The sequence below is a fragment of the Humulus lupulus genome, chromosome 2 (assembly GCF_963169125.1).
Source record: "Humulus lupulus chromosome 2, drHumLupu1.1, whole genome shotgun sequence".
Classification (NCBI taxonomy): Eukaryota; Viridiplantae; Streptophyta; class Magnoliopsida; order Rosales; family Cannabaceae; genus Humulus; species Humulus lupulus.
This window is the reverse complement of record NC_084794.1, coordinates 221,761,785-221,833,873: the sequence shown is the minus strand read 5'-3', so window position 1 is coordinate 221,833,873 and position 72,089 is coordinate 221,761,785. Positions and strand designations below refer to the sequence as shown.

At 36.9% G+C, this 72,089-nt stretch overlaps 1 protein-coding gene across 1 annotated transcript; it reads right to left on the bottom strand.

Annotated features, from left to right (window-relative positions):
* Nucleotides 1–19,175: 19,175 nt before the first annotated feature.
* Nucleotides 19,176–46,061, bottom strand: LOC133818990 (phosphoglucan, water dikinase, chloroplastic). Its single transcript, XM_062252135.1, has 19 exons — nucleotides 45,708–46,061; nucleotides 44,759–45,356; nucleotides 44,349–44,435; nucleotides 44,142–44,273; nucleotides 43,651–43,776; nucleotides 43,393–43,571; nucleotides 30,968–31,052; nucleotides 24,823–24,984; nucleotides 24,666–24,718; nucleotides 23,313–23,521; nucleotides 23,100–23,218; nucleotides 22,686–22,756; nucleotides 22,361–22,478; nucleotides 21,896–21,982; nucleotides 21,732–21,818; nucleotides 21,581–21,657; nucleotides 21,284–21,440; nucleotides 21,045–21,153; nucleotides 19,176–20,460 (listed from the first exon to the last, which is right to left on the bottom strand). The coding sequence occupies exons 1-19, from the start codon at nucleotides 45,896–45,898 to the stop codon at nucleotides 19,556–19,558; spliced, it is 3,552 nt and encodes a 1,183-aa protein (XP_062108119.1). The 5' UTR covers nucleotides 45,899–46,061; the 3' UTR covers nucleotides 19,176–19,555.
* Nucleotides 46,062–72,089: the final 26,028 nt, after the last annotated feature.

Genomic DNA, 72,089 nt, shown 5'->3' with positions numbered 1-72,089 from the left:
GGCAAGAAAGTTACATTAGTGAATGTACTTTATGTTCCTGAAATGAGTAGAAACTTGGTAAGTGGTGATTTTCTTGGCAAGTCCGGCATTAAAGTCATTTTTTAGTGCGGTAAACTTATTCTTACCAAATCAAATGTATTTTTGGGAAAGGGGTACTCTTGTGAGGGTATGATTAAGTTGTGCACCAATGATGTAACTTTCAATGTTATCAATAAAAATGCTAATTCCGCCTATATAGTTGAGTATGATTCTTTATTTTTGTGGCATCTTAGACTATCTCATATAGGTTTTTCAACCATGAAAAGAGTAGTACAATGTTTTATGATTGCATGCAATATTAAAGATTGTGGTAAATGTGAAACATGTGTTAAGGCAAAAATGATTAAGAAACAATTTCCTAGTGTAGAAAGATCATCTAATTTACTAGATTTAATCCATAGTGATCTTTGTGAATTAAATGGTGTTTTAACTAGAGGTGGTAAAAGGTATTTTCTTACTTTTATAGATGATTTTAGTAGATATACATATGTGTTTCTTTTAAAGCATAAAGATGAAACTTTTGATGCTTTTAAATTATATAAATTAGAAGTTGAAAATCAACTAAATAAAAAGATTAAGGTGCTAAGAAGTGATAGAGGAGGAGAGTACTTCTCTAATGAATTCAATACATTTTGTGAAGAAAATGGTATAATTCATGAGTGCACTGCACCTTATACACCACAACACAATGGTGTTGCTGAAAGGAAAAATAGGACTTATCTAGAGATGATAAATTTTATGTTTGGTGTTTTCTAAGTTGAATTTCAACTTATGGGGTGAAGCGTTATTAACCACTTGTCACATTCTTAATCGAATACCGATGAAGAAAAATGAGATATCTCCATATGAGTTATGGAAAGGAAGAAAACCCAACATAGGGTGCTTCAAAGTGTGGGGATGTCTTGCATATTGCCAAAAAAATGAACCTAATAGAACAAAGTTAGGTTCAAGAGCCATAAAGTGTGATTTTGTTGGTTATGCCAATAATAGTAAAGCTTATAGGCTATTAGACTTAGAGTCTAATATTGTGATTGAATCTAGAGAAGTTGAATTTTTCGAGAACATGTTATGTGACAACAATTTTCAAGCTTCAACATCTGTAAAGGAGAATTTTTTATATGAGAACAATTCATAAGCTTCTACATCTAAAGTTGATTCTCAAGAAGAGAATTCTCAAAAGAATGTAAAGCAACCTTTTGAACTTAGAAGAAGTCAAAGGCTTAAAAATGAGAAAAGTCTAGTAGTGGATGAGATAGATTCTCAACGAATTTCATTCTACATGGTAGAAGGAAATAGAGAGGAAGTCATTAGGAAAATTCCAATTGTACTTCTCATTGAAGATGATCCTAAGACTTATAGAGAAGCTATGCAAGCAAGAGATAGTGCATTTTGGAAAGAAGCCATCAATGATGAGATGGATTCCATTCTTTCCAACAACACTTGGGAATTGGTAGATCTCCCACCGGGGTCTAAGCCAATTGGGTGTAAGTGGGTATTTAGGAGAAAATACCACACTGACGGCACTATCCAAACCTTTAAAGCTAGAATAGTAGCTAAAGGGTTTAGGAAAAAAGAGGGTCTCAATTATTTCGATACCTATGCGCCTGTTGCAAGAACAACTTCTATAAGAATTTTGTTCGCTTGAGCTTCTATACATAACTTGTATGTTCATCAAATGGATGTCAAAACGACATTCCTTAATGGTGACCTCAATGAGGAGCTCTATATGGAACAACCCAAAGGGTTTGTCCTACCAAAATATGAACATAAAGTTTGTAGACTTGTAAAATCCTTATATGGATTGAAACAAGCTCCTACGCAATGGCATGAGAAATTTGATCAAGCCATCATGTCTAATGGGTTTAGGCATAACAATGGAGACAAGTGTTTTTATTCCAAAGCTGGTAAGGGATATGTGATCATTGTTTGCTTATATGTGGATGACATGCTTATTCTAAGTGATAGCATGAAAGGGATAGAAGAAACGAAGAGGTTTCTATCATCAACCTTCAAGATGAAAGATCCTAGAGAAGTTGACACCATACTTGGTATCAAAGTAAAGAAACATAGTGGGGGTTTTGCGTTAGGGCAAGCCCACTACATTGAGAAAGTATTGAACAAATTTAACCATCTCAAGGTTAAAGATGTCAATACTCCATTTGATCATAGTGTAAAACTAGAGAAGAATTAAGGAAGAGCGGTGGCTCAATTGGAGTACGCTAGTGTTATAGGGAGTCTAATGTACGCTGCCCAATGTACTAGACCTGATATAGCATTTGTGGTGAGTAAACTTAGTAGGCTTACAAGTAATCCAAGTGTGGATCACTAGAAAGCGATTGGAAGAGTCCTAGATTATCTCAAGAAAACCAAAGGACTAAGTCTTCACTACTCCAAATTTCCTTTAATCTTAGAAGGATATATAGATGCAAGCTGGATATCCAATCTTGGGGACAACTTGTCCACAACTGATTGGGTATTTACACTTGGTGGGGGTGAAATTTCTTGGGGTTCCAAGAAACAAACCTGTATATCTCATTCCACTATGGCAGCAGAGTTTATAGCTCTAGCTGCTACCGGCAAAGAGACTAAATGGTTAAGGGATCTGTTGATAGAAATACCCCTAATCAAAGAGAATGTATCCACTATATCGATGCATTGTGATAGCCAAGCGATATTGGCTAGAGCATATAGCAGAGTGCATAATAGGAAGTCTAGACACATTAGTCTAACACATGGATATGTAAGAGAATTGATTCAAAGAGGAGTCATCTCAATATCCTATGTGAGAACAAGTGAAAATCTGGCAGATCATTTCACTAAGTCACTAACGAGGGATTTAGTGGCTACATCATCTCGATGGATGGGACTTAAACTCCCTAAAGATATTCACAATTGATGGTAACCTATCTTAACACTAGTTATTCAACTAGTGTTAGGTTCAATAGGTAACAATAAGTCACTCAAGTGAATATTAGTTGTACTCAAAACAAGTCTCATCTGAGATGTTGAGTACTTGTGAGTTACCAAGTTGAGGGTTAAAACCGAAAGGATTTTTAATAGAATTTAGCCTTATGAAGACAAGTATTTTTGGTAACAAAATACTGTAAGAATTATACCTATATGGACCTAGGGGTGGTGCCGCCTCTCATGAGAATTGGGAGTATTCTCAAGAACGTCCATGAATGGAAAGTGCACATGGCCATTAACAGTGCAAAGCGAGACATAAAGGTCTCAAGTGAACATCGCAAAGGTCTGTGTGTTATCACTGATTTGTTATCATGAAAAGATGGTTCAATACCTAGTGCAACCAAATTTTCAACAAATTTTGTGATAATTACACTATAGTAAAGTGCAAGTTGAAAAACACTTTATTTTATGCACCAATGCAATGAATCCTATAAGAGAGAGTTCTTATTTAATCAAGTGGGGGATATGTTATATTTCAAATATAATGATTGATTAAATAAGTGTTACAATAGATAACTATTTAATCTAGTGGGGGAATGTTATATTATTTTATAATATAAAGTAATATTATATTATTTTATAATATAATTTTTTAGATTAAATAAATGTGACAAAGAGTGTCACATATTGTAACATATAATAGAGAGTTACAATATTTAGATATATGAGAAATATCAAAATATGTAACATATTTGGTGTTACAAATTCGGCTATAAATTTGTAACTTCCAAATATTGCCTTTTATTGTGTAGAATTGTTGTTACACAATATTGAGATGAATTTCTTAAAGCCATATGTGAAATAGTTGTTAGAGATATGATTTTAACCCCAATAATGTGTTTTGGGGGTTACAAAATCAATTGGGAGGGTGTTGGAACCGTTTGGAAAAACAACACAAAATTTGTGCTGAAATTGGTTAGTGGCTGCGGCCACAGAATGTTGGTGGCCGCGGCCTGTGGGACAGAGAGCAGTGGCCACGGCCACTGATGTCCCTGGCCGTGGCCACAGGTGTTTTCTGACCAAATTTTTCAGTTTTTTCCAATTTTGTTGAACGACTCCAAAAACTCAAATAACTCCCAAATCTCATTTTTAATTCCATAAACATCCAATTAATCATTGGTAACAGCCATGGGGGTTGATGGAATTTGAAATTCAAAGGGTGTCTCTAAACTCTATAAATAGGAGCCTATTACTCACTTGAAAGATACAATTTTTCTATCCACTAGAGCACTTGGCTAGAAACACCTAGAGGCTTGATTATTCCAGAAAGCATTTCCAAAATCTGTGAGAGATCCCTTAGTGCTTGAGTTAGGGGAAAATAAGTTTTTGGACAAAGGTTTCAAACCTTGTTCAAGTTGGTGATCCCCAACACTCTTCACTTTGGTAGTATGAGTGAGAGTTGTTTGTCTTTTGTTTCTTGTTATTCTCTTTTATTATATTGATTTTCATCTTCATATTCTTCTTCTCTATTTACTTGTATTTCTTGTTTAGAGTTGTAATCTTTTCTTTTCCTTTGTTACAAACACTTTTTCTTTATTTATATCTGTTGCATAAAGTTGTATTTCACCATTCTCTTCCTCTAATCCTTCTCTTATTTATTTGTATTTTCAGTTATAGAGTTGTAACACTATTTAATCAATCTAAAGTTTATTTGTAATATTTTGTCTAGTGTTGTAATATTCTTACCAATTTCCATTGAGGCAAATATATTTTTCCTAACAGTAAGAAACTTGGCCAAGCCCTAATCGTATTTAAATTTAACAATTGAGCCAAGCCCTAACCACATATCCCACGCATCGGGTGCAGTTTTCTTACCTCAAACCTTGTGGGAATAATGAAACGACCCTGAGCCTGGCGAAAACCTTAGTCACAACACAAGTATATGTTCATCAGGAATTAACCCCAGAACTCGAGTTCCAAACTGAACTCTAACTCTTAAAACCATTGTTCCTAGATAATGGGGTGCTAAAAATGCCCCTCGAGCCCCCAAGCGAGCTCCCAAATTGGACCCTGAGCTCTCGGGCCTAGCCCTTAGAATTTAGGAAACTGGCATTTCGAGGCATCTGGCGCGGTCGCACCCCTATAAAGTTTGGGGTTTCCAGGGCATTGGTGCTGTCGCGCCCCTGAACTCGAGACTCAAATTGAAATACAATTTCCCCTTTTCTGGGACACTAGCGCGATCGTGCTAGGTCACCAAAAACTGAAAATCTGCCCAAAATATGGTGTTCTTCCCTAATTCACAAACCTTTTGATTTTCAGCAAAACAAACCCCAAATTCTGACCTAACACAAGTGTTTCTAGCAAGTTTTCAACCACAAAAACTTAACACTAGGCCTAGACAACAAAACCCACTACTCTCATCACAAAACAACCCTATAGTCTCAAACTATGAAACAAAATCATAAAACTTAAGAACACCATTAGAAACTCAAAACAGGGGGTCTCACCTCTGAACTCAAACTCCCTGGGGTAAATGATGGCCCTAGCAATCTCTAGTCCCAATCCTCAGCTGCTACTCCACAAGAATTGGCTCCAATCTTCACCAAGAATTGGCTTCTACACTTGATCTCTAGGTACACTCTTTTCAAGCTTCCAAAAAGCTCCCAACTCAATAGCAATGTCTTGAACGTGTGAGCCTAAGTGCCAATCTTCTGGCCTAGTTAGTTAACCCATGTGGTCAAATGACCACAATGCCCCTTGCCCCATTTAACCTCAAAGGTTACCCCTAAGGGCAAAATTGTCATTTGGCATAATTCCCGCTAATCTCAAATTATCACACACAATCCCAAATAATCTATCAATCCAATATTCATCAATTAATTCTCATCACTCCATAATTTTCAGTAATTTACCAAATGACCAAAATACCCCTAAGCTCGCCCCGAGCTAGGTATTTTACCCCATTGTGACTTTTCTGCTAGCTTGCTCCATAGGATCGCCTCCTGTGGGGTAACTCAAATATATCTACATAATAATGTGGTCACAATTATAAATCACACATATTTACAATTATACCCTCAGCGGGTCAAAAATTACGAAAATGTCATTCTAATAAGAAACGGGCCCACGTGCATATTTAATACACTTAAACATGCAAGGATAATCGTATCATAATACAATTCACATAATAACATGCTCATAACACATAAGCACACAATTAACTCAATTATTGCCTCTCGACCCCCTAATTCAGGCACTAAGCCATATTAGGGAAATTAGGGAATTGCATTTTCTCTATTTCTTTACCTCCTTATGGAATTGACCACTCACCCAATCTATACTACAACAATCACTTTGTGAAGACAAGGTTGAGTGTAATCAAAGGGCGAGGAGGCAGACTGATCCATACCCCTCCATCATCATGAAAATCTTGGAGTGGAACTACCATAGTTTGGCTAGACTTCAGGCAGGAAGAGCTTCTCTAGCCTTAATTCGAAGGATTGATCCAAATGTGGTATTTCTTATGGAAACAAAGGTTCAAAGGGAAGTTATGGTAAACAAGGTTCAAAGACTGGAATTTCTGGACTCAGTAGTGGTTCATGCAATTGGGATAACGGTAGAACATTGTTTGTGTTGGAAGTTAGAAGTAACATTTGAGTTATTCATGTGGATAGATCAATTATAAAGATATCATTCCCTCGGGATAATGACAGTAACGCCTCATTTTTATTTTTGTTTTCTTGTACTTCTTATGACTCTTAAAAAAAGAATTATGGTATGCCCTTAAAGGTCGTATTGATCAGTGTTCTTCTCCTTGGGTCATTCTTGGAGACCTGAATGAAACACTTGCATTAAGTGATTGGCTAGGGAGATCAAAGCAGGATAAAAGAAAAGGCAAAATTTTACGTGAATTTCTATCAAATACAAGAGGAGTGGCTATTAAGAGTTATAGTGGCTTATACACTTGGCAAAACAATCGTGAAGCAGAAAATCATGTCGAAGAAAAAAATAGGCCGAGCCATTTGTCATCCCCAGGGTTTTGTGGAGCATCCAAAGGCTAGGGTCCTAAATATGCCAATTATTGACTCGAATCATAGTCCCATAGTCCTAGATACTCAGTTTGCTTATAGGAACCTATGATCACTTTTCAGGTACTTTAATATGTGGGCTTCTAACCCAAATAGTTTGGAAGTGGTTCAATCGGCTTTGAATTCGCTAGTCGAGTGATATAAAAGTTTTCAACTTTTCAATCATCTTCAAGCATCCAAATTAGCTTTGAAGACGTGGAGCATTTAGCAAGAGAATTAAAGAGCTTGAAAAACAGTTGATATCTCTTCAATCAGATTCTATTTGGGAAATTTGAGATTTTATGCTTAATGAGGGTTATAAATAAAAAAAATGCTAATTCTTTTGACAATACCTAAAATACCTCTCTCATAATTTTTCTCATCCCTTCCCTCTCTCTCCCTCAACACATTCCTCTCAACTCCCTCTCTAGAAAAAAAAAATCATGGGTAAGGTAAAATATAATAAAAATCAATGTGACGGCAAGTATTACTCACTTATGATACTAAAATATTACATTTCGAACAGATCTGGGCATGATTTTTTGGTTTTTATTGTGATTTTTTTCAGATCTGAAACTTTGAAATCTGCAGAAAATCGACGTGGTTCGATAGTGGTTCAATGGTGCTCGATGCCAGCTCGATGGGGCCTTCAAAATCAAGATTTTCATGAAAAAATCGATGTTGGTCGATGTTGATGGAGGTTCGATGGTGTTCGATGCAATTCTTGCAAGATACGTAATTTTTCACTCGGGTGTCCGTTTGGGGTGTTTTTTTTTTATTTTTGGTATTTTTTCAAGATGTACACGTTTGAGATGTGTATATACACATTTGGGAAATGTAAATCTTGAAAAAAATGACAAATGCAAAACATACCTCATGTTCAAGATATGTTTTGGTATGTTTTCAAGTTCTAAACTTTGAAAATGTGTATGTAAACAGCTAAAACATGTAGATCTCAAAAAAATACTCAAAATAAAAAAAATCATCCCAAACGAACACTCGAGTGAAAAATTATGTCTCTTACAAGAATTCCATTGAACCACCATCGAGCCACCATCGAGCAACCATTGAACCACTATCGAGCAACCATCGAACCACCATCGAGAAATCTCGATTTTTTTCATGAAAATATTGATTTTGAAGGCCCCATCGAGCTGGTATCGAGCACCATCGAGCAACAATCGAGCAAAGTCAATTTTCTACATATTTCAGATTTTCAAATCTGAAAATAACTCAAAAATCATGTCCAACTCGATGGTTGCTCGATGGTGTTCGATGCTACCTCGATGGGGCCTTCAAAATCAATATTTTCATGAAAAAATCGACGTTGCTCAATGGTGGTTCGATGGTGGTTCGATGGTTGCTCGATGGTGGTTCGATGCAATTATTGTAAGAGACATAATTTTTCACTCGGGTGTCTGTTTGGGATGATTTTTTTTTTTTTGGTATTTTTTTGAGATCTACATGTTATAGATGTTCACATACACATTTTCAAAGTTTAGAACTTGAAAACATATCAAAACATATCTTGAACATGAGGTATGTTTTGCATTTGTCATTTTTTCAAAATATTTCCCAAATGTGTATATACACATCTTAAACGTGTAGATCTTGAAAAAATACCAAAAATAAAAAAATCACCCAAAACGGACACTCGAGTGAAAAATTATGTATCTTGCAAGAATCGCATCGAACACCATCGAACCACCATCGAGCAACATCGATTTTTTCATGAAAATCTTGATTTTGAAGGCCCCATCAAGCTGGCATCGACACCATCGAACCACGTCGATTTTATGCAGATTTCAAAGTTTTAGATCTGAAAAAAAAATCGCAAAAAAAACTCAAAAATCATGCCGAGATTTGTTCAAAATGCAGTATTTTAGTGTCCTAAGTAAGGAATACTTGCTATTACATTGAGTTCTTTTATATTTTACCTTACCCATGAATTTTTTTCTAGAGAGAGAGTTGAGAGGAATGGGTTGAGGGAGAGAGAGGGAAGAGAGAAGAGGAAGTTGATTGAAAACTTATGGGTATGGTATTTTAGGTATTGTCAAAAAATTTGGCATTTTTTTTAAATGATTAGAAAGCCTAGCACTTTTTTGATTTAGTACATCTCATCAAGCATAAAAACTCAAATTTCCCTTCTATTTCATAAGAGAGCATTTAGCAAGAGAATTATATCAGTCTAGAAATACAACAACACTAAAGGCAGAAGAAGATATATGGGAACAAAATCTCGTGAGGCTTAGCTCAAGGTTAGTGATAGAAATACCAAATTCTTCCATGCATCCACTGTAATTAGATTCAAGTAAAATCACATATGGGCCATTAATGATGGGGATCCATGGATTAAATCGAGAAAGGATGTAATACCGTGGTTGATTTTTTTTTATTTAATTAAATGTTGGAAGAATTATTTTGATAATTAAAATAATATTTGGTATTAATTAAGTTAGTATGAGTGCATCGCATAGTTCTGGGTGGTATCTCATTACTTGAACCTTAGAATAATTTTAGAAATCATTTGGGTTCTATAGATAAGTCTTGTGAGACTTTAGACTGATTTTATGTGATGAAGATACACATTATCATGAATTATATTTAGGACCATGAATTTATGTTGAGGTCGTATATGTGAGTACATACTGAGCTTTAGAACTTTCGATTAAGCTATTAATTAATTAAAAGGCTTAAAATTAATGATCACTTAGTGAGTGGTTATGGGTTGTTACCAAGACTAATGGGGTGATTAAAAGTGCTTAAGATCAATGGTTAAGTGGCTAATAAGTTGGATTAGTGCATTTTAGCACATAAATTGTTAAAGATGACATAAAGGGGTTCAGCCACTTAGTGTATTGGAGGGAAAATTGCTGAATTTATTTGAAAGGGTGGTTACTAAGTTGATAAGAGAAAGAAAGGAAGAAGTGACAGTTACTTCTTGCCATTTGCATCAGCCCATATAAAGAAGCAAAACAGAGTAGGTATTGGAGTGTGCATTCGGGACGAAAACAATGTTGTCCTAGCCAAGGAAGAAAATATCAATGTAGATGGAAATATGGGCACTATAATTTTATAAAAAATGGATATTTTCGATATAGATGGATTTTCAAGAAAATTTAAGGATACCATATATATTTGTCTAAAAATATGAAAATTAATGTTAAAAGCTCTTGATAGAACTTTAAAAAATACATAAAATATTATTTATATAGAATTTGAGTACATGTTTATATCTAATTATGAATAAAAAAATCCTATTTACCTTATTTTTACTATATTTACTTTATTTATTATTTTTTTATTTAAAATCGCAACTATTTGAAATTCTTGTTTTACAACATGATTTTATTTTATCTTTATATAAATAGTTGTATCTTTCTATTTTTTAATTTTTAATTTTTCTATACAAAGTAACCGAAATTGAAAAAAAAAAATATCTGATAAATATTGATGAAAAAATATTTTTCTTCGATATTATGATTTTTTAAAACATTTTAAATTGGAAATTGTGAAGATATCGATTTTTTTGTAGATACTTATCTTATATTTGAGAGAAATTTCAATGGAAAAAATTTATCTGCTTGAAAAAAATTTCCGATAAATCGGACGATGATGTTGATTTTTAACACATTGGTCCTAGCCTCGACATTGCCCAAAATGGATGCTACCTTCGAACCTCTAGTGGCTGAAGCACAAACCGTTTTACAAAGTGCTCTACTTTCATCAAGTCACATTCGAATCTGACTGCCTCAACGCCATTGAATCTTGGAAGAGGCCGACAAGTGCTTCTTGCTATGGTGATGTTATTTTTAAAGAAATTATTTCAGCGTGTCACCATTTGCTTATTGTCAATTATAAACATTGTCCTACAAGTGCTAATAGAGTTGATTATGAACTTGGTAAATTGGCATTCTCCATAGATAATAATCATGTTTTGTGGACAGGACTCCCAAGTTCAGTGATCCCTTATGTAATTGTAGATATTCATTAATCAAAGCATTACCTTTTATTTATTAAAAAAAAAAGTAAAAGTACACTTGTAAATGTCTTTCTAGTAGAGAAGTTTACATAAATATGAGAAATATATATATAGTTTCTAAATTTATGGGGAAAAAAATAATTATATAAAATATGGTAAGTTTTAGAAAAAAAAAATTTAAATATGGTAAATAAATTACCATAAACTTAATTCTCTTCTCATTTCTTTCTTTCTCCTCCCCATTGAGTATCCATCTCAGATATCTCCGGCGATGCTACCTCCGTCGCTGCCTCCGACGACGACGACGACCTGGTTCTTCTTCTTCTTCTTCTTCTTTCTTTCTTTCTTTCTTCTTTTTCTTCTTCTTCTTTCTTTCTTCTTCTTCTTCTGTCTTTCTTATTCTTCTTTTTCTTTCTTCAAATCTAATTTTATTCTTTTTCTTCTTTTTCACATCTGATTTTGAACTTCATATTTGATTTTTCTGGGTTTTTTTTTTTCCAAATCTGTTTAAGTAACCAGGTACTTGACTTCATATTTGATTTGATTTAAGAAATGTACTAAAGGAAAGTTGACTGCTATTATTTGGTGTAGACTAAAGTAGTATAAGAAGCTAGGTAGTTGAATATTTTATGGTACTTTTAACATATGAAAGCTTAGGTTAGCATATTAGTTTTTTTGGTTGGAAAAGAGCAAAAGTTGTCAAAAGGTTTTTCCCTATGATGTTTAGATCAATTGGATATATGTTTAGTAGCCAAACATTCACCAAATAAGGTTCTAACATAAATATTTATGTGTTTATTAATTATTTAAAGAAATAGAACTAGAACATTTGCTCAAAAAATGTATCGGTTTACAAAATTTATTCAGAATACAAGTACAGGAAATAAAAAAACAAGCAAACAAAACTTTTGATTTTTCTGGGTTTTTTTTTTCCAAATCTGTTTAAGTAACCAGGTACCATGATGTTTGATTCATTTTATTCATATTAGTTTTTTTTAGACTTAGGTATAACCAGTTACAATAATGATTAATTTAGGTTCTTTTGTTTAGATTTGATTTTGTTTTCACATCTGACTAAGTAACCAGGTACTATAGCAATTGGTTCTTTTTTTTAGATTTGATTTTTTTTTCAAACCTCGTTGTAACCAGTTACGATTATGATTAGTTTAGATTTTTTGTTTGAATCTTATTTTTTTTCAAGTCTGGCTAAGTAACCGGTTACCATCGCAACTGTCTCTGATTTTTTTCATTTTTTTTCAGACCTAGTTGTAACCAGTTACCTTCACCATCAATTTAGTTTATTTTTTTCATATAATTTTTTTTCTTCCAAATCTCACTAAGTAACCAGTTACAATTCAGTTGATATTTTGATAATTGTACATTACTTAAATTATAAAAATTATTTTTATAATTGTAACTAATTACTACAACACCTCTTAAATAATAAAACTGATTTTTATAGTTGTAACCAGTTACCACACATCATTAAAAAAAATGGACAGTGGCATACGATTATTATTACAAAAAAAAAATCAAAATTGTTTTGATAGTGGTAACCAGTTACTGTGGATAAAATGTTCATTAAAGAAGATAAAAAATGGAAGAAAAAAAGAATAAATGAGAATAAAAAGTAATTGCTTACACCTAGGTCTAAAAAATATCAGATATGAATTAAATGAATCATGCGTCATGGTACCTGGTTACTTAAACATATTTGGAAGAAAAAAAAACCAGAAAAATCAAATATGAAGTTCAAATACGAAGGCCAATCATTTGGCTTTCTTACATACCAAGAGAGTGGTTTTCGGATGAGCAGCTAAATGATTGCAGTGTCATAGAGGCTTCCTTTGTGAGTGACAGTAGAAGAAGATTGCATGTGGAAAAGTGTGACCTCCTCCTTTTATATCAGCATGATGAAGATGAGTTTAGCTATCTCACTTGTTTTCATCCCTTAATTTCATTTTGCTGCAAAATAAGATTCAGTGGTCATCCTTACTAAAGAATGTTGTGTGATCTCGTACGCAGTACAACGCATGGAGTCATAGTTGTATTAATTTTATTTTATGCATTTATATTATTATTTTTTACTTTTTTTTTATTTTAAGTTGACCAATCAAACATATGACCTCATTGATAGTTGGATACTGCTTTAATTTCATTTTTTTTTATACTAATACATTTATTTTTATGCTTTATCGCATCTGAATTGATAAAAAATATTTTATCAAATATGAATGATAAAAATTAACACAAATAGATTAAAATTATAAAAAAATAATAAAAAATAGTTACTAAAAAAAGTATAAAAGATAAAATATGGTATACAAATAAAGTTTTACAAATATATAGGAAAAAAACTCCCATAAAAATGTAAACAAAAAAAATATGCCATAAAAACCTTAAAAAAAACTGCCATATTTTTAAAAGTTTATAAAAAATCCTATATTTGGTGTAATTTCCTCTTTCTAATATGACTTGTTGTTAGCCAAGCCCAAGAGATAGGCCCAATAGAACTGGATCTGAATGCTGTCCAAGAGCAAATGAAAAGTTGGGAGGACAACACAGCCCAACTGAATGAAGAAGCACCCAAGTCTACCTGCAATGCTCGGGCAGAAGCAGAGGGGAGTCAAAGGGAAACAGGGGAGGAGATGGTGCGGACCAAGAGGGTGAGTAGGCAGCCACGTTGGTGGAGGGACTATGTGGCTATACTGAGGCGTTGAGAGAGGAGAGAGAGAGTAACTGATTCTGTTAGACATTGCCCAAAACTGTTAATGGGGTATAAATAATTTTTCTTGCATTTTGGAGTTTTTGTTGAATGAATTTGCAAATTGTTGCCCTGGGAGATTGGCTCTGTCTCGAAGAGAGCTTGTTACCTATCATTGGTGCTTTCATTAACCTTCTTCATCATCATCACCATGAAGAACGAGGAGATTGCAACCATGTTACAGTCGTTGGACCTCAAATTCTAGCAGTACTCTGATTCTCAGTTGGAAAGTTTCAAGTCCCTTTTGGAGCAGCACGTTGCCAAGACGGATGAGCGTTTTTCCCAGCTACTGCGGTCAACATCACCACCGGGGGAGGGGAAACCAGTATCGCCAAGGACTCAAGTAAGTTTCTGGGTAATTGGGTTGAGTCTGAATCTATGGGTCGTGACCTTGAGTCTGTCCTCAAGTAAGGTTCCACAGTTTGATGGAACTAATGTTGAAGACTGGATTTATAAAATCAATAAGTTTTTTTACCTTCATCTTGTCGACCAGAGCAAGCGATTACCGATTGTTTCTTTTCACTTAGATGGAGCTCCTTCCACTTGGTTTCAATGGATGGAAAAAGGGGGGGCATTCTCGGATTGGGAATCATTCCTACGGGCGTTGCAGACCCGTTTTGGTACTTCGATTTACGATGACCCACTAGGTCGTATATCCAAGATCACTCAGACGGGGAAAGTGTCCGACTACCGCACTGAGTTTGAGTCGCTGATGCCACAGATTTCTAGGGTGGACGAGTCCATGTTCCTGAATTTTTTTGTGTGGGGTCTGAAGCTGGAAATACGCAGGGAATTGTTGATGTCAAAACCAATGGATTTGGCCGATGCAATGGCGAAGGCTCAATTGTTTGAAGACCGTCATGATGACCTTAGCAGCCGTACTCGTTTCGAATTGGGGCGACCCAATTGGTCTTCTCGTGCGACCAATTTCACACCACCCACCAGCCCTATGCCACAAGCCGTGCACAAGCATTCCACACCTACACCGACAGCTTTAGCCCAAGCACCAATTCTGGGTAATTCTTCGTTACCAATTAAACGGCTGTCCCTGGCAGAATTGAAAGATCGAAGGGATTAGGGCATTTGTTTTACTTGTGATGAGAAGTTTAATTATGGGCATAAGTGTAAGAATCGTATGCTTATCTTGTGTGGACATGAGGAAGAAGATGGGACCTCTATCGATGATATAGAATTGCAGGAAGTCGATGACACTCCCGAGGACGAAGTTAGCCTCCATTCACTATCCAATTCGATGAATCCGCGGATTTTCAGAATCAAGGCGAGACATGGGGCAGAAACATTAGAGGTTTTGATTGATACGGGGAGTAACAATAACTTTATTCAGGAGTCCTTAGCGGATCAATTGTAGATGCCGAGGGAGGAGACCAAATGGTTTAAGGTGTACATGGGGAACGGTAATTTTCTGCTTTGTTCAAAAATCTACAAAGGAGTGGAACTATTATTACTGGGTCACAGATTTGAGGTTGATCTGTACGTGCTGCCAATATGTGGGTTGGATGTAGCTCTTGGAATGCAATGGCTGCAAACCTTGGGCCCGTGTGTGCTTGATCATAAGGCATTAACCATGGAATTCGTGTGGCAAGGAAGTGCAGTGAAGTTGGCTGGGTCTTGTGATATCTCTGCGCACCAGCTGTCATATTCACAATTCAATGCTCTATTCCAAGACGGGGAGGTTCGGAGTCTCTTTAGGCTGGCTGCCGTAATTGAGAAAGATGGTAAGCGGGTGTCTGAGCTGCCTGTGTTTGGAGGCTGCGTTTCCTCCACAAGGGAAGGGGATCCTAACTCAGTTTGGGGACGTGTTTGAGGAGCCCAAACAGCTGCCACCCTATCGGACGGTGGACCACAGAATCTTTTTACAGCTGGGCTCGTTCCCTGTGAATGTGCGACCCTACCGATACCCATATTTCCAAAAAGATGTAATCGAGCAGCTCATTAAAGAAATGATGGAGATGGGTTTCATTCGCCCAAGTACCATCCCATACTCGTCGCCTGTTTTGTTAGTTAAGAAGAAGGACGGGTCTTGGTGTTTTTGTGTCGACTATTGGGCCCTCAATGGTATCACAGTCAAGGACAGATTTCCAATTTCGACAATTGATGAACTCTTGGATGAACTCAGCAATGCAGAGGTATTTTCGAAGCTAGATCTCAGGGCCGGTTATCACCAAATCCGGATGGATCGCCGAGATATCCATAAGACAGCATTCCGGACTCACGAGGGGCATTACGAGTTTACGGTCATGCCATTTGGAATTACCAATGCCCCGTCGAATTTTCAGGAAGCAATGACCCAAGTTTTTCACCCATTTTTGAGACAATTTGTCATTGTTTTCTTCGATGACATCCTAATATATAGCATCAACGAGGAAGAACATGTGGGTCACCTCGGCAAGGTCCTCCAACTACTTCGAGAAAATTGTTTCTATGCAAAGGCCAGTAAGTGTTAGTTCTTTAAGGGAACAATAGAATATATTGGGACATTAGGTATCTCCCCATGGGGTACAAGCCGACCCATCCAAAATCACTGCAATGGTCGAGTGGCCAATATCGAGATCACTGAAACAATTGCGCAGGTTCCTGTGTCTCACTGGATATTATCGACGATTTGTAGCTCATTATGCCACCATTGCTGCGCCACTCACGGAACTCTTTAAACGGGATAACTTCCATTGGTCGAAGGAAGCGGCGCGGGCATATGAAGCGCTGAAATCGGCCATGACGGACACGCCAGTACTGCGGCTGCCAAATTTTTTGAAACAGTTTATCGTTGAGACGGATGCCTCTAATGTCGGCATAGGGGGGGTATTGATGCAAGAGGGACATCCCCTGGCCTATTTCAGTAAGAAGCTCGGTCCAAGATTTGTTGGGGCCTCAGCATACATAAGGGAAATGAGAGCAATTGTAGAAGCTATCACTAAGTGGCGCCAATATCTGCTTGGACGACATTTCATCGCTTCATCCGGAACAACAACACTTCATCCGAGATCATAGAAGTTTACGGGAACTATTAACATAGGTCATTCAAACTCCGGAACAACAACACTTCATCTGCAAACTACTGGCTTTCCAGTTCTCTATCAAATACAAGGCTGGCAAACAAAACTCTGCGGCTGATGCACTATCCAGGCGGAATGAAGGGTCTCTCTCGGTTCTATATTTGGCAATGAGTAGCGACTGTTATGAGTTTCTGGAAGCACTGCGCCAGGAGAACATAACCTGTCCAGATTTACACCTTTTACACGAGCAGCTGCAACAAGGGAAATTAGATGAGACGGTATATTCAAGCAGGGACGGCTTACTCTACTACCACCAGAAAATATTTATCAGCAACCATTCCAATTTCAAGAAACAAATACTGTAAGAATTTCATGCATCTCCAGTTGGGGGTCACGTAAGAGTTTATCGGACTCTATTACGGTTTGGAGCAAATTTTTTCTGGCATGGGATGCGCAAGGATGTGCGCCAGTTTGTATCCGCTTGTTCAGTTTGCCAAATGATTAAGTACTCTCCGACAGCCCCCTACGGATTGCTTCAGCCACTTGCAATTCCAGAACAGGTTTGGGAAGACTTAGCTATGGATTTTATTGTTGGGCTGCCTAATTCACATGGTGTCACCAATATATTAGTGGTGATTGACAGACTCACTAAGTATGCTCATTTTGGGGCATTACCGAACCACTACTCTACAACAAAGGTCACTGATCTCTTCTCCCATATGGTGTTTCGGCTTCATGGGCTACCACGAACTATTATTCCAGATAGAGATCCGATTTTCACCAGTACATTTTGGAAGAACCTCTTTGAATTGATGGGTACAACGCTGAAAATGAGTTCCGCTTACCACCCACAAACGGAAGGTCAGACCGAAGTAACTAACAGATACTTGGAACAATATTTACGCGCCTTTACAACCGACAATCTGAAACAGTGGAGTAAGTTCCTGTTGTGGGCTGAGTATCATTACAACACTAGTTTCCACTCCGCTATTGGTATGACACCATTTCAGGCGGTATATGGACGGACTCCCCCAACGATTCCCGCATACATGCGTGGTGCCACGACCATTCAAGCGGTAGAGGAAGACTTGCTTACTCGGGATGCTATTTTGCAAGAACTGAAGCAAAATCTTCAAAGAGCTCAGAATCGTATGTGTCAGCAAGCTAATAAAAAACGAAGAGATATTGATTTCAAACTTGGTGACCTCGTCCTTGTTAAGCTCCAACCATACTAGCAGACAACGGTTGCTCACCGTTTAAATTCCAAGCTATGTCGTCGTTACTTTGGCCCATTCGAAGTCATAGCCCGAGCTGGTCCAGTTGCTTATACATTGAAGCTGTCCCAAGGTAGCTGAATTCATCCTACTTTCCATGTTTCCCTACTGAAGCCGTATCGTGGTGAGCAGCCAACCTACAGTTTTCCCTTGCCAACGTTGAGCCTAGCCAATCGACCGCTCATGACTCCATTGGCTATCCTAGCTACCCGCATTCACAAGACTACTAACAAAACCAGCTGACAGATCTTAGTCCAGTGGTCTTTGTGCCCACTCGAAGATGCAACATGGGAAGATTTTGAAGCCTTCATAGACATGTACAAATTACACAACCTTGAGGACAAGGTTGAATTCGTGGAAGGGTGTAATGTTAGCCAAGCCCCAGAGATAGGCCCAATAGAACTGGACCCGAATGCTGTCCAAAAGCAAATGAAAAGCTTGGAGGACAACACAGCCCAACTGAATGAAGAAGCACCCAAGTCTACCTGTAATGCTCGGGCAGAAGCATAGGGGAGTCAAAGGGAAACAGGGGAGGAGATGGTGCAGACCAAGAGGATGAGTAGGCAGCCACATTGGTGGAGGGACTATTTGGCTATACTGAGGCGTTGAGAGAGGAGAGAGAGTACCTGATTCTGTTAGACATTGCCCAAAACTGTTAATGGGGTATAAATAATTTTTCTTGTATTTTGGAGTTTTTGTTGAATGAATTTGCAAATTGTTGCCCTGGGAGATTGGCTCTGTCTCGAAGAGAGTTTGTTACCTATCACTTGTGAAGAAAAAAAACCAATGTGAAATGATTATTGCTACAAGGCACCTTAATCTTTAAAATCTAAATTCAATAACTCATTAGAAGTGTCATTATTATTATAATTATTTTAAAAATAATACAAGCTGTTAAAACGAGCCTTGCTATTCAGGCAGTTAGAATTTCTAGCGCGGCCAACATGTTCTTACACTAGTGCATATTTTTAGTAGTTTAAAAATTAAAAAATTAATATAACTAAAAGTAAACAAATGTTGAGAAGCCAGCTTAGGCCGTGTTATTTGTTCAATTCAAGCACAAGTAGGCCGAGCAGTATTTTTGAGTTAGATCACACACCACATTAAATACGAGTACGAGTACTACTATTGAGCGCAAATTTTGTATCTTAATCATTACTTTTATAGGCTATTAATTAGACAACTAATCAAAACTAAGATGACTTATTGCTTTATTCCTGCCTTAAACAGTCAAACGAATGATGCAAGGCACAATAGTATCTCCTTTACTCAGCTGCATTTAAATTATAACATTAATGCAATGCCCTTCACAGTACAAGACCTTAGAATTATAAAGCGCACTGTATTTTGTCATCTCAAACCTTCTGCAACAACCCTTCAGGAGCCATCCTTCCATGTCATCTGTGAACGTGTATACTAATGTCTCACCTTACAAGATAAGCAAATATCTAGGAAGCTGGCGCCAGCAGTCTTAACGATTTATCTTAAGCAAAAGCATCACTGCTTTCTTACAGAGGTTGTGGACGTGTCTGAACTATAAAGATGTCTTTGCCAACAACACACCCTTCCACATCCTGTGGGCAGCCAAACTTCTGCTCCAGGAAGAAACCCACCGAACCAAGGCGTTGACCCAGTTGGCGACGGAAAATTGGGTCAATGGTTAATGGTTTCTTGCTGTAGTCCACAGTCAGATGTATAACCTCTCCATCAGCAGGGCCAGCAGCAAGAACCAGAAGCTCCTTACTGAAATTTGCAAATGAGAGTGTTTTCACATTTCCATCGAACTTCCCAGAAGATAGACGCCAGGCTGTGCCCCTAGTGCCCGAAGCCAGAGTTTCACCAAGGCCAGATGCAATTTCAGCTTCAACGTAGTTGTGATCTTGGTCTGTTGGACTTTGTGTGTGGAGCACAAACGATAAGTCCGGCGAAAGCATTTCCTGTACTAGAATTGCCATTGAAGCTTCCCCTTGAGGAACACCAGCTGCTCGACGGCTCAAAATTGCTCTCCTGGTGTATAGTGAAGCCCATACTCGACTAATACAATTGGCTAAGACTGTAGGATATGAAGTACTAACGTTGGGAATGGATTCATAGAGTCCAGCAGCTGATAGTCCAGCCAGATCTTCAACATTAGCACTTGAACGAACAATCAATCGTGCATTTCCAGGAAATAATCTCTCTATGCTTTCAATAATATTTTTTGGGGGCTGTAAGGAAGAGATGAGTTCCTGTAGTTGCAATGATAATCTGTCCAATTCACCTCCTTCGAATGTTGCTGTTTCTACCTTATCCAGTAAGGACCTGAAAGTTTTCATTAACTTGCTTTGCTCTAATGCCAACTCCATAGAGCCAAATGGTATTACAGCCCCCGCAGGAACAGAAAATGATGCTGGGACACCTTGGTCATTGTAAACTGCCAATAAAGAACCACATCTTCAGAAGTATCACAGATATATATTCAGAATTTTGCTAAATTTTCTATGATATATATTTATATATATAGCTAGTCCTTGTCAATTTAGGTATACCAAAAATATATGAAAACAGAACACAGAATAAAAGAGCGAAAAGACAGTGGACAAATGTAAAGTGATATTCTGACAGCAAACCTTTAGAAAATTCATTCCTTTTTGTTTTCTACAACGCTTATACGTGCTCTGTCCACTTTGCTAATAACTCCATTTTGTTCAATTGCACTGTTGCATGTGTTGTATGGCATATGTAATAAGCATATTCCATAGATTTTTTGTCATGCAATATTATTACCAGCACAGATAAAATGCAATCTATTGTCACCTAAAATGACAAGTCTGCGCTTATGTACAAATGGGACTTTGAAACTTTAACATAAAGTGAGGTATGTATGGTTACGTGAGATGTGCTTATTAATCAGCCAATCAGGCTATGCCTTCGACAATACTGTACTCAAAGTCCACAAATGAACAAAAGCAACAGCCTTAGCACCTTAAAAGAGGTGCAGTGATGACAAGCTAATACCTTTATTAGATGCTGCTGCCAATGAAGCTAAACGACCACAAGCAGCAGCCTTTGCACCTGAAGTCCGAGCTTCTGCATCAACAAGTGATAGCACTCCTCCAGCAGAACCCTTGTTGGAAACATGCCCGGTAACAAATTTATAATCAAGAAATATCTTGGTTATTAACACATGACAATAGTAGTAAGGTAGTTGCAACCTAACTAAACAGAGCAGAATGAAAACATAAAACAGGATCTACCTGACTAGAGGAAGGGGCTTTTGCAGCGGAAGAAAGATCTTGAGCCGTTCCAACAATTGATGAATCATCATCTGAAAAATCTTTGGCTGCAAAGTTCTGGTTGCTTTTATCAGATGAAAATGGATAGATAACAACACCATTTGAGGATGCATCCAGCCTTCATTGTTCAGAATGAAAGACATACCAAAAAAAAAGGTTCAAATTCAATCAAATATATTAGTAAAACCAATGAAATTTAAAAACACAATTTAGAACTTGAATAAGTATTCTGAATCAGGACGTCTCCAAGAAATTAACCTCAGCGATTTCCCAATTTGCTTTTGCAAATCAGCAACTTTATCATCATCTTCACATGTCACAAAGACAACCTTCTCCTGTAATTTCTATTAATAAGCAAAGTATGTACTGACAAAAAACACTAATAACACATAGGGAACATGATACTTACTTGCCGAGCCCGAACACCAAGATGAGATAAGTGGGGTAGCTCTTGCAACAGGACGACCCCCACTATGTTACTCCCTGCAGCTGTTACCTGCCCAAACCAAAATACATTAACTTTGAGAAGGCGACTTACAAAATTCCGATATATAATCATCTAGTATTTAAAACCTCTTCATCTCCATCTGCTCTGTTGACCAGAAGAATAATTGGTCCTTCCACTGATGATGGTATTGAACCAGGGACAATCCTATCAACCTGGTGTGAAAGAACTTATGTTAAATAGGTGATTTGTGACTTTAAAAGCCTCAACAGCCAAAGATTACAAATATGTGTAAATGGGAATAATTCATATAGGATATTTAAAGTCACATTTTACAACTCTTCCAACACCACCAACAATAGAAAATTAGGCAAAATAGCTGACTAAGAATAATCAACAATATTAAAACTGAATTAACATGTGATACTTTGACCTTTTTTAATGTCTATATTAACTGAAATGGTAGACCATAAGGGTATGGAATAAAGTGAAATAAAATTTCTAAAGTATACTTACAGGAATTACAATTTATAATTAGAAGATAAAAAAGAAGTCATTTGATGCTTGTCCATATTAAATGCGTATGAGGTTACCTGAATCAATGTTCCCACAGCAACTCCTGGAACAAGAACATCCCAACCCTGAGTACCAAGTGTAGTTCTAACAGCTTTCAAGAAAAGGGTGCAGAGTTTTGAAACCTGAAAAATCACCCTAAAGAAGGCATACGGAAAAGGTTCAAAACAATATTTTCATATGATCAGTAACTAATACATACACTGCAAATGCACAACCTATAAGAACAACAAAGTTCAGAAATAATACTGGTTATGTAACCAGTAATGCAGGTTGTGATGCAACGCAGTAAAAAATACCACATTAAACTATATTAGCTTTAAAATGCTAAAGAGAGGGTGATACCCAGCACGAATCTCGGCTTCAGCATATGTCCTTACACTGTTCTCTGGGATATTAAAAGCTTTTCCTAATGTCTGCCAAAATCATGAAAATAATTTGTAAGAAATCAAGGTTGTTTGTTTCAAAATGATAGCACTTATGATATTTTGAGTACAATAATTGTTGATAATCTTTAAATTATGATGCTTGCCAGGCTCAAATAATAATCACCCTATGTCAATTATTTCCTGTTTCAAGTATATTTGCTTTTGTAAAGGTGGAGCTTCTAAGCAAACATTTCATGCAAGTTTTTCATACTAAGCTTCTGAGCAAACTAGATGCCAAAATAAGCATTTCTACAAGCTTTTTCATATGCTCTAATTGCAGCCTAAAAAAAAAAGAGTTGGGTATATATATATAAATATATTTATATATAACCTGGACTTTCTGAGGGAATATTTGAAGAAGTGCTTCAGAGTACTCTTCAGTTAGCCTTCTAGCTCTATCAAGAGTAGCTTTGAGCCTTAATGCCCATAGTGTCATGCCATCTTCACTTCCTACAGAAAATAAATAAATAAAGATATGGGAACTCTTCAATGAAGAGACAAAAGAAGTTGTAACTAACTGGACCAAGAAAGAAGAGGTGAGCACCTTCCGATTCGAAGAGACCTTTTTCTTTCCAAGCAAGAAGTTCACTTTCAATAGCATCACATTCATCAGACTTCCATCCAGATAACTTTACCTGATTAATCCCGACAATTAATGAACCAAGTGGATCATTCCAAGAGCTTACATTCTTTGATTTCACATTTTCTGCCAGCCAATTAGTACCACCAATAGCTTCAAGCCCATTCAGGAATCTGAAAATATTAGTGTTGTTAATAGTGCATTGGACCCATTATGTTGCTAAGAAGGAAACAAAACAGTTCTATTACTAACAAATTGATTTTATGTTTTTTTATTAAATTTAGTTGATGTGTATGACCCAAATCAACATTAACAACTCATCTCTTTCCAGATATATTCATTTGCTGAATTGTGACTCAAAACTAGTATGTTGTACACATATTAATTTTGCAATATACAGCGACATTACTTTAGATGTTGTTTCTATAAAAAAAAAAAAAAAAAGAGATGGTAACAAGTCATTTACCTAGTTTCAAATTTCTACTTTCTTTAATTACTCTTGGCTGGAAAAAACACTTTGTTTATAAATGCTTAGTTCATGTTTATAAGAAACAAAAATTGCATAAAAAATAAAAAGAACACAAGTTATACATGGATAAGAGATCAATGCTGAAAACAAAAATTGCAGCAAAAAACTCCAGTCCCTCAAAAGATTGGAAACCATAAAATTTTGGGGTTTCCCTATGGCTGTTCAATGTAAAGGGTTTGGGAAAATTCAAATATTAATTACCTGACACTGAATCGATAATTAGTTCTTTTACTGCTTGTTTAGGTTGTCCTTTCTTTTTTTTTTGCTCCTTTTATTTTCAGTAGTTTAATACTTTGTACATTGACTAATCAATTCCCTGCCAGTAGAATATTCTAAGAGATTTTTAGGGTAGATACATGGTAATCTCTTGCTTTGTTTGACCTGTAGAATTATATATACCCTCCAATTTTATTTATTTTTTTTTTTTTGACAAAAGACCAATTATATATAAATATATATATATATATATTTATATATAAAATCATAATAAGTTGGTCTATCACGTGTATAATTTCTTCTACCCAAGTGAACTCTTAATCTATCGAAAGTACATGATTAATGACTAATCCAAAAACAGCCAATAATATATGAATCATTATAACATATGAATTTATTTTCTTTTTTCCTATATTAGAAAAAAAAACACATGGATTTGATAATTATATAACACTCAGAAATAGCCCTCTAGATGTAAAACCTTTATCATTTGGGAACAAGGGGCAACAGGGTTTCAGCTTTTGATTATTAAATTACAAGAAAGAAAGTGCTAAGGCCAAAAGTATGTTTACCTGCTTAAAATAACAAATGAATAGTCCTCAAGCCCAATCTCGCAGAGACGCCACTAAGCTCCCAAAAAAAAAATGTTTGCCACACATGTTTAGGAGGTTCCAACAAAAAATATGATGGCATAATGCTTATACTCCTAATACTAAAAACTTATCTCACCTTTTGACGCATGGCTATTGCAGCATCAGAAGCATCATTTCGAAGGCCACTTTCAAGACCCTTTACAATTACTCCTCTGAGACCATTCAGTGATTGCATAGTTTTAAACAACAAATCGCTGGTATTATTACCATGACTTGATTCTTCCCCAGCATCCAATCTCTGAAAAACAACATACAGTTGGCTCTTATTGATATGCCACAATTAGATCAAAGACTCAAAATGAATCAAATGAGGAAAATCCTCAAGGATCAAAACATACTTTCAAAGGAAAGAAAAAACATGCAATCCCAAATTCACAAGTGGCCTACAGTCTCAGACCAGTCATTAATTTATCTTCACAATTGATGAGGGTCTTTAGGACTCATACCTTTGTAGACAATACTCAGTTCTTGTGAAGGGTCAGCTTCAGGAATGCAGTAAGCAAGAAAAGAGGATGAAACTCAAATGGCGAAAAAGTTTCAAAATTTAGGCATTCAATGCTAACAAAAGTAACATTATTGATTAGTGAATTCCTTTCACTAAACAGAGGGTTCTTACAGGAAAATGACACAAGAAGATTATTTCCTAAATTCCTAAAAACTAATTGGTTGTGAGAAGGCGAGAAGAACCAGACAAATAATTTCAGGCAAACAATTGTGATGAATTTATAGATGAAGCTTAAAAGGATTTATTTATATTATTTTTTGAAACCGAGCTCCTTGTCAAACTCTACAAAATTTGAGGTGCAAGAAACTATGACAATTACTATGTAGGTACTCAAGAGAGATTGAATCTCAAATTTTGTGGGAGCAAATTACATGTCTGCAATATGGGCTACACCTCTTGGTTGAAGTTTAAAAGGAATTTGAGGAGTAAGAAACAGCCCAACAAGTCAAATGAAATCAAAAGACTAGTCTTGGATACAACGAATGATTTTGGAAATTGAAAATCTCCTATATAATGTGAAAATAAACTAGCACTTGATGACTTTCAAAGTAAAGAAGACACCCCCTCTATCATAAATCTTTGAGCAGTCCAGTAGAGCATGCACATGCAAGGGTCTCATACCATAATGCAATGTTGCAGTAAGGTGAGAGAACTACATATATCCAATGTTCTTGTAGAAAATGGTGAATCAATTGTGTATATTATTCAAGGAAATAGCATGGATTTATACAAAATTAGAGAGGCTAACCTAGGAAACTAGGAGAGAAATTAAGAAACTAAGATAATTACAATTAATCCTAATTTCTAGCTACTATATTTTAACACTCCCCTCAAGTTGGAGCATAAATGTTAATCATGCCCAGCTTGTTACAAAAATAATCAACCCACACCCTATTCAAAGCCTTTGAGAAAATGTTCCCTAATTGTTCTCCAATCTTCTCATATTCTGTGGTGATCCAACCTTGTTGAATTTTCTCAAGAACAAAATGACAATCAATTTCAATGTGCTTAGTTCGCTTATGGAACACAGGATTTAGGCATATGAAGAACAGCTTGGTTATCACACCACAATTTTGCCGGTACTGAAGTCTTAAATCCTACTTTAGTCAAAAGCTGATATACCTACATTATCACACACACAGATTGTGTCATAGCCCTATATTCTAATTCTACACTGGATCTAGACACAACATTTTGCTTCTTACTCTTCCAAGAGACCAAATTTCCCCCAACAAAGACACAATAACCCGAAGCAAAATCTTCTATCTACCTTGGAACCTGCCCAATCTGCATATGAGAAACACTCAATATGAGCGTGCCCATGATCCGTGTAAATGATACCTCATCCTAGTGCTCTCTTCAAGTAACACAAAGTTTGTTCTAACGCTGCCTAATGATGAATTGTTGGAGATGACATAAACTGACTGACAACACTAACTGAGAACGCAATGTTTGGACGAGTCACAGTAAGATAATTCAACTTTTCAACCAACCAGCGATATTTTGTAAGGTGCACAGTAGAATTCATTGGAGTACTGCAAGATTTTTCTCCTAATTTTCTCATCTCAGTCAACAAATTAAGTACATATTTTCTTTGAGATAAAAAATACATTGTTTACTCTGAGTGACTTCAACTCCAAAGAAATACTTGAGCACTCCCAAATCCTTCGTGTGAAACTAGGTATGAATGAAAGATTTAAGAGATGAGATTCCTCTAGTATCATTCCCAGTAATAACAATGTCATCCACATACAAAACTAACAAAATGATACCAGCAGTTGATCGTTTATAGAACACAAAATAGTCTGACTTACTTTTTAACATACCAAATTTCTCAAGAGCCTAACTAAATTTACCAAACCAAGCACGGGTACTTTGTTTCAAACCATATAAAGATTTTCGAAGACGACAGACTCGCCCTGACTCCCCCTGAGCAACAAACCTAGAAGGTTGCTCTATATACACCTCTTCCTAAAGGTCTCCACGAAAAAAAGCATTTTTGATATCTAGCTGATGCAAAGGCCAATAATGAGTAGCTGCCATGGAAATAAACAGCCGAACAGATGTCAGTTTAGCAACAGGAGAAAAAGTATCACAATAGTCCACTCCATAGGTTTGAGCATAACCCTTAGCAACAAGCCGGGCCTTCAAACGAGCAATTGATCCATCTAGATTGACCTTAACCGTGAATACCCATTTACCCCCTATGGTCCATTTTTCTGAAGGTAAATCAACCAAGTCCCAAGTACCATTTGCATCTAAAGCATTCATCTCTTCTATTATTGCATCATGTTAACCAGGATGAGATATGGCTTCACGAACAGTTTTAGGAATCGAGATAGAATCAAGGGAAGCAAGAAGAAGAGGACAAGTGATTATAAGAAACAAAAGAAGAAAAAGGATAAGTGCACTGGCGTTTACTTTTACTTAGCGCAATGGAAAGATCATCGCTTGGGTCTGGATCTAATGACGAAGAATTAGGTGCAGGACATGAAACGAGAGGTGGACGCCTGGAGTACACTTTAATAGGAGGCAAAGGCATGTCAGGAGCTGTGGCTGAGGCAAGTGGAGGAATAGGAGACTCGTCAGAACATGTGTCAGGACATGAAACGAGCGGTGGACGCCTGGAGTACACTTTAATAGGAGGCAAAGGCATGTCAGGAGTTGTGGCTGAGGCAGGTGGAGGAATAGGAGACTCGTCAGAACATGTGTCAGGGGTAGAAGATGTGATAGGATATACCAACAAATCATCATTGTCCCCCTGACGAGTAGGAGTAAATGAAGACGAAAAATAGGGTGTGTTTTCCACAAAGGCAACATCAATGGAGACAAGATATTTGTTAAGATCAGGACAATAACACCTATACCCTTTCTGAAGACGAGAATAACCAAGAAAGACACTTTAATGACTTAGGCTCTAATTTGGTGACATGTGGACGAACATCTCGAGCAAAACAAATACTGCCAAACATCCTAAGGGCAACTAGAAACAATGACTTACCAGGAAAAATAATTTTATATGAGATCTCATCATTAAGAACAGAGGATGGCATGCGATTAATATGAAAACATGCTGTGGAAACGGCATCGGCCCAAAAATGTTTAGCAACATGCCTTTGGAACAAGAGGGCACGACATTTAACAAAATACCTGAATCCAGGTTTAGACAAAATAGGAGAAGGACCCCAAACATCATAATGAACTAATTCAAAAGGAATACTAGCACGTTTATTGACTCGACGACTCGAACTAAGACGATGATGTTTGGCAAACTGACATGACTCGCAATCTAATGAAGACACCTTACTATATTGGAGACAAAGTTTATTGAGCAAAGGAAGGGATGGATGACCCAACCAACAATAAGCCTCAAAAGCAGAAGCGACACTCAGACAAGCAATAGAAGTTGGTGGCAGTGGATTAAGAACATACAGGCCGCCAAATTCACGTACTTTACCAATAATCTTCTTCGTCATAAAATCCTGAAATAAACAATGATCGAGAAAGAATGAGATGCAACAATTTAAATTACGAGTGAGTTGACTAACAAAAAGCAAATTAAATGATAAATTAGGTAAGTGTAAGACTAATGACAAAGTAAGTAGAGGTGTAGGAGTAATAGTGTCAGATCCAAGAATAGAAGATGGTGACCCATCAGCTAAGGTAACAGTAAAAGTGGGATTATGAGACTGAAAAGTGGAAAAAAACTGGAATTACGTGTCATGTGATCTGTGGCACCAGAATCAATGACCCATTTTGAGGATGTGGAAAGAAGGCATGCATTAGATTTACCTGAATCAGCAATTGCAGTGACAAAAGGAGATGATGACTAAAGTGATTCCTGGTACCTTGAGAACTTGGCAAATTCATCAGCAGAAATAACAACCAATTTGTTAGATGCATCACTAGTGCTTGCAATATTCGCAGAGTGTTTTTGCTGATTTTTAATTGGAACTTCCTACACTCAAACTTGGTGTGGCTTGGTTTCTTACAATAGTTGCACATAATGCTTCTGGAATCTAGTGTTCAATTGTCAGGTCCTTGTGAATTGCCTCCTCTGTATCCACTTGGAGTAGAAGTTTTCCACGGTGCATAATTATTATGACTAACCAAAGCACTATTAAGAGAAACAAATGGAGTAGTTTCCGTGCGAAGAACACGACTAAAGACATCTTGTAAAGAGGAGACATCAGAACCAGAAAGAACCTATGCCTTTGCAGAGTCAAATTCAGATGAGAGTTCTTCTAGAAAGCTCATAATAGCCATCTGCTCTCGCTGGCGTTGTTGAACCTTCACATCAGGACTAAATGACAACAACACATTAAGCTCTTCGTACGTCCTCTTAAATGCCATAAAGTAGTTCATAAGAGACTGAACTTGTTTCTCCGCACGGTAAAAGGTTTTGCAAACATCATACATACGAGATAGATTGTCTTTTCCATAATACAAAAATTCCAAGTAATCCATGAGTTCTTTAACCAAATCGCAGTGATTGATCAAGCTAATTACCTCGATGTCAATAGAATTCCGAATTTAAAGAAACAAGCGAGCATCCTCCTGTAGCCACATCTTTCTTGAATTATCTTTTTCTTATGGAGGATCATCAATCAAATGATCATCTTTGTCAATACTTCTTAAATATAGTCGAACTGTCTTACTCAATTCGAAATAATTCGAACCAGTCAATTTATGGTCCTTGATTTTAGACATCACGAGAACCGCATCAAAAACAACCACTGATTTTGGATCTGATTTTGTCTCTGCCATAATCTCAAAAGCGAATATTGGAAAAGACAAGTAAGAAAGAGAACAAAGAAAGAACACCCAAACACGAAGTGAAAACCACAAACGGAGAAGAACCATCGAAGACAGAGGATAGAGGAGGGCCGAAAAAGGAGCAGAACCTGACCGTTGTTGGATTCATGGTCGAACATGCCTACACGCGCCAACGCGAGGGGAAGATCGCGGCGGTGAGGGGCAGCGCATGAGGCTCACGTGCGGCGATTCTGATGGCCAGATTTCGAGGTTTTGACAATCGGGGGCTGGGCAATCCTTCTGTGTGGGCAGTGAGAACTAAAACACACTCCAAATAGGGTTACCAAAAAAGGAACCCTAAAATAAAGAAAGAACCAAACTCAAACACAAACCCTAATTTTGGGATCAACCTTAATTTCGAAATTCGAACCCTAATCGAATTGCTCTGATACCATGTAGAAAATGATGAATCAATTGTATATTATTCAAGTAAATAACATGTATTTATACAAAATTAGGGAGGCTAAACTAGGAAACTATGAGAGAAATTAGGAAACTAAGATATTACAATTAATCCTAATTTCTAGCTAATTTACAACTAATATATTGAGAACTAGCTTAAGCCTTGGGCAAATTGTTGCCAATGGCTTAAGCTAGTTCTTGAGAACAATACATATATGTTAGTTCTCTCAAGTTAATCAAAATAACTCTCTCCATTAAATCACATTGTAGAAACCAATGGGGTAACATAACTGGATATTAGAACCAAGACCAATGGTTCAACAAGCCTAATAAACAAGTAGAGAGGCATTAACATAATTGAACTTATGGGCATAGTAAGAGCATCTGGATGGTTATTTACTAAACTCCGCCAGTAGAAAAATGCTCAGACTCACATTAACATTTAATAAATAAATAAATTCACAACTGACATCAAAACCTCAAAGTATCTTGTATTTACCTTTTTGCACTCCAAAAACAAGGTAAGGGCTGAAAGGCCACGTTCATCTAGAGATGTCTTGATGGTTTCAAGTTGTTCGGCAAGGCTACATAGAACAAAATAAATAAATATAATAAAATCAGAAAAATAATGGGTCAAATCATTGATCAGTCCACCCACAGAAAAGCACACTTAATAAGATTCTCTTTCCATGTCAAAGGGAAAGGAAATAAACTTTACAGTTCCATAAACTTTGGTCATTTCAATTGCCATCAAAGGGGCCCTCTTTTAAAATACTAGGAACCTTACTTTAGTGAAGTTACTTGTCATTCAGAAGCATAGCTAATTTGTTAACAGTTAAAAAAAATTAATTAAAGCTTTTTGATAAGTCAATGCTAAATTGTCTCAAGATAAACATTAAAGCTTGTCTTATCTCTTCTTATTAAAGTTCATGATAAGTCGATGAGAATTTTATTTGATTTTGGATTATACTCCAAAACCGCGAACCATGAGTGTGAAAAGACTGATGTAATCACATTAGAGATTTTTGTAGCAGTGTGAAGCCCAAGCACAATCCTGGATTTCCTTTCAAGTGAGATGAAATAAAACACTGCATCTTCTAAGGTCTTGCATGATAGCAAAATAAATAAGCAGCTATGGTGATGCCTAAGAGAAAAATGCACTACAGCTCCTATCTTACCATACTGCGTATCCTGGTATAAATACTTATGCAGGTATGAATATAAACTTCTGAGCAAGTGTTACCCAGTAAAAATCAGCTTTTCCAAAAAAAAAAATGGGTTATTTAAAATTCAGAAAATACAGTGTAGAAAAGTGTATTATTTGATCTCTTTTTCAGTACATACAATATCCTATATATAGGATGTAAGCCAATCAGCTATGTACGCTGTACAAATCAGATCAAATCTGACAGCTACCTAGGTCAACTATTTTAATCCTATAATCAAATGATATATACAGAAAAGAAAAGTATTGATACTGAAATTAATGTACAATATTTCTACATATAGTTTGACAAATGACCTGAACCAAATTTGAAAAGGCTCAAAAGAGGCCTCTTTAAGTACTAATTTCTATTGTAGGAATAAAAATTTATAAATTTTGGCTACATTTCTTTACAATGTCTTTCAAGAAGAAACTAATGCCACAATATAGAGAGGGGTGAGGGGATCCACGAAAAATAAAAGGAAGTACTAAATCAACAAAAAAAAGAACAAATTTAAAAATGATAGGAACCCAACTAGAGAGAACACCAAAAAGTAGGATAAACAAAGAAATGAGCAAAAGAAAAAGTGTATTGCTAAAATAGAAAAACAGAGAGAGAAAATTAGCCACACGAACTTTGAGGGGCCTGAACCTCCTAAGAGCAAAAAGCTCCAATTTTACTCACCCATTTCCTCCTTCCTCCACTTAGCCAACTTGGCTATATATAACCTTCTAGACCACCGAAGTCCCCATGCTAAAAGATTATCACCTTTCCACAAAATGCCATCTATCCATAGAAACAAACTAACAGCATATAATCCAACTGATACTCCTAGCCTAGATGACCTGAATTGGGGTCCTATCAGATTTCCACACAAAGAGGTTTTTGAAATTAGAAAGTACCATGTCACTACATGTAATCAAACTCAAACTCAAAATAAAAAGTCTTTGTTGATCTAAAACCAATCGTAAAGAGAGTGATTGCAAGCTAAAAAGTCTTTGTTAGAATATATTAGCTGTATATTAGTTGTAGAAATTAGAGTTAATTGTATTTAGTTAGTTTCCTATTTAGTCTCTCTAATTTTGTATATAAATACATACTATTCTATTGAATAAATATACAATTCATTCACCATATTTTACATGGTATCAGAGCTGATTTTGGGATTGGGAATTCGAAATTCAAAATTAAGGTTCATTACAAATTAGGGTTTTTCAATTAGGGTTCATCACAAATTTGGGTTTTTCAATTAGGGTTCTTTTTCGGAAACCATCTTTAGAGTGATCATTTGTTCTCACCGCCCACTCAGAAAGATTGCCCAGCCGCCGATCTGCCAAACCCCAAAGTCCGGTTGCCGGATTCTTCACGCGTGTGGCTCACGCGTCGCTTGTTCCTTCTGCCACCTACCCCACGCGCCGGCATGTGGAGACGCGTGTGACGGGGATTTCGACGGCGAATCATCTCCGGTTCGTTTCTCGGCTCCTCTTGAGCCTACTCGCATCTGTCTTAGGTTGTAGTTTGGTATTTCTCACTTCTTCGTATCTGGGTGTTCCTTACTTGTTCTTCGTTGTTTAATTCTGTCTTGTCTCTTCCGATATTTGTTTTTGAGGTTATGGCAGAGATGAAATCAGATCCAAAACCACTAGTTATTTCTGATGTGGTTCCTGTGATGTCTAAAATCACGGACCATAAATTGATTGGTTCGAATTATTTGGAATGGAGTAAGACGATTCGACTTTATCTGAGTATTGACAAAGATGATCACTTGACTAATGATCCTCCCAAAGAAAAAGACAATTCAAGAAAAGTGTGGCTCGTGAGGATGCTCGCTTGTTTCTTCAAATTCGAAATTCTATTAATAATGAGGTAATTAGTTTAATTAATCATTGCGAATTGGTTAAAGAACTAATGGATTACTTGGAGTTTTTGTATTCTGGAAAAGGCAATCTATTGCGTATGTATGATGTTTGCAAAGCCTTTTATCGCGCGGAGAAACAAGATCAGTCTCTTATGAACTACTTTATGACATTTAAGAGGACATACAAAGAGCTTAATGTGTTGTTGCCATTTAGTCCTGATGTGAAGGTTCAACAGCGCCAGGGAGAGCAGATGGCTATCATGAGCTTTCTAGCAGGACTCTCATCTGACTTTGACTCTGCAAAGTCGCAGGTTCTTTCTGGGTCTGATGTTTCCTCTTTACAAGATGTCTTTAGCCGTGTTCTTCGTACAGAAACTACTCCATCTGTTTCTCTTAATAGTGCTTTGGTTGGTCATAATAATCATGCATCATGGAGAAACTCTACTCCAAGTAGTTCCAAAGGAGGCAATTCCCAAAGGCCTGACAATCGAACACCAAAATCCGGGAGCATTATTTGCAACTATTGTAAGAAACCAGGCCATACCAAGTTCGAGTGTAAGAAGCTACAGTTTAAAAATCAGCAAAAACACTATGCTAATGTTGCAAGCACTAGTGATGCACCTAACAAATCGGTCATTATTTCTGCGGATGAATTTGCCAAGTTCCCAAGGTACCAAGAATCACTTCAGTCTTCATCTCCTTCTGTCACTGCAATTGCTGATTCAGGTAAATCTAATGCATGCCTTCTTTCCACATCCTCGAAATGGGTCATTGATTCTGGTGCCACAGATCACATGACAGGTAATTCCAGTCTCTTTTCCACTCTTCAGTCTTATAGTCCCACTTCTTCTGTTACCTTAGCTGATGGATCACCATCTTCTGTTCTTGGATTTGGCACTGTTACTCCTACACCTTTGCTTACTTTGTCATCGGTCTTACATTTACCTAATTTATCCTTTAATTTGCTTTATGTTAGTCAACTCACTCGTAATTTGAATTGTTGCATCTCTTTCTTTCCCGATCATTGTTTATTTCAGTATCTTATGACAAAGAAGATTATTGGTAAAGGACAGGAATCTGGCAGCCTGTATGTTCTTGATCCACTGTCCTCAACTCCTATTGCTTGTCCGAGTGTCACTTCCGCTTTTGAGGCTCATTGTCGTTTGGGCCATCCATCCCTTCCTTTGCTCAAGAAGCTTTGTCCCCAATATAGTAAGGTGTCTTCATTAGATTGTGAGTCATGTCAGTTAGTCAAACATCATCGTGTTAGTTTGAGTCCTAGAGTCAATAAACGTGTTAGTGTTCCTTTTGAGTAAGTTCATTCTGATGTTTGGGGTCCTTCTCCTATTTTGTCTAAACCTGGATTCAGGTATTTTGTTACTTTTGTGGATGATTATTCTCGTGTAACTTGGTTATATTTAATGAAAAATCATTCTGAGTTGTTTTCTATATTTTGTGCTTTTTGTGCTGAGATTCAAAATGCTTCATGAAACTTCTTGCGTTGATACTGCACTCCAAAATGGTGTAACAGAACGTAAAAGCAGACATCTTCTTGAAACTGCACGTGCCCTCTTATTTCAAATGAAAGTTCCTAAACCTTTTTGGGCCGATGCAGTTTTCACAGCTTGCTTTCTTATTAATCGCATGCCATCCTCAGTACTTAATGGTGAGATCCCATTTAAAATTCTTTTTCCTGGTAAGTCATTGTTTCCAGTTGCTCCTCAGGTATTTGGCAATGTTTATTTTGCTCGAGATGTCCGTCCACATGTCACCAAATTAGATCCTAAGTCATTAAAGTATGTATTTCTTAGTTATTCTCGTCTTCAGAAAGGATATAGGTGTTATTGTCCTGATCTTAACAAATATCTGATAGGATGAACCTGTAATTCAAGTGACAAATAACCCAGAAACAGAATAAAAAAAGCAATAACAGAGTGGAAAAAATGGATGAGCCTTGATTGTATTGATAGCTAGGAAATTCGAGAGCCTAGTTCTCTCCCAAACAGGTTACAATTTTCTACTTACTTCCTACCTCTCTCCATCCCTGCAGAATTAGAATATACCCCTAACAGATTCTTACTGTGCACCCTCTCCTAGACAGTCCTTTCTCTTATAACTAACTGTCTAAAGTCTCATTCCCCTACATCAGCAACACGTGTACCCTTTATACCCTTCCTACTGTAGACATAAGTCAATGGAGGCCTAACAATACCGTCCCCTCGAAGTTGCACCTTGTCCTCAAGGTGAAAATCTGGAAACTGCTCCTGTATGACGCCAAAATCTTCCCACGTAGCTTCGAATTCTGGCAGATTTTTCCACTTGATCAACGCTTGTGGGGCTGTCTTGTACGTTCCTGGCCGTATCTCCAACACCTCTTCGGGTTCTAACATCCATTCCATATCAGCTTTCAAACCTGGGGGAAGTGGGTGGCTGTTTGAGTTGGTCCCAACGCTGCTCGCAGTAATGATACATGAAAAACAGGATGTATCGCTGCTTCAGGAGGCAGTTTCAGCTTATAAGCTGCCTGGCCGATTTTCTCCAGCACCTGAAATGGCCCAAAAAATCTTGGAGCCAGCTTCTCATTCATTCTTTTGGCTACTGTTCGCTGACGGTATGGCCGCATCTTCACATACACAAAGTCCCCCACGCTGAACTGAACATCCCTTCGCTTCTTATCTGCTTGAAATTTCATTTTCTGCTGAGCCCGCTGCAAGTTCTCCTTTAACAACACCAGAATATCATCCCGCTCTTTCAGATTCTGCTCCACTGCGGAAACGGGCGTGCGGTACTGCTCAAGTGGAATGATTGGAGGAGGATCAAAGTGGTAACCGGCTTTGAATGGTGTCATACCGATCGAGACATGAAAGGTGGTGTTATACCAATATTCGGCCCAAGGAATCCATTTAGACCACTTGCTGGGTTTGGAACTCACAAAGCAGCGAAGATAGGTCTCCAAACACCTATTAACGACCTCCGTTTGGCCGTCCGATTGTGGGTGATAGGCTGTGCTGCGATTCAATGAAGTCCCTTGTAACTTGAAGAGCTCCTTCCAAAATAGGCTGAGAAAAATCTTGTCCCGATCCGACACAATAGATCTAGGAATACCATGTAATTTAACTATCTCCCTGACAAAAATGGTAGCAACTGTAGCTGCTGTAAATGGATGTCTCAATGGTATAAAATGCCCATACTTACTCAATCTGTCCACTACAACAAAAATGGAGTCAAATCCATTCGAAATGGGTAGTCCCTCAATGAAATCCATTGAGATATCCTCCCAAATGTGGTCTGGAACCGGCAATGGCTGAAGTAAACCTGCTGGAGATTGCGCGGCATATTTTTGCTGCTGACAAACACTACATTCTGTTACGAACTTATGAATATCTCTGCGCATTCCTGGCCAGTATAGATGCTCTGCGACTCGCTGAAATGTGCGAAAAATGCCTGAATGACCGCCCAAGTTGCTGCTGTGGTACTCTTGTAGAATGATTGGAATGAATGGTGATGTTGTTGGAATTACCAAACGCCCTTTAAACTTGAGACAGCCCTGTGATAAAGTGTACCCGCCCCCATCTTTGCCCTCGTCCAGCTCCTTTAATACTTTGGACAGCGTCGGATCCGAAGAAATATGAGCTTGTAAATCTGGAATAGATATAATATTAGGGGCTGAAATGGCCAGCAACACCGGTTCTTCATGCATTCGCGAAAGCGCATCAGCTGTCTTGTTATCACGCCACGGTCTATATACTATCTCAAAGTCATAACCCAATATTTTCGTCAGCCATTTTTGATGCTCAGTCGCCATGAATCTCTGCTCCAACAGGTATTTCAAACTCCTTTGATCTGTCTTCACAATAAACTTCCTGCCTAGTAAATATGGTCTCCACTTTTGAATGGCTAACACAATAGCCATTAACTCCCGCTCATGGACAGATTTTGTGCGCCCCCTTGCCGAAAGTATTTGGCTGAAAAAAGCTACTGGTCTGTTCTTTTGCATTAAAAAAGCCCCCAAACCCGTCCCGAAAGCATCGGCTTCAACTATAAAAGGGGCAGAAAAATCAGGAAGAGCTAATACTGGCACTGTACACATTCTCTCTTTCAGCTGTTCAAACGCTTCTTGAGCCTCTGCATTCCAGCCAAACGCATCCTTTTTGAGCTGATCCGTAAGTGGTCTAGCTATACTTCCATATCCTTGCACGAATTTCCTGTAATATCCTGTTAGGCCAAGAAACCCACGCAAGCTTTTGATGTTCTTAGGGGTCGGCCAGCTGGCCATTGCTTCCAACTTTGCTGGATCTGCTGCCACTCCCTGTGCAGAAATAATGTGCCCCAAATACTCCACTTGTGACTGTCCGAACAAACACTTTTTTGCATTAACATAAAGTTGCTGCCCCTGTAATTTTTGTAAAACCAGCTCCAAATGCTTTACGTGCTCCTCCAAAGACCCACTATAAATCAAAATATCGTCAAAAAATACAAGTACAAATTTACACAAAAATTCTCTAAACACCTCATTCATCAATCCTTGGAAAGTGGCTGGGGCGTTTGTCAGTCCAAATGGCATTACAAGGAATTCGTAGTGGCCCTCGTGAGTGCGGAAAGCTGTTTTTTGTACATCTCGAGCAGCCATACGAATTTGATGGTAACCGGACCTCAAATCCAACTTAGTGAATATTCGGGCTCCATGTAACTCATCCAATAATTCATCTATCACTGGTATTGGAAATTTGTCAGCCACCGTTTCTCTGTTGAGTGCCCTGTAATCGACACAAAACCTCCAACTCCCATCTTTCTTTCGAACTAGTAAAACCGGGCTGGAAAATGGACTTGCACTTGGGCGTATTATTCCAGGGTTCAGCATCTCTGTCACGAGCTTTTCAATCTCATCTTTTTGTACCTGTGCGTAGCGGTATGGCCTTACCGAAACTGCCCCTACTCCCTCCTTCAGTGTAATGGTGTGCTCCTTGTGTCGCGATGGTGGCAAGCCTTGTGGAACAAAAAAAACAGGCTGATATTTTTGCAAAATCTGGGCAACTTCAGTCGGGATCTTCGCTGAATTTGTCTCTGACATCACTGCCAGCGAGTATAAGTGCACCCAAAAACCACCACCCTCCTGTTCGACGGTATGAATCATAGCCTTCAGCGATATTGGTGATTTACAGAGGCTTGGGTCTCCTTGTAGAGTAATCCAAGACCCCGCTACTTCAAACTTCATGACGAGCGTCTTCCAATTAACATGCATATTACCCAAAGTCTCTAACCACTTAATGTCGAGTATTACATCCGCACCGCCCAATTCAAGTGGTAAGAAATCCGTTACTACCCGCAATGGCCCAAGGTCCAACTCAACTTGAGCACAAATGCCCTCTGCCCTTACTTTGCCACCAGTGCCCAGTAATATTCCGTAACATGATGTGGGTGTGATGGGTATCGCTGCTGCCAAAACGATTTCCGTCGAAAGAAAGTTGTGCGTCGCCCCACTATCGATTAATACTGTCACCGTTCGCTGTCCAATACGCCCCGCTAGTTTCATGGTGTGCGCCGATGAGATCCCCACCAACGAATTGAGAGATAGTGTTGCAAGAGTTTCATCCGATCCCCCTGCCTCCTCTGATTCTGGCAAAGATGGTGGTGTTTCCCCCATGACTGTTTCGTCTTCGTCATCAACTGTGAGCAAAATCTGGAGTGATTTTTGTTCACACTCATGGCCCCTGTGGAATTTCTTGTCACATTTGAAACATACCCCTCGGGCCTTCTTCTCCTGGTATTCTGCTTCAGATAGGCGGCGCACAGGCGGCAGCTTCCCCGACTTAGCCGCGCTGGGTACGGTGGTCGGCGACAGGGGCGGTTGGAAGGGTGTCGATGGGGACTGGAAACTCGATCCAGAACGGCTCGCATGGGACATCGGCATGGGTCGGCCAGAACTGATTGGGCCCCAACTGGAAGTGGGCCTAGAAGGGTGCGATCTAGGGCTCGGACCCGAAGCCCAGAACTGGTGGCCTTCTTCCACCCTTTGTGCAGTCTCCATGATGTTAGCCAATCCTAAAGGCTGTAGAATATGCAGAGCACCTCTAATGTCATCTCTCAACCCTTTCACAAAGCTTCCTTCCAAAATATGTTCAGGTACGTCTGGAACTCTGGATGCTAATGCTTCCCACTTCAGCCTATATTCTCTGACAGTAGAAGTTTGAACCAGTGACATAAATTCTTCGGAAACGGAACCGATAGGTGCGGAGCGAAATCGCATTAACAGTCTTTCCTTAAGGGTCGCACATGACGTAATCGGCCGCCTTTGGTGTTCCCATTGAAACCACGTCAACACATCACCTTCCAAAGCCACTATGGCCGCCTCAAGCATAACCGGTTCCGACATACGACTTAGCAGAAAATAGCGTTCCACTTTATAAATCCACCCTTCCGGATTCTCTCCAGCAAAAAGTGGTAACTCCATTCGGGGAGGCCTATAGTCTTGACTGTGTTCCAGACCTGTATATGCAGAATCGGCCTGGCCGACTACCTGTGGCTGCTGTTCGAACTGCCTCGAGTGCGATGGGCTGGGCTGAGGCATCGGAAAACCAGTCGCCGGCGGTTGGTGCGATTCTCCCTCCACTGCGCGCCGTTGCCGATCAATTGTGGTCGCGGTCCCCTCCACTGTCGTTTTCCCTGCTACTTGCATCAGCTGAGCTAGGTGAGTCACTAGGTAGTCCATCTTCTTCTCAATCGCAGGTAACCGTTGAATTTCGTTTTTCAACAAGTCGATCTCTCTGGGTAGTTGCTGAAAATCAGATCTAACGTCTGTGAGCCCTTTCTGAAACTCAGATTGCACTGCCTCCAGTTTATCCTCCCACATCTCATTCGAATTATCAGCCTTCTTAGGTCCCATCTGGATCTAATCTCTGATACCAATTTGATAGGATGAACCTATAATTCAAGTGACAAATAACCCAGAAACAGAATAGAAAATGCAATAACAGAGTGGAAAAAATGGATGAGCCTTGATTGTATTGATAGCTAGGAAATTCGAGAGCCTAGTTCTCTCCCAAATAGGTTACAATTTTCTACTTACTTCCTACCTCTCTCCATCCCTGCTGAATTAGAATATACCCCTAACAGATTCTTACTGTGCACCCTCTCCTAGACAGTCCTTTCTCTTATAACTAACTGTCTAAAGTCTCATTCCCCTACATCAGCAACACGTGTACCCTTTATACCCTTCCTACTGTAGACATAAGTCAATGGAGGCCTAACAATATCTTGTGTCTATTGATGTTACTTTTGTGAAAAATACACCTTATTTTTCATCTTCACCTACTCCTACTCGTCAGGGGGAGGATGATGATTTGTTGGTATATTCTGTCACATCCTCTGCGCCTGATACATGTTCTGACGAGTCTCTTGTTCCTTCACCTGCCTTGATCATAGCTCCCGCAATGCCTACACCTCCACCACCTCCACCACCTCCTAAGCCTCCTATTATAGTGTACTCCAGGCGTCCACCTCCTCCACCTCCCGTTTCATGTCCTGCACCTGCATCTTCGTCATCAGATTCGGAACTCAACGATGATCTTCCCATTGCACTACGTAAAGGTAAACGTCAATGTACATATCCTATTTCTTTTTTTGTTTCTTATAATCATCTGTCCTCTTCTTCTTGCTCTTTTATTGCTTCTCTTGATTCTATCACTATTCCTAAAACTGTTCGTGAAGCCATGTCTCATCCTGGTTGGCTTGCTGCAATGATAGAAGAGATGAATGCTTTAGTTGCGAATAGTACTTGGGACTTGGTTAATTTACCTTCAGGCAAACAGGCCGTAGGGTGCAAATGGGTGTTTACGGTTAAAGTCAATCCAGATGGAACAATTGCTCGCTTAAAGGCCCGTCTTGTTGCCAAGGGTTATGCTCAAACCTATGGAGTGGACTATTGTGATACTTTTTCTCCTGTTGCTAAACTCACATCTGTTCGACTGTTCATTTCCATGGCAGCTACTCATCATTGGCCTTTACATCAGCTTGATATTAAAAATGTTTTTCTTCATGGGGATCTTGAGGAAGAAGTGTATATGGAGCAACCTCCTGGGTTTGTTGCTCAGGGGGAGTTAGGGCGAGTTTGTCGTCTTCGCAAATCTTTATATGGGTTGAAACAAAGTCCTCGTGTTTGGTTTGGTAAATTTAGTCAGGCTGTTGAGAAATTTGGTTTGTTGAAAAGTAAGTCAGATCATTCTGTGTTCTATAAAAGATCAACTGCTGGTATCATTTTGTTAGTTGTGTATGTGGATGACATCGTTATTACTGGAAATGATACTGGAGGCATCTCATCCCTTAAATCTTTCATTCATACCCAGTTTCACATGAAGGATTTAGGGGTGCTCAAGTATTTCTTGGGAGTTGAAGTTACTCGGAGTAAACAAGGTATTTTTCTCTCAAAGAGAGTATGTACTTGATTTGTTTATTAAGAAAGGAAAATTGGGAGCAAAACCTTGTAGTACTCCAATGAATCCAGCTGTGCATCTTACACGTGATGGGGAACCATTTGAAGATCCTGAGAAATATCGCAGATTGGTTGGAAAGTTGAATTATCTAATTGTGACTCGTCCAGATATTGCATTCTCTGTTAGTGTTGTTAGTCAGTTTATGTCTTCTCCAACAAGTCATCATTGGGCAGCATTAGAGCAAATTTTGTGTTACTTGAAAGGAACACTAGGACGAGGTATTGTTTACAAGGATCATGGACACACCCAGATTTAGTGTTTCTATGATGCAGATTGGGCAAGCTCCAAGGTAAATAGACGATCCACTTCAGGTTATTGTGTCTTTGTTGGGGGCAATCTAATCTCTTGGAAGAGTAAGAAGCAAAATGTTGTGTCTAGATCCAGTGCAGAATCAGAATATAGAGCTATGGCACAGTGTGTGTGTGAGATAGTATGGATTTATCAGCTTTTGACTGAATTCGGGTTTAAGATTTCAGTTCCAGCAAAATTGTGGTGTGATAATCAAACTGCTCTTCATATTGCCTCAAATCCTGTGTTCCACGAGCGACTAAGCACATTGAGATTGATTGTCATTTTGTTCGTGAGAAAATTCAACAATGTCTGATCTCCACAGGATATGTGAAGACTGTTAAACAATTTGGAGATACTTTTACAAAGGCTTTGAATGGGGTGCGGGTTGATTATCTTTGTAACAAGCTGGGCATGATTAACATTTATGCTCCAGCTTGAGGGGGAGTGTTAGAATATATTAGCTGTATATTAGTTGTAGAAATTAGAGTTAATTGTATTTAGTTAGTTTCCTATTTAGTCTCTCTAATTTTATATATAAATACATACTATTCTATTGAATAAATATACAATTCATTCACCATATTTTACACAAAGCATCTTCCATTGAAATCATGAGTAACGTGTATTAAGGCTTGCCCAATAAAAAATGATTTGTGTTATCTGAGGTTTTGAATAGGAAAACTGTACGTAAATGATAACAGAAACATTGAGCTACTAAACTAAGACAGCAATAAATAGTAGCAGTTAGACAGTGAAGGCAACAAAAGTAGAATACAGTGGCAAGGCCAAACTTATGTCCGTGATAATAGTGGAGACAATACTGGTGAACTATCACAAGATAATGCATTTAATCATAACCTCATTCAAGCTGCTAACTTTTCAGTTTGTGTAAGACAAATTACATTAGAGCTTTTCTTCCTTTTTCCTAATAAGAAGCCGATTATAATTAACCAAAAAACTTACTAACAAGATAATGACCAAAAAGCAGGGAAGATGATACTCATGACAATTTATATTTTATTCTGCAAACATTAACCAAGAACTTGAGCAATTTTAAATGTTTATGTGTATTGAAGCAAACCTTCCAGCATTGAAAAAATCTTTGAGTTCATGATGGAATATCTTGAATTGCTCTACAAATGCTTCGTTGTACTCTCCTGGATTTTTTGTTATTCTTGCAAGCATTGCTTCTGTAGAAACCAAATCTTCCGGACCAGCATTGCGATGAAGTTTGTTTTGTATAGTATGCTTAATCTCTTGCTGGAATACAAGAACTTTAAATTAGCAAACTATCCATTGCATTACAAATAAAAGCACCAAGCCCTGTGTAAAGTATAACCTTGAGATCATGAGGAATATCATTCCGGTGAGCAATATCTCTTATGCGTGTTAGTGGTACAGAAGCAGTAAATTCTGCCTTGAAAGAAGGGAGACACGGATGAATCTTGCGGATAACAAGTAATTCCTGTATCACGTATACAAAATTATTATCTGAGGTAAGTGACAAGTGAATGACTTCTAGGCTGTAAATTTATCAATACTCAGTGAGAAAGAAATATATAAGAAAGTACTGATAAGTTGATACATTATTGTTTTCATGGAATATCATAGGCATTAATGACAGTTAACACATTTTACAAGCCATTCATGAATTAAGATACACCTTGTGATTTCTAATTGACCAGCATTAATGAATAGATCATTGGCTACTTGAGAATTCCAACAGAAGCATGGAAAATAGATAGGCATAAACAATGTTATATTAATACCCACTTTCAACAAAATTCAGGAAACTAATAATCAATCAAAGAACAATAAACAAAAAACTACCTGCAGTGAAGTATCTTTCCTAGACGAAATTCGTTCCAATTCACGAAATATAAGCCTTGAAATCTCAGCATGCCTATTTGGGCGGTGATGACCTCCATCTTCAAAGCAAGGAATTTGTCCTGTGTTTATCCACTGCATAAGAAGAAGATATAAGAAAAGCATGCAAGAACAAATGAATAATAAAAGGCAGAGAAAAAATATGAAGACCTTCAAATAGATGGCAGCATAAATGAGCGCATCCAATCGTTCCTCACTTTGCGAGTTTTCAAGTAATAGATCACGTACAATTTCAAGCTTCGGCAAAGAAAGTTGTATTAGTGTCAGAAACTAGGGAAGTTGATCTCAAGATGACCAAAAATAAATTATGAAGAGACATTAAATTCAGAAGTTGTAACAAAATGATTACTAAACTCCCTAATTTCAGCATTTTCATATACTGAATTCAGTCCATGAAACTTAGAGGATGTGCACATAAGTGTGTGTAGTTGTATGAATGAATGGAGGAATGTATACAGATGTTTTAATTGATTATAGCAACACTAGCTAAGATAAACGCTCGTCAGGACAACAAACCTCATAAATAAGCATAAAACTTTATCAGAAATAGCCAGTAATACCTTTCTCCACCAATTTCTTGCATTTCTATCACCTTCAACAAATTTTAAAGCCAGTCCTTCAAGACCTGAGGTGTCCCACCTTCTTTCTGATTCACGGTCCCGATGCTCATTTGAGCGCATGAAGGAGATATCCTTTCCTTGCCATTGCCCAACAAAAGGACTCGTCTCCACCTCTGAAAGAGAAGCAGAAGGAGCATCAGCAGTTGTAGACCCATTGTCAATTACAGCCTCTCCTTCCTCCAACGCCAATAAATTAACAGCCTCTCCTGTTGCATTCCAATGACAAACAATTCCAAAACTCCCCTGTTTTGGAAGCTTCACAACTCGATTATCTCCACCTTCCCATTTCTTAGTCTTATCATTATTCACAATAACAAACTTATACTCAATGGGCTCGCCCCCTTTGAATTCCAAATTGCACACCCAACCACTCTCTGTCCACTTTAGAAGCACCTCCTTCTTCCAAGAGCCCAATTCTTTTGCTGACCCCAAAATAACAACATGCTCTCCAAATTCAACTTGGTGATCCAACCGTATATTTAGCAGCACTTTATCACGCCCCAGTTTTGATTTCTTCTCAGACTTCTTCTCCTCCTCTCTTTATTAATAAAAAAGGAAATTATCATTTTTTTCAAAAAACAATAATAATAATAATGTTTTACCACCATTTTCATTAGTTCGAAATAACTAAAAATACAAGATGCTCAGTCAAGACCGGGTTTCACTAATACGACCAAATAAATCAAATGTACTTTATGAAACAACATGAAAGCCTATAGACCACAGCTTCCTTTAAAAAAAAAATACTTGAATCACGATAAACAAAAGCCATTTATTCGAAATTCGATCATCAATCGAACATAAACAAGCGAAGTTCAATTTCTCAAACAAACACACCACGAAGAACTATGTTCGGTAACAGAAAAGGAAAACGAAAATGATAACTTACATAGTTTCAGTAGAAGAAACAGCAGCGACACGAACGATCGGGGGTAAATGGCGGAGATGGAGTGGACTAGAAATTCTGGTTCGAGTGAAGAGAGTGGGAAGAAGACGAGTTGTATGAGAAGAACGATAGTCGGTGAATCTGAATTGGTTCTGGTGAAGGATTGAGCTTCGAAACAAACGCAGAGAATCCATTACCTATTTCAGATCAATGTAGAGGGAGAGTCACAGAAATTATCAGTGAGAATTCCAGAGGGTTGGGGAGTTGAAGAAGAAGTTAGAACTCCAACGATCTGCCACGTGGATTCGGATTTCGAAGCAACGGAAATAATCAATCTATTCTGCCACTATGAGTGCGAGACGCTTTCTTTTTTGGGAAATTTTAATATGCATGCTTGATAAAAGTTATAATTACACAAAAATACTAGGCATATTAAAATTTACAAAATAATGCTAATTTTTTGCACATTACCCAAAATACCCTTTTCACTTCTTCCTCATTCTCATTTCTCTCTTCCCTCTTCTCTCTTCTCTCTTCCCTTTTTTTCTATCTTATTTCACTCTCTCTCACCTCACAACACCACCACCACACTAAATATTATATTTCGAACAGATTTGGACATGATTTTTGGGTTTTTTTTGCGATTTTTTTCAGATCTGAAACTTTGAAATCTGCAAAAAATCGACATTGCTCGATGGTGGTTCGATGGTGCTCGATGCCAGCTCGATGAGACCTTCAAAATCATGATTTTTCATGAAAAAATGACTTTGCTCGATGGTGGTTCGATAGTAGTTCGATAGTGGCTCGATGGTGCTCGATGCCAGCTCGATGAGACCTTCAAAATCATGATTTTTCATGAAAAAATGACTTAGCTCGATGGTGGTTCGATGGTGGTTCGATGGTAGCTCGATAGTGGTTCGATAGTGCTCGATGGTGCTCGATGCAATTCTTGTAAGAGACATAATTTTTCACTCGGGTGTCCGTTTGGGGTGATTGTTTTTTTGATTTTGGGTATTTTTTCAAGATCTACACGTTTGACATGTTAATATGCACATTTGTGAAGTGTAACACTTGTAAAAAATACAAAAGTGCAAACATACCTCATGGTTAAGACATCTTTTGGTATATTTTTATGTTTTAAACTTCCTAAATGTGCATATTAACATGTCAAACGTGTAGATCTTGAAAAAATACCCAAAATCAAAAAAAAAATCACCCCAAACGGATACCCGAGTGAAAAATTATGTCTCTTACAAGAATTGCATCGAGCACCATCGAGCACTATCGAGCCACTATCGAGCTACCATCGAACCATTATCGAGCTAAGTCATTTTTTCATGAAAAATCATGATTTTGAAGGTCTCATCGAGCTGGCATCGAGCACCATCGAGCCACCATTCGCTGGGGCCTTCAAGATCAAGATTTTCATGAAAAAATGACTTAGCTCGATGGTGGTTCGATGGTAGCTCGATAATGACTCGATGGTGCTCAATGCAATTTTTGTAAGAGACATAATTTTTCACTCGGGTGTCCGTTTGGGGTGATTTTTTTTTTGATTTTGGGTATTTTTTCAAGATCTACACGTTTGACATGTTAATATGCACATTTCGGAAGTTTAAAACTTAAAAATATACCAAAAGATGTCTTAAACATGAGGTATGTTTGCACTTTTCTATTTTTTACAAGTGATACACTTCCAAAATGTGCATATTAACATGTCAAACATGTAGATCTTGAAAAAATACCCAAAATCAAAAAAAAAATCACCCCAAACGGACACCCGAGTGAAAAATTATGTCTCTTACAAGAATTGCATCGAGCACCATCGAGCACTATCGAACCACTATCGAGCTATCATCGAACCACCATCGAGCTAAGTCATTTTTTCATGAAAAATCATGATTTTGAAGGTCTCATCGAGCACCATCGAGCCACTATCGAACTACTATCGAACCACCATCGAGCTAAGTCATTTTTTCATGAAAAATCATGATTTTGAAGGTCTCATCGAGCTGGCATCGAGCACCATCGAACCACCATCGAGCAGTGTCAATTTTTTACAGATTTCAGAGTTTCAGATCTGAAAAAAATCGCAAAAAAAACCCAAAAATCATGTCCAAATCTGTTCGAAATATAATATTTAGTGTGGTGGTGGTGTTGTGAGGTGAGAGAGAGTGAAATAAGAGAGAGAGAGAGAGAGAGAGGGAAGAGAGAAGAGAGAAGAGAGAAGAGAGAAGAGAGGAGAGAAATGAGAATGAGGAAGAAGTGAAAAGGGCATTTTGGGTAATGTACAAAAAATTAGCATTATTTTGAAAATTTTAATATGCCTAGTATTTATTTGTAATTATAACTTTTATCAAGCCTACATATTAAAATTTCCCTTCTTTTTTCATATTATCTTATTTCAAATTAAAGAAAGATCTTGTAAAGATATTTTCTTTCAAAAAGAAATTTCTGAAAATAAACGTGCCTCAATTTTTTTTTTTATATGTTTGTGATAAAATTAAAAAAAATATACATAATTTTTTCTTTAAAAAAATGAGAGCACAGTAGGTAGAAGGGTTGGATTTAGAGCTGTAAATGTGGGCCGCCCGGCCCGGCCCACATTTTTCGTGCCTCCGGTAAATTCGAGCCGGGCCGGGCCCGGCCCATATTCAATTCGTGCCGTGCTACTGCCGACCCATTTTTGAAAGAGTAGGCCCAGCCCATGTCGTGCCGTGTCGGGCCCAAGTCGGGCCGGCCCACTTTTCTTATTCGGGCCGGCCCACTTTCTATATTCGGACCCACTTTTTTTTTGCTAAAAAATGTGAGGATGGAGAATTAAACCCTCCACCTCCTCTTTAACCATCAATTGACTTACCACCAAACCAAATACATTTCTTTGTTTAAATTATAATTTTAGATATTTTTATATACTTTTTAACAATCTTTTACACAAAATTATATCAAAGATAATTATTAGAATTTTAATACCTACTAATAAATGCTAAAAATTTAACTAACAAATCTTAAAATAAATTAATATAATTATAAAAATATAAACATTGAAAAAAATAAGACATATATTATCATTTTAATTTATTAATTATTGACAAATAAAAATTTATTATGATTATTAATGTCAAAATATCAAGTTTTTTATTATGTCGTGATTTCGGGCTAGTTTGTTCGTGCTTTCGTGTCGTGCCTTCGGGCTTGTCGTGCCGTGCCGTGCCTGGCCCAAGCCCATATTTTTTCGTGCCGTGTCGTGCTCGTGCCTCCCGGGCTCGTGCCGGTTTCGCGCCGTGCACAAAAGCCCGGCCTGTATTTGCAGCTCTAGTTGGATTTGAGGTCATTCATGCACTCGAAATTTAAGGAGCAAAATTCGTTCTTACAAGGAACGAAAAATTTGAGACCGCCAAAAAAAATTAAAAAAAGATGTGACCAGATGCTACAAACCAGAAAATGATACTTAATTTTTTTGGAGTTGTACCCCATCATGTTTACTAATTTTTTTTATTTTAGCAAATTAGTCCTTGAATTATAAAATATAGTACAAGTATTGAACTTATTAAACAATAGCAATTAAATTCTCTTAATAAGTGTTTTTTTTTACTAATTTTTATTGAAAAAGATTGTATGACATTACTGAAGTAAAAAAAAATTAAAGTTTGAATTCATTATTTTGTTTATGATGCCACTTTGATAATACAATGCAGTATTTTTTATTAAAAAAAATTAATAAAAAAATCACTTGCTAGAACTTAATTGCTACTGTTTAATGAGTTTATGGACTTAATTGCTATATTTTATATGTATAATTCGAAGAGCTGGCATGAAAAAAAATTACTTACTCAAAATATCAACTAGCAGCACCTTTATTTCCTTCCTTCAAACCCATAAATTTCTATTCTATGAAAGTTTATAGTTATTTACCTTGGAGTATTCTAAATTGATTATAAATAGCATTACAATATTGATAAGGGGTCCTTGGCAAAATGACCTCTTTTTATAGTGCAATATGTACTTTGGCCTAATTTCAATAATTTTTAGCTAAATGACCTCTTTTATTAATGAATTTTTTGTATTACCTATTTTACCCTTAAAATAAAATAATAATAAATTAAAACAAAAACTCTAATAACTATCATCTTCTTCCTCTCACCCATTCACCCACACCCATCCACAACCACCCACTATCATCCCCCGCCGCCACCACCACCACCACCACCACCGGTGACCATTGCCTCTACCGCCAGCGAACACTGCTCATCACCGGCTGCCGCCATTTCTCCACAAATCCGGCCACCACTCATTCAAAGGTTGGTTTATAAAGCTTTTTTTTTTTATAAAATATAAGATTTTTTATATTGTTTTTGTAGATTTAAAATGCAAAATGAATATTTTAGTATATTTAAAGTATACGTAAGGATTTAGGTTTATTTCTTGAGTTTTATGGAGGTTAAAGCTTGAAAATCTGAAAAAATTAATGGTGGTTTCGGTTATTTTCGAGATAGAAAAATCCATAATTTTTTGACAGCTTGTTTAATTTTTCGACAAGGAGTCTAATATTTTAGACCAGTTGTCTAAATTTTAGACCAATAGTTGTATTTTTTCGACCACGGGTCTAAATTTTAGACCATTTGTCAAATTTAGACGGGTAGTCTAATTTTTAGACAGGTCGTCATATATTTTTCAACCACCTGTCGAATTTTTAGACGGGATGTCGAATTATCAGACAGGATGTTTAATTTTCAGATAATTTGTCTAATTTTTCAGACAGGTTGTCGAATTTCTAGATTTTCACTTGATTTTCATTTTTTTATATAATTTTTTAATCAAAATAATACCAATAATTTATATTTGTTTATTGTATTATTTTTTTCAGATGTCATTAAAAAATATTGTAATATTATGTGATGGAATGTGGAAATAGAATTTCAAATGGCTCGCGATCAAGATTAAGTTTGGTATAAACTAACCTAACTTATGAGGAGTTAGTTGAACATATTTATGAAGTTACAAAAATCGATCGCAACCTCTTCGATATAGAATTAACTTACAAGATAACGACAATGGTGGAGATTGAACCAATTGCAATAAAAAATAGTAGAGACATTGTTAGTTTCTTTACATGGAAAGAGTGTGATTTGGTTCCATTATGTGTGGGTTTGATCAAGAAGATGGAAAATATGCTCATTAAGGATAAACTTGTTAATAATATTGATTCTACTACAAATGTTGATTCTATTACAAACATTTCTACTGATGATGATTTTGATGATGCTGGTTTAAACGATGATAACAATGTTGATTTAGGTGATGATGGTGATGACAACGACGATAACAACGATGGTGATGATGATGATGAAGGGGGGGGGGGGGAGAAACAATATTGATGATGGTTTTGTTGAGGTAAATTTGAATGTCCCATGTCTTGAAAATAGAACTTTTGATGATTACTTTGACGATGCATGCATATGTAATGTTCCTGATGCTAGTTCTGCACCTCACACTCTTGAAGATAACCATTTACCACTTCCTCGTGTATCCCCTAGTGATCATTGTAATGAAAGAAGTCATGTTAGTAGTACACCAAGCTCAAATGCAACAAGTATTGAAGAAGATGTTTTTTGTGTTGGTCAATATTTTGTGGATAAGAAAGAGTTGAAGATGAAAGTACACATGCTTGCTATACGACGAAACTTTGAATTCAAAGTGAAAATATCAAAGAAGAAATTAGTGGTTTTGGTTTGTGTTGACCCCAATTGTAAGTGGAGAATTTGTGTGACAAAGGCATATGCAACAGGTTTGTTTGTTATTCGCAAGCATTGTAATGAGCACACTTGTTCTTTAGAAATGCGACAAAATCATCATCGACAAGCAACTTGTTCTATTATTGGAGAGCACTTGCAAGCGAGATATGAAGGTGTGAAAAAAGGTCTAAATCTAGCACAAAAAGTTAATGAGATGAACAAGAATCTTGGTGTAAAGTGTAGTTATTGGAAGGCATGGAAGGCAAGAAAGTGCGCACATGAACTTATAAGGGGTTCAGCGGCAAACAGTTATCCAAATCTCCTCTCTTACTTGTACATGGTCCAAAAGTTTAATCCTTGTACGTACACTAGATTAATTATTGATGAAGAACAGAAATTCAAATATTTATTTTTGTCTTTGGGAGTATCCATTAGAGGTTTTCGTTACATGAGAAAAGTTATATCTATTGATGGAACTTATTTGAAAAACCAATTTGGAGGAAATTTACTCATTGCAACTACAAGATGGAAATTTTCAAGTTTATCCTCTTACGTTTGGTATTGTTGATTCTGAGAATGATGCATCTTGGAATTGGTTTTTTACATGCTTACGAGATCAAGTGTCTGATACTACCAGTTTAGTGTTTATATCTGATAGACACAAAAGCATTATAAAGGGAGTTCGAAATGTATATAAAAATGCTTACCATGGAGCTTGTATGTGGCATCTTGGACAAAATATCAAGACAAAATTTAGTGGTAAAGGTTTAAAAAAGTTGTTTGAGAAGATGGCAAAAGCGTACAGAGTTTCAGAGTTCACAAAGTTATTTGCTGAGATTTCTACAAAAAAACCAAGTCTGGCAACATACCTGAAGAATGTATCTTTTGAAAGCTGGTCCAGATGTCATTTCCATGGTAATCGATACAACATCATGACCACCAACAATTCTGAGTCATTGAACCAAGTTTTTAGAGAAGCTCGAGACTGGCCCATTATTCCTTTATTGGAGGAAATTATCACTACACTCTCCAAATGGTTCTATGAGAGGACAAATGCAAATTCTTGTCCAACACCACTTACAGTTGAAACAGCAGATATAATGAGACAAAGATATGAACAATCAAGGTACATGAGAGTTACACCCATTAATCTAAGTGAGTTCCATGTTAAAGGTGAGCCACCAGACGGTCTATTTAATATTGAGGAACATTCTTGTACATGTCGAGAGTTTGACATTGATGAGATTCCATGTGTTCATGGCATCGCTGCAGCAATGCATCGTGGAGTAGATGTTTATAGTCTATGCCCAAAATTCTACACGACTGAATTTTGGAGGATGGCTTATGCAGAATCTATTTACCCTTTACCACCTGAAATAGAGTGGCTTATTCCAGAAGAGGTTAAGTCTCAAGTCGTTATCAAACCAGTTAAGTTAATTCCCCCAGGGAGACCAAAGAATAAACAAATTTCTTTGGGAGGAGAGTTTCCAAAGGAGAAGAGTAATTATGCACCTGAATCGTCATCAAAGAAAGTAAAGGGTAAGATTTCTGATGTTGATGGGGGGAAAAAGCAACGGAAGTGTTCCAATTGTGGATGTTATGGGCACAACAAAACCACATGCAAGAAGTGATTATTTTTCGATTTATTTTGGACTTGGTTTTATGTTTAATGTTTTGATAATATTGTGTGATTTCATATTTTGGACTTGGTTTGATATGTAATGTTTTAACTAGGTTGTCCGAGTATTGAAACTAGTTGTTGATAGTTTTAACTATGCTGCTTTATTGTGTTATTGGAGCCTTTTTGGACATTTCAAACAGCCTATCGAAATTTTAGACTAGCTGTCGAAATTTTTAGACAAGTAGTCGAAAGTTTTAGACACGCAGTCAAAATTTTAGACAAGTTCTCGAAAGGTTTAGACAGGTCGTCAAAATTTTAGACAAGCTGTCGAAAGTCATGGCTAATTGTAAAAAATGTATAATGAATTAAGATTCAATTCTACATGATAAAGTGTTGTTCTAATACTATAAACATAATCATCATAATAGTACCTCAATAGATTATCTATCACTCAATCATTGATCATTATAGTAGTTTGATTGAAAATTGTACCACTCAATCTATAATCATCATAATCTCATAAAGATTAAGTTTTGTTTAACTTTATAAAATGTTAGACAAGTTGTCGAAACTCATGGCTAATTGTCAAAAATGTATAATGAATTAAGATCCAATTCTACATGATAAAGTGTTGTTCTAATACTATAAACATAATCATCATAATAGTACCTCAATAGATTATCTACCACTAAATCCTTGATCATCATAGTCGTTTGATTGAAATATGTACCACTCAATCTGTAATCATCATAATCTCATAAAGATTAAGCTTTGTTTAAATTTATAAAATGTTAATTGAGATATATGTTCTTTTATTGTGTTATTGGAGTCTTTTTAGACATTTCAAACATTTTAGACGGGCAGTCGAAATTTTAGACAAGCTGTCGAAAGCTTTAGACAGGCAGTCAAAATTTTAGACTAGTTGTCGAAAGCTTTAGATTGGCAGTCAAAATTTTAGACTAGCAGTCGAAATTTTTAGACAAGCAGTCAAAATTTCAGACTAGGTGTCGAAAGTTTTAGACAGGCAGTCGAAATTTTAGACTAGCTGTTGAAAGTTTTAGACAAGCTGTCGAAATATAACACAAAGAGGTCTAAAACAGAAACATCCAACACAAGTAGTCTATAGCAGTTTGTGGTATACCAGAACGATTTTATACATAAACAAAATACCATTCCATTGCCTTTGCTAATAAATATCCAATACAAGTCATACTATAAGAGTTTGATACATAAACAAAATACCATTCCATTGCCTTTGCTAATAAATATCTAATACAATTCATACTATATGAGTTTGATACATAAACAAAATAATATTCCATATTTTCCTTTACTATGGATCCCAATCTTTATTGTATATTTCACATGGCATTTTTTTCGAAAGAAGACAATATTGTCATTGTGAACATAATTCATGTTTAGCCCGCACATGTCAAACTCGATATGCTTGATGGCAAATATTCCACAATCTTTGTTGCATAAAGCAATTACAATTATATAACTCGTTCAAAATTAATCAAACCACATACAAATGTTCGGATGAAGTACCTGGATTGGTCTTGAGGAATGTCACACAACCTTCGACATGTAAATGGCTCAGGAATTTTGTGAAGGAGACCCATAAACTTACCACTTTGATGAAGCAAGTACAGTAGCATGCACCGGAAAGACTGCAAGTGTTTGGCCAATTTTCGATCAGGTGTGAGGTTTATATTACTATCGAACACTATAATCTCCCACTTCTCCAACTTGATTGCCAAAGACACCCAATGTTTGCCTTCGATATTTAGTGGTGTGTAAAGTGTGTGAACATTCTCCCAAGCCTTTCCTCTAAGTAGTTTCTCACCATTAACACACTTAATAAAAACATCATCAAATAAAAAGTCCTTGTAATTGTTACCTAAATTGAACTTCTCCCAATGTCTGCAAAGCCACTGAGAAAATAATTCATCAAGAATGGCAACATTCTAATCAAAGAGGTCATGATACTTTTGTGACCTTTTTCTCATGCCCCATAAAGCCTCATCTATATGCTGCATTAGTAATATCATTATAAAGGGTAGCATAAGCAAACTTTCATTTATAATATTTGAACAAGTAAAATTAAAAGACAATTATACTAACATCAGTAGACAGCCATGTTGCTAGGGTAAATAATTGTTCGAAGTATTTCCTTTGGTAGCTGCCGGTTCCACAGTTAATTAACACGCTGCACACATCGATTTTTTAATTGTGTTAGGCCTGTAAAGACAATCATAATGCAAGGAAAAATAATAAATTAAAGTACCTTGTGTTGTTCTCATTGAATCACTTCATAAAAGCCTCTTCCTTGTGCTCGTCAATCTTGCGAAATGGATCAACTTTGAACCCTTCACCTTTTCTCCTTTTTGTTGGGTCTGTATATGGTGTCATCAGGGCAGGAGCACGTTTCCTTTTTCTCATTGGCCTAGGATGAGGAGATGTGACCTCAACTTCATTTTCGTTATTGCAAACAACATCATCACCATTAAAAGTAGGTGGAGTGACATAGCTATACGTATCCCCGCACTCACCACCATCAACTTTTATGCCATTATGTTTAGCCTCCAACTCAAACTCAGGTTGATTAGATTTACAACCAGAGCTACGAACCATCATTGATAACACCAAGTCCAATTTGGAGTCCATTTCATCTTGTTGCTTCATCAACTCATCAAAACGAGTGTTCATTTTCTTCTCCAAATCAACCCATAACTTTATCACATTGCCCAAATTCTAATTTGGATTGACATTTGAAGTTGAAGGGCACATTTTTTTATCATCTAAAACATCAATCTTCTCTTCTTCCTTATTGTATTAACTCAAAATAGGACTGCAAACCTTAAGTATTTTAACAAAGGTATCAATCAAGTCATCGAATTTATCATTCAATAACTCAAAATCCTTCATGTATGGTTGGCACTTCTCTAACTCAAAAGCATGGAGGATATTATGTACGTCAATCTGTCAAACAAACATATAACGACTTAAATTTACCTTACCCATATTAAAATTAAATTCACACATCACCAAAATGGTAATTTTGACTTACTTTTCCATGAGTAAGCTTCAATGCCTGACTAATCTATTTGTATTTGGGCTCTTTTGCTTCCCAATGTAAGCAACGAAGAGTCACATTTCCTTCTTTTTGGTTTGCAAATAAATTTCCAAGTAAAAATATTGCTTCATAAATCCAAACCTAAAAAACCAAAAATCAAAAGAGATAAATTAGACAAACTAAAGACAAGATACTGATGTTTAAAATTCATTCAAATATATTAAACAACTAACCTGAAAAATATAAGGAAACCATATAATTTGTATGATTCTTTGCCTTTTTTCCCACCAACCTTATTTTGGTACTTAACAGACTTTTTCTTCAAATTCATCTTCAAACTATCTAATGTGATATTATAACATAACCTACCCCATGGATATTTGTTAAAGACATCCAAGTCCTCAACAATACCCATGTTTTCCTCCCCTATAGGTTGTGCAAGCTCATGTGCAGGCACTACTCCTTCCAAACAATAAAGCAAAGCAAGTCTCAAATGATCCTAATTTTTCTTTATATATTTCTTCTTTTTTTCAACTCCCCTGCTAGATTTTCTTCACTCATATCCACAAACATAGTTTCCAAATCTTTAAGAGTAATGTGTCCTTCTATGTCCCTAAAATACTCTTTTTTAAGCCTATTACCCTTTCTTAGACTACTCAAGTTTGGGTCATTGGATTTTCCGCAATTAAAGCCACTAATCAATGCAAACTCATGCATTGAAAACCTAACAGACTGACTATCAATATCAAACCATAACTCATTTTCTTTATTAGTTTGTACCTGCCTCTGTAAAAGAAAATGTATCAACTGTCCACTACTCTTCGCTAGATCGATTAGTTTAAGAAGATGACCAAAACAAGAAGTTGTGAATGCTTCCAAATCTTCATAACAAAGTAGTGATCATATATTCCTCAACACTTGTATCCTGTAGGCTACAGATACACGACTTGTAAAATGGTCATTCTCCATCAATATCGGTCTTAGTGATGGTATGTCTAAAGATTTCACCTGTAAAATTATAACATTATGAATCAATTATATTCTTATTCTTACTTATCCAACAATGATATCATTCTATTATTTATTTATATACCTTAGACAATAGCGGTGATGGTTTCAATGAATATTTTTCATTTGTCTCTTCTCTTGCATGTATTGGAAGAGAAGATGATTTTTGTGGAGACTTTCTAATTGCTTCTTATATTGCTTGAGTTGGAGGAGAGACTGATGTCATTGGAGACTTTTCTGTTACTTCTTTTATTGATTGTTTTTTAGGAGATGCCACTAATGAAGTGCTTGAACATCCAGCACCATTTTTCTTGTAATAATACTACTTGTAAAAATATTCAGCAAGACCTGAGACAAGTAATTTACAATTTAACAGTCCAAACTAAATACCTATTACAAAAAATGAGACAAATAATTTAAAACTAACCTGTCCAAAATTGAGTACCTATTACAAAAACCGAGTCAACCAATTTAACATGTTCACAAACCATGCTCAAAAGCTTATTGTCACTACCATATATTCTTAATGAAAAACATACAACCAAATACTCTATCCTAATAAATTCAGTCATGCATTGTGCCTATTCTAGTAAATATCCCAATTGATTTGTTCAGAAATCACAATTCAGTGCAGGAAACCAATCAAAATTATGTAAGTTGGCTATAAAACCTTATTTTCCTAATGCCTCTCATCAAATACATGCATCAGTAAGAAAGCTAAGATGTGAATATTAATATTAGTGACAATATATATATATACACATATAGACTAATGGTACTTCAAATAAAAATCCTTAAAAATATAAGTACTTCAACAATGATAAATGTTGCTGAAAAACTCTCTGTTGTAACTTATTTGGACTCTACCTTTTTTGTCACAGAATCGCAATTACCAAACCAAAAACCTCATCTTAGTAATATGTAGAATTCCAAATAATAATGTAAAGAGCCCAAAAGAGGAACCTAAACATCATTAATTAATCAAAAAGAAGCATGCTTTGATATTTTATCATCAATTTCACCAAAAATTACTACAACACAGTCAATCTAATACTATGCTTCTCTCAATCATTTTATCAAACATCTTTCATGCATAAATGAAATATCTCAATGTAAACAATAACATTCTTAAAAATCAGTAAAAAAACAATAACATTCTTAAAAATCAGTAAAAAACTATAGCATTTTAGCCAATGTAAACAATAATCTAATACTATGCTTCTCTCAATCATTTTATCAAACATCTTTCATGCATAAATGAAATATCTCAATGTAAACAATAGCATTCTTAAAAATCAGTAAAACAACACATAAATTAAAAAAAGAATACATTAACACACATATATATATGGAGAGAGTAATAGAGATACGGGAGGGAGGGAGAAGAGTGACAGAAGGAGAAGAGGAAGGGTGGCTTGCAGTGAGTGAGGAGAGGGAGGGATGGGTTGCTCGGGTCAACGAGAGAACAAAGAGACGAGGTGGAGGGATGGGTCGCATACCTGCGTCGCTGTGAGCAGAGGAGGCTGCCGTGAGTCGTGTGTGAAGGGGAAGACACGGCTGCCGTGAGCAGTGCGTGAAGGAGGAGCTTACGATTTAGGGGATTTAGGGAAAAATGACATTAGGGATATTTGTTTATTAGCATTTCTTTTTTATTTTGTTTCTGTAAAAGTAAAAGTAAATGGGTAAAATTATACCCACTTATTTAAAAAAGAGGCCATTTGGCTAAAATGTTTTGAAAGTAGGTTATTGTGCAAAATGCACTATAAAATGGGTCTATTTCAACCAATTTCTCTATTGACAATAATAATTATATTAGTATGAAATAAATGATTCTATTGATTCATTATTGCGAGCGTGTTTAAAAATAATTTGCTAGGAGAATTGTAAATAGAATGATTATGGAATTTTTACTGAATAATTATTTTTGAAAATTCACGTTAATTTTTTTCAAATCCCTTCACATACACATAAGGATTTCACTACTTCAAACAAAGAGATGAATCTCATTCGAATTTTAAAATTTTAATTGTTGACCAGCGTTTTGGTCAACGACACTGAGTCAAATTGAACGACAGTAAGTAATGAATGAGTTAAATCCAATTAAAACGACACAAATAATTTAAAGTGGTTCGGCCCCAAAAATTGGTAATGACCTATATCCACTTGCACTTTTATTAATAAAAAGGTATCAGGCTCAAGATCAGTAGAACAAGATTCAACTGAGTTTTCTAAGCATGAGTGAGAAGACAATTCGATAGAGATTTTGTGAGTAAAGTTCGCATGGGTGCGAATGACTGAGAGAACTCTATTTATAGTCTCTTAGTGGACCATGGGCCTGACCATGAGCCTTACAAGCATGAAATAGGTCTTACACGCATAATGTGAACTTGTTACAACTGAATACACAATAAAAGGATATAAAAAAAATACATTTAAATATCGGTTACATAAATATCCCCTAAGATTCGGGTCATTTTGGTTGAATAGAGCGTTCTTCAAGCAGGAACTCCCTTCGAACAAGTTGTATCACCAATACACTATTGAGCTTATCCTTGTTTTTGATCAGACACCCTTCGAGCAGTGATCTGAAAGTGATACTCTTCATCTTGCTACTTGACTAAAGAATTCTTCCTGTTGTCCTTGAACGGAAACGACCAGCACCTGAAAACCGACCAGCATGGACGAGTTCAATACCTAACCTTGCCACGTGTTACTTTTATATGCCACTGTTAGGAAACTTATACGGGATCTTTATTTATTTTCATGTAGATCTAATATTAAACAAATTAATATGAGATAACCTAGAACATGTTTCTAAATTGAATTCAAAGAGAAACAATGATATGAATACTTACAGTATACACAGTGGAATGAATGAGTCCTTCCTTCAGTTTATCTAACCCTTGTATCATTTTTCTCGCATAGCATAACCAAGAAACTGAACCGATCTTCAATTTTCTTCAAAACCTTCCAAAGTATCCTTAGAATCACCTAGACTATCAGAAAATCTGACTTGTGACTTGTGTGACTTCTGATTTCAACTATCTCTTAACATTCTTTTTATAGACTCATTTAGGTCAATTATTTAATTAAAAAATTAATAAAATAATAGCCAATAAACAACCCTAGGTCGAAATTATCATGGGTTTTAGGCCCGTGAAATTTCCCATTTGATTATAAGCCCATTGAACTTAAAATCAAGGCCTGCATTATTTTCTATTGATTTAATTAATTAAATAATTATTTAAATCCCTTATCAAATTAATTATTTATAATTTGAACCTTGATTTAAAATTATTTATTAATTTAGATACCAATTTATCTTAATTAATAAATCTGCCATAATTTCTCTTTTCTTCTCAAAATTACATAACTCTGTGAAACTATCCAAAATTGACACGGTCAACTTTGATAATTAAATCAATTAATTGAGACTATCTAGATGATTTTATCCAGGGTACAGTGGGGACCATGGGCCTATGAAATCAAGCTCCAATAAGTTATCATAAATCTAACAAATAAATTTACTAACGTATTAATTCCTCGTGACTCCACTAAAGATTCAGAATTGCACTCTTGAATTCATATAATGCTCTATAATAAATATAGATGCGCTATTAATTATCCATTGTTACAACCATAATTTTCACTCAATCCTCTATAGACGGTCTACAATGAGATGGGACTAAAATACCGTTTTACCCCTCATTGTATTTTATCCTTAAAACATTTAGTTCATTGTAAATGATATTTCTATAAACTAATATTAATTACTAAAATGAGATCTCTATCATTTAACACCTTGAACCAAACTAAAAGGAAACCATCATTTCACTTCTTCATCAGAAGCTATAGATGTTCATATCTATGATTAACACTCCCACTCAATTATATTACCGAGTTCCCAAGATGTAAGTATGGGCTAGTCCGTAGGGTAAGCTGGCAACGAATAAGTCAAAGAACTCAAATAATACAATCAGTTAGAATACTAACCACTCAGAATTGAGATTGAATTGACCTATGGTCAACTATATAATATGACTAGAATAGATAATAACGATATGTTTACTTATCCTATCAACTGTCAATATCGGTCCAGTCCAATGTAACAAATACATCCAATCTTATCTACTATGATAATGTTCTGGAAAGAACATAACACCGCAATGTGTAAGTAGATCATATCGTAGATTGGCAAGTCAGTGTAAATCCTGTGCACTGACTAATCTTAGGACTAACTTATTTTGAACATATAATCATATTTATATTCCACTGTGATTACATCACTATAAATATGATTAGCTATATGCTCGGGATTTAATAGAATTTTATATTAAACAAATAATCATGAAAATAAAACATGTGAGCAAAGTGATTGACCAAGTCAAAAAATGATTTCTATTCTTTTATTGATAATAAAATGAGATTACAAAGAAATTGTGTTTTAATTAGGGCATAAAACCCTAACATTCACATCATCATGTCCAACTTTGGGTTAAACATTTGCCCCAAGTTTATCTTATTGCAACCAGCACTAGATAAACTTTCATACCTCGACCAAGTTGGTACCTTTTAAATTTTGACACATCAAAAAGGCAGTACCATTATTTTGAACTAATGATGACAATTTTGATAAAGCAAACGATGGTTTTATGGTTCCAAGGCAGACTGTCATCACTTTTAAGGCAGTAATGATAATCTTTTAGGTTTCCTATGCTGCTAGCATCACATCATTTTGAAAATAATGATAACATTTTACCTTGATGACGTCAGCTACTCGCATGTGGGCAAGGCTATAAATAACGATGCCTTTCCTTCTTATCTCACTTCATTCATGTAATGCCCTGGATAACCAAGACTGTTACACTGTGTGTTTAAGATAGTGCAAGACTTGCTAATCAAGTCGTTTGAACATAAATGTGTTTCTAAAGTCAACTAACAGGTTAGGGTTAAAATATTTTGATCGTAAAATGGTTGATTTTCATTAGAATAAGAGTTTGATACATGGGATCCCAAAAGTAATTTTTACATGGTGGTTACAACTCTAAAAAATAGATACAATAGTAGCCAGCCTAAATAGCAAAATACAATTTTTGGTTATAGTCCTTGTAAATCCCTCGGTCGTGGCGGTCGAGTAGCTGCCAATGTACACACCGCCCCCAAAGCTCTCCAACTCATGGATGGTCAAGCTTTCCTTTGCCTTTACTTGCACCACGTAGCACCCGTGAGCCAAGGCTCAGTAAGAAAACCAAATTCAACAAGCATAGATAACAATAGAATGTGCATAGTAAACTTTAGATCAACTAGTTCAACCAACAACATAGTACAAGAAATAAATTAGGCAACAGTAAACAACTTCTTCCAAACATATAATTCAATCTTAATAGAAATATTTAGGTGTCAACGCCCTTAGGCCGAGCCCTTTGGTTATTTAGCTTATCCCGGCTCGCTTAGGCCGAGCTGCGTTCAGTACGCTCAACATCAGCCTCGACTCCCTTAGGCCGTACTTTCACATCACACATAACATATACACAAGTTGCAGAACACATATGTTCATTTATAGGGGATCTTAGTCCCATTCACAACTCGGGTGCAGTTTTCTCACCTCGAGTCCCGAGCGAAGGATGTAGAGCGGTCCCGAGCACGATCCTCAATCCCGAGCCTTAACGGCAACCTTAGTCACAAGCGACAATGGATAACTATTTAAAATACAATCCAATTAAAATGTTTTGGAATAAAATACTAGCCTCCTGGACCTCGAATTCTACTAAACCAGGCAATAGAATTCATCCTGAGCGCTTAGGTTTAAGTCCCCGACCCCAAAGATCTATTTTGGTTAAGGTTGCCTAGGCGAGTCGCGACCTGGCCCTAAGGGTCGCGGCGCGCCCCCAAGTCAGAGGCACCAACCTCAAACTCTAGGGGTAGGAGGTCGTAATCATTTTGGTTTTCTCGGGAAAATTAGTGTTTTGGAAGTAGGAAAATGCACTCTAGGGTTTGGGGATACCGTAATTCATACTTGATACTAGGAAAATTCATAGAATCGAAAGAAAATTCAATTTTTAGAATCTAGAATAATGGTGTGAATTCCCCCCCCCCCCCCCCCCCCCAAAAAAAAGGTAAGTGAAAAGATTTGTAAAGAAAACTTTTCAACTACCTTTTGGATCTAACTTTATGTAACGAACCAACTTATTATAGACTTTGGACCATTAATAACTACTATACACAGACACTAATCTTAAGAAAACATACATATGAAATAACCATAACTTTATTATAAATTGTAAAGCAAAGGTTAAATACATGAAAATTCATTTAGGATATGGGATCCCATTGTTTTGAAAATATTAAAATAATCATAACTATAAATTTTAAAATTCATTACAAAACAAAGTGCGGAAAATACATGTAAAACATAATTTTAAATGACTAGAAACAACTTCATCCTTGAATCTTTCATGCAGTCCACCGATTCCATTCTCCTTCAATACACATTCCCAAGCTGCCAAGAACCTTCCCGCCGCCATAATTATTTTCCTGCACATATAAAACATAAAGGAATGAGCCTAATGCCCAGCAAGGAAAATCTACTACAAGCATGAAACATAATCATACACATAAACTATGAACATATATCATATACTATAACACATATATCATAATTCTAACCCATGTACATGGTAACTATTGGGGTTTGCTAACTAAGCAACTATAAGCCTCAAACTATAATGAGGTTTGCTAGTTAAGCAACTATAAGCCCCAAAAACATAAAAAGGTTGGGGTTTGCTATATAACAACTATAAGCCCAAAACATAAAAGTGTTAGGGTTTGTTATATAACAACTATAAGCCCCAAAACATGCATATATCATAACACATAAAATCTTACTATAGCATAATCATAACACTTTTATATAAACATAGCACATATCACATAAGAACTGTCCTATTTTCCTTACCAAAATACCGGGATGATGAGAACAAAGTCGGGATTTTGGAACACTCCTAAAAACCATTAATAGAGAGGTGAGTATTCTAAAAGAAAAGAAATGAAAAGAATGAACTAAACCATCGGGAAGATACTTACCAACAAGAACCTCAAGTTCAAAGAACTTATATGCCTAACCAAGAATAAAGAATACTGAGTTAGGACTTGAGTAGAGAAAAACTATAAGAACTTAATAAAATAATACAGAAAGGAAGTAAGAATAGGAATACCTTGAATGCTTCTATGACCGAACTACACCTCGAAGCCGAAATCTACTATAAATCTTACTTCCCAAGTGTTTAATAAGCTTATAATGATAAAGCTTAACTCTGAACTCAGCTTGATGAATGAATAAATGGCTGGGTACTAGGTCCTATTTATAGAGTTCAAGAATGAAAAGATCTTCATTTAGCTTGAATAAAATAATGGCTTTTTAATTGAAAAACATTTGAATAATCGTTCAGCAGAGGCTGAAGACCCGGTCAAAAAGATTCTTGACTTATCAAGAGGTTAAGGATTAAAATGAGCTCGGTTTCAAAATTATTCAAAAATCATGCACTACAGCTGATATATCGCCCATGCTAGGCAGACTCTAGGATTTTCAAATATTATTTTCCATGCAATACATGTAATTACACTTTTTCAGCCTAATTTGAATTGAGTAAACAACCTTGACTAAGTCCTTTAACGATTTCAAAGCTGCTGGCAGACTCTAGGATTTTCAAATATTATTCTTAATAAACTATTCCTCAAAAATACTTAATTTCTCATTAAACATGCACTTGACAAATGTCATTATCTTATTGGGTCTATCTAAACCTTATAGTATAATAAATATCATCTCCATAATCAGTCATATTAATCAAACCTTAGGTTATAATTAATATTCTTAAACTATAGGTTAGACTTATAAAATCTACAAGTGTTACTACGAGTGTCCAACTAAGTCTCGGCTTGACCCAAAATCCACAGTCATAAACATACTATAACTACTACTAGCTATTACTATTACTACTATTAAACTAGCTAAGTAAAGTTCTTGGACTCTACACTTTAATCTTGGTCAAGTAAACCATTGTGTTTATTTGAGCAGCATATTACTTTTAAGTCAATCATATGTTGGTCGAATAAATCACTTCCCCTTTAAATATTTATCAGATGTCTGCACGCAATCATTGGGGAAGTGATTATTCCATAGACCCCAATTTACTCCAAACGTTGGTCGATGACTTTGATTAGAATCGACCAGACGTAAATTCAAACAAAGATACTATTGAATAGTCCCCTTGATAAGGGGTTCAAAACCATCACTATCATTTTCACTTTAACCTTGGCAAGGAGTATCCCCGCAAGGTTGATGAATTGAACCAAGGAATAAGGAAATTCCTTCCAAGGAACTAGACCTACCCTAACTCTATTAATACTCTCCCTGACAGAATTCTGACCAGTGGGGGAGCAACGAGCAAGACTTCATCGGTTGAACAAGCTGTAACAATTGCTTTTTTTTTCTTTAAATATGGCTAGAGTAAAGCAGACCACTCGCCAGAGGACATCACAAGACTCGTAAGTCACAAGGTAGGCGACCAGCGGGAATAACAATTGGCAACCAGGGAAAAATGAGCAGCCTATGAGAGATGAGCCAGATATGGAGGTCACCAACACAATCCGACTTCGACCAAAGCTAAAGCCTCGAAAGAATAAAAGTGTCACCTGGCATACGGTTCCAGCGATCACTCTTTCAAGCAGTGCTTTGGAAGGCTACCCCAAAAAATATGGTATTCGGGGGATTAATATGGTTACCCCATGAGCCGACCAGCGGGCCAACCTGCCTCGTGGAGCCTACAGCGCCTGGTCGCACTTTCACATTTTGGTTGGTGCCACTTTACCACTCCATGAATATTTTAGAAAAATAGCGGAGTATTTTGACATTTCCCCATTCCAAATTACTCACAACGGGTACTTAATGCTTTCGACATTGTACATCTTATACCACCACCGCAAATGGGACTACAACCCCCCCCCCCCCCCCCCCGAGGTCTACTACCTTTTCGAGATCAAATCCAATCTAGGCCAGAAGAGCATTGAATTCTTCTATTTTCTCCTGAAGGATACGACCAAGGTGTTCCCGACTAACCCCACATTTAGAAGCAATGTGGGTGCGTACTACAAGGAATACTTTCTGACAACTGACTTGGTCGTATAAAACCTATATTTCCATCGATGAGGTAACAAGCCTTTCCTCATGTCTTTTCCTTCCTCTTTTTTTCTCTTTAAGATTGGTACTTAGCTATTCTCATTTCAGTTTTTAGGCCCATGGGAATGGCCTCCTCCTACTCAGGGCATGCTCGATCGAGCAGACATACTGGCTTACCTCACCAACAATGAGAAGAGTTGCCGACTATTGGTGAATATTGTCAGTCTTAGGCTGGTCGACCTGTTTTAGCCTCGCTAGACCACTAAGGACGCTACCACGGTGAGTGCCATTGGTGGGAAAGCCACCGAGAAGGAAGTTGGTGAAGAAACGGGGAAAAACGAGCAGCCCCAGTTGACCCCTACTATTACAAGGAGAAGAACATGGGGAATAAGTATTAGGAAGTAAGGCAATGCTCCTCGTGCCAAGGCACCCTTGAAGTTAGAGGGAATGGCAGACAAGTACTGGTCGAGGATCCCCTAGACCTTTCCCTCTCTTCTACAAATGACGAAGATGACAACCTTCCATGCAATAACTTAAAATATAGTATTACTTCACCAGTAGCTAAGTGTAGGCGTAGAATTTTTTACTAACTCTCTTCCTTTTCTAACCTGCTCAGAAAGGAAGCAGAGGTAGAGATTTTTAATGCTTTCCTGGAAGATCTTTTTTGGTTAAATAACTCTTCTTTTTTAAACTGCTTCTCGAGCAAAGATATAGGTACCAAACTTACTTTCTAACTATTTTGCTCACTTTTTTTTAGTGCCTCTTTATGTTTTTCTAACATGTTTGATCATTGTTTGCAGCTATGTCTGACTCTGAGGCGTTCGATCTTTATACCTCGGCCTCCCCTCGTGCCTTGACCAAGAAAGTTCCAAAAAGAAAATCTATGGATGTTTGGTTGAGCAAAGACCAGCTTGCAGCAAAGTAGCCCAGACAAGATCCTCCTTCTCCAGCATTTCCTCCTTCTACAAGCCAGACTCCTCCTCCAACAAGCCAAATTCCTCTTCTTAAGAGAAGCTCTCCAGTAGCCTCAACAATTGATCCCAACACTTCTCAAGCAATGTTTTAATGCCTCAAAGCATTTGTCGAGGTGATCTGCACTCGAACAACCAAGCTATCTTAACATTGCCTAATTATTGAGGCGTTTACGGCCCTCGAGGAAGCCTCTGTGGACCAGGTCTTCGGTCGGGCTTTCTCGGAGGTGCTATATGTAAGTTTTTTTTCATTATTCATATGTTTAATCAATAGCTTCTACTCGTATCTCATCTTTAGGTTTTGTAGGGTGTGATGATTTTAACTCACACTTGCCTTCGACCAAAAGCACGCATTGATGAGCTTAAGAAGAAGAAGACCTCATTGGAGAAGTTTCGAAATATCTCCAAAAAGAACAACGAGGATGCTAAGGCAATAGAGATGGAGCTTCTCAATAAAAACAATGAAATCGAGCTAAACAACAAAGTCATTCAAGTCGTACAGGAAAAGGAGACTAAACATACTTGCCTCATTGCTGAACGCTATCAACAGTTGAAGGATAATGAAGAGCAAATGTGAAGTCTTGAAGAGGATTTCTCTTTGACCAAGACTAAGTTTAAAAGTGTCACCTTCAAATACATCTACATATTCTGGAAGAACAATAAGGAGGCCAATTTCAACTATCTTCCAGCTAACCTTCGGAAGAAAGAAATCGCCAAGTGTGTTGCTCGCGAGGCTGCTGAAGCTGCAACTTTAGAAACTCTTGAGACAGAAATCTCCCTAAATTCGAAGGGTAACCAAGAGCATGGAGAGGTTGTTGATCATCAATGATTCTGTGTTTTTATGTTTTATTTTCCTTTAAATACCCAAGCAACATGTTTGGGTTGTATAGACAATGGTTGTCCAAGCAACTTTTAATCTTGGGTACTTGTACTAACTTTCCTGCATATAGATACATTAAGTTGCTCGTTTAATTTTAACTAGATATAACTTTTGACTACTATATATAATTTTTAGCTTACTTGCTCGAGCAAACAAAGTTGTAATTCCCTGTTCGATTTAACGAACACAGTACAATGTTGGAAATTTATGGCTTTAAACTTTCGTAATCAACAATGTATAATAGGAATGGTACAATATTACAAACCCCAGATGCTAATCAAGAATCTTATTCAAAGTATGAATGCAAATCTTGATCATCAAATAACTATATTCATGATATGAATGCAAATCTTGAAAGCAAAGGATTAAATGATTATATGATGAACTTAGAAACATTTAATCAACAATACTTAACAACATAAACATCATAGAATGAAAAAAAAAATATAAGATTAGGGTTAGGGAGATACAACATTTTGTATTGAGAAACTTGAATCTTCAAACTTGGGGAACTTTTAAGGCTTATACATGAATTAATATCGCTGTCCAAAATCTCTATTCCAAGCCTTCCTTTTGTTGCTTGAAGCTTCACCAAGATAGAATGAGATTTAGGATTGAACAAGCCTTTGAAACTCACTAATTCAAGAAATATGGTGAGTTTCTTAGTGAAAGCTTATAATCTTTGAGAGAGAGAGAGAGAGTTAAATCACTTTAGACCCAAAGTCATCTCCCACAAGCAACGCAACACAGATGAATCTGTATTAACACCCCGAGCATGACTCCAAAATGTCTACAAATGCATCCAAACTTTTTGGGAATGTTTGGACACCTCGTTGTATCACTTTAGTCCCAAAGTCACTTTTAGATGCCTACTACAGAATCTCATGTTTTCACTTCAACTTAAGTGAAACCCATTAAGTGTTTTGAACCTCATTGTGTAAACAACTTAACCATTATATTTAACCAATCTCAACACACAGTACTTTATAAATTTGTAAATTTTCTAAGTATTGTTGGTGATTTATGGCTTACACTTTCTAGTCCACCAATGATTAATGGGTATTAATTCAATATTTCAAACCCTAGAGACTAATCAAGAACCATATTCTAAGTATGAATGTGTTGACGCAATTTTTTTCCAACAATGGACTAAGAAGTCTGAAATAGATAATTACGCTTTTTGGTAAACCGTAAGCGGTGATTCAATTGAAGAGGTTTTGCAAAGGTTAGGATCTCTAGAAAAAATGTTTAAGACAATTTTTGTAGAGGTTTTACATGCAAAATTCAGTCCTTTTATCAGTCCATTCCCTCTATATTTATAGGGGTTCAATGAACATATTAGGGTAATGTTCAATAGTGAGTAACTTACAAGACTTGGTAACTTCCCAAACGCACAAAGAACTACCTTAAATACATTATTTGCTTGATAAATGTATAATAGGGAAGGGTTACAATATATTAATTATGCATATAAAATCCCCGATTATTCAAGAATTCAAGTTTGTGTATTCCATGCATCGTGTTGTACCTAAAAAACACAAGCTGGCATGTTTTGGTTTGCGGTACAGCCGGAAAGCACTTAATAAGGTTATCCATTTTTTGAGAACGCGGTTTAAGTTCTAAAATGGATAGCCCGGGTCAACAATAGGTCAACAAGACATCAAGGAGATTGTCTAACCATATCTTCAGGCACTACAAGCATAGCTTGAGCATCTCAACGCTTAGATCGATTTAGACTAGAAACCTCTAGCTTGCATGGTGTGCATTCAACTCGCTGACGACGCACGAAATACATTGGCTTAAATTCTGGAAGACTGGGAGACTTTATATGCGTAATTAATATATCGTAACCCTTGCATGATAAATCTATAATATCAACCAATCAATGTATTTAAGGTATTTATTTGTACGTTTGGGACCAGCTTAAGGCCTAGGTGGCCTTGGCAGAATAACTATCCTCTTGGATTTTCGTCTTGTCGGTGGTCATTATACTGTTGATGGTCACAGGATTGGTAGTACCGACTGTCCCCTTTATCATCATCATCATAACCATCTCTATAAGTTGTTTGATAACTACTGCTAGCCTCTTTGTCATTTCTCCTTATGTTTGTGCTACGATTATGACCAGAGTTGTGTCTAGCAAAGTGAGGTGGTTGGCCTCGATTCTAGTTTATGGGTCTCTCATACCTTGGTTATCAGTACTAAGGACCAGCTTCAAAATTTGGAGGTTGCCCACCTCTTGACACTGCTTGCCTAGGGTACTCATTAGCAGGTCTTCTTGTTCTAGACACTTGTCTGACATAACATTACCCCATATTAGGAAGCACCTGTTCATCTTGGTAGAGCAGTCCCTGGACCCTTGGCTAAACTCCCCTATGGGAGTGATGACTCCTAGCAGGTCTAGGAAGGGCCACTTGGTCCCGAGACCGCGATCGCTGGTCAGATTTTGGGGCTTGACCAGCTGGTCGTTGGGTTTCAGGATTTTCCTGACCAATGTTCTCAGGCTGAGGATCCACTAGTTGGGATCTCTTTGCTTGATTCTATGACAAGACGACCTCTAGCAACCTTGTTGCCTCAACATTATGATGGTCAGTTTCTTCTTTGCGAGCTTCAAGGGTTTGTTGTCTCTATTCCATCCAGGCTTAAAAATCTTGTCGTTGTTTGTTGAGGGCTTCTCTTATAGTCTCTTGAGCAGCTGCCTGACTTTGTGCATGGCAATGAATTGTTCCTGCATCTGCCCCACGACCCCTTTCAGTTATTCAAGGTCGGGGTGCAGCTCTTCTCCGAAGTCCACATAGGGCTCATCATGCCCGAATGTGGTTGGGTGAGGCAGGTTTCTAGGAGGACGAAATGGATGTGCAGGGTGCAAATGAGGGATCTGAGTGCTAGATGGGCAGTCAGGAAGGGCAGTGTTAAGGTTCCCTCCTTGTGGCTCTTGACTCTGGCTTTTAGTATGATAGCCATTGTTTCAGATGGATCTAATAAAATAAGATCTTGAGTTTAGCTCTCAATGAAAGCACCAAATGGTTACTAGTGTTTTGGTCAATGACACTGAGTCAATTTAAATGATAGATGTTTACCCTACAAAATACTACTTGCTGACGTGGCAAGATTAGTATGCATGTGGGTTTCACGTGTTTACTTAGTGATTATATCCAGGTCGATCAATGACCAGTAGAGACGTCGCTCGATGGATTTATGAAATATGCTTAATTGTACGGCAGAGGATGTGCTGACATGTACGACCAGGTTTGGTCGTGGTAACGAAGCCATATTTCAAATACAGTTATAAGTCATATATTTCTAAGATATTTGACCCTATTTTTATGTAAAGATATATTTTCTGCTATTGTTTAAATATGTTGAAATCTACATGTAAGGGAGGTCCATTGGCCCATAGGTAGATTCTTGAGCATATATATAGGACTGAAAGGACTCTTTGAAAGGGGGAGGCAATAATTTATATTTGGAGAGAATCAGTGTTCTTGGTATACAAATCTTTGTATTCTTTTTTGGAGCTTGTGAAACTCAGTAAACCCTAGTTTGCTAATCGCAGGTTTCATATTACGTTAATAACAACACTAAGTGGAAGTAGGTTATTACCAATATTTGGGGCCGAACCACTATAAATCCTGGTTTTGTTTAGTTTTTTGCATTCAATTTTACAAATATTTATCGTTTTTGTGATTCCGTGTCATTGGCTAAATCGTCAGTCAACATTTTGGTCCTCTCGTTGAGAGTTGAACTTAAGACCTTCAAGAAAATCAATGGCGAAAACAACTAGGAAAACGAGACACACTTCTAGAAGTATGCCAAATCAACCTCCTCCACAAGATGTAGTAGAAGATGAGCCACAAGTGGAGTTGGAAGAGGACGAGATGGATGCTGAAACCTTGCGAACAACCTTGATTGTATT

Excerpts from the sequence above, each read along its gene's own strand:
- LOC133818990 (XM_062252135.1), bottom strand. The coding sequence starts at position 45,898 with ATGGATTCTCTGCGTTTGTTTCGAAGCTCAATCCTTCACCAGAACCAA. Across the intron at positions 43,572-43,650 it reads ATATTCCTCATGATCTCAAG|CAAGAGATTAAGCATACTAT; the intron begins GTTATACTTTAC and ends CTTGTATTCCAG. Across the intron at positions 21,983-22,360 it reads CTGTGGGAACATTGATTCAG|GTTGATAGGATTGTCCCTGG; the intron begins GTAACCTCATAC and ends CTTTCACACCAG.